The sequence below is a fragment of the Lycium ferocissimum genome, chromosome 9 (assembly GCF_029784015.1).
Source record: "Lycium ferocissimum isolate CSIRO_LF1 chromosome 9, AGI_CSIRO_Lferr_CH_V1, whole genome shotgun sequence".
NCBI lineage: Eukaryota > Viridiplantae > Streptophyta > Magnoliopsida > Solanales > Solanaceae > Lycium > Lycium ferocissimum.
The window spans coordinates 61,637,853-61,704,630 of record NC_081350.1 but is presented as its reverse complement, the minus strand read 5'-3'; the positions used below and the strand labels follow the sequence as shown (position 1 = coordinate 61,704,630).

At 33.7% G+C, this 66,778-nt stretch overlaps 2 protein-coding genes across 4 annotated transcripts; one reads left to right on the top strand and one right to left on the bottom strand.

Annotated features, from left to right (window-relative positions):
- Positions 1-8,328: 8,328 nt before the first annotated feature.
- Positions 8,329-12,486, bottom strand: LOC132031441 (porphobilinogen deaminase, chloroplastic-like). The gene is made up of 5 exons (XM_059421412.1): positions 12,222-12,486; positions 10,023-10,428; positions 9,175-9,381; positions 8,885-9,062; positions 8,329-8,737 (listed from the first exon to the last, which is right to left on the bottom strand). Exons 1-5 carry the CDS (start codon positions 12,419-12,421, stop codon positions 8,625-8,627), a joined length of 1,104 nt encoding a protein of 367 aa, XP_059277395.1. The 5' UTR covers positions 12,422-12,486; the 3' UTR covers positions 8,329-8,624.
- Positions 12,487-20,142: 7,656 nt separating this feature from the next.
- Positions 20,143-31,155, top strand: LOC132031440 (protein PAT1 homolog). Of its 3 annotated transcripts, none has more exons than XM_059421410.1 (5): positions 20,143-20,527; positions 21,682-21,827; positions 22,898-22,954; positions 24,010-24,073; positions 28,484-31,155. In XM_059421410.1, exons 1-5 carry the CDS (start codon positions 20,467-20,469, stop codon positions 30,598-30,600), a joined length of 2,445 nt encoding a protein of 814 aa, XP_059277393.1. In that variant the 5' UTR covers positions 20,143-20,466; the 3' UTR covers positions 30,601-31,155. The 3 variants fall into 3 exon arrangements, with proteins under 3 accessions (XP_059277393.1, XP_059277392.1, XP_059277394.1); XM_059421409.1 differs by having other exon boundaries at positions 21,679-21,827; XM_059421411.1 differs by lacking the exon at positions 22,898-22,954 and having other exon boundaries at positions 21,679-21,827.
- Positions 31,156-66,778: the final 35,623 nt, after the last annotated feature.

Sequence of the window (66,778 nt, the reverse complement as noted above, 5' to 3'; positions counted from 1 at the left end):
AGACGGGCGAATTAATGGGAGAAATTTTATTTTCGAGTCGAGATGATCAAGTTAGTTTATTATTTTGAATGAGTGGACACATGAGTCCTGCAAGCTTTTTTAAACAAAAAATAAAAAAAGGCATTATTAAAGTCTATATTTTCCTTATTAAGATGCTTAGCTAAAAGGAAATTAAAACCTAAAAATAAAATTGGGTCCTAAAAGGCATTACTTTTGCGTAAGTGTGTTTTTGCAAAACTAAGATATTATTATTAAGACATTTGAAACGTGATGCCAATCTAGGAGATTTACTTTTATCAAATTCAAAAAAAAGTTATTTCAATTTAAATATTTTTATCTTTCAATTTAAAATTCAAAAACTTTATCTATGGTTTCCCTTTTAATTCAAAAAAAAAAAAAAAAAAATCTGCATAGAGAGAGAAAGATAGGAAAAAGAAATTGGTATTTATATCTAAAATATTAGTTCAACAAAGCCGTAAAAATTGTCTTTTTGCTTCTGCTATACCTCTAACTATGCTGAAAGGGAAAAAAACTAAAGGGAGGTAGACATGACAAATTGACATACCAAACTGGATTTGATGTGCTCCATATTTTTTTGAAATTACGTGGATCCTAAAATGCAAGAACTTCAATTAAAAATTATGGAAAAGGGTCAAAAATACCCCTAAATTATTGAAAATGGATCAAATATACCTCCGTTAAATTACGGGGTCAAAAATACCCTTACCGTTAATTAAATGGACCACATATACCCCTCCCCGTTAATAGACTTCCAACTCATATAAAAAACTTTAAAAATTATTATTTTTGACAATAGTTTCCAACTCAACGTCTTATCATCATTAACAATTAAAGGTCATAGCCTATGCACCGTAACACACCGTACTACGCCCACACACATCAATACATCATATTCGTTTCTTCAACATAGTCATCGTTTGCCAGCTCCAGCTTCATCAATCCAAACAAAAAAAAGTCCATCTCAATCGTTCCACCGCCACAAAATCGCCAAAAAAATTCCACTCTAAATCGTTCCACCACCAAACCCAGATCTCCCTCAATGATAGACTAGCTCGATTTCCTCTTCAACCACAAAGGCATAAAAAGTTTTCACAGAGTTTATTGTAAAGCCCCAAAAAGGTCGAGCAAATTTCACCAAATTGTTACAAAGATTGCAGAAAAATTATTTTTTTAAAGAAAAAAATCACAAATTTAGAATTGGATTGCACAAAGAAAATGGAAGTATTTTTGTGTGTGTGAGAACGATAAGGCATGGCAAAACAACATTCGAATCATACTCGAGGATGAATCTTGTTCATCGTCTTGTGTATCTCGTTCCAGCTTGCCGGTTAGGTTCTTTTTCTTTATACGGGTGTGCTTGTACAACTCGAAAAGGAGATAATCCCTTTAATTTTTCTCTCAAGTAGAAAATTGTTGGATTTGCAAAGTGAGTGAAGGTAGACGAACACGAATAAGAAGAAATTAAAAGAATTTGAGGAAATGGTGGAGAGCGTATATTATATTACTTGAGAATAGCCATTGAGTTAATCCGATGAAACCGAACTAATTAATTTACGCGAGGTAATATCACTAGATTATGAAGTCAAGTTGTGCAAGATTTGAACAATGTGTTGAATTGAGGCTGGGTTTCTTGATGAATTTTGTGCAAGTACCTAAATAATGAGAGGAGGATGATAAATGAAATCTAATCCCAAAAAACGTGAAAAAAATGGAAAGAAAGCAGGAGAGATGAAGAAGACACGTTGGTGGAGATCAATCAATGTTGCCCAAGTTGGAAACTCCATGTCAGCAAAAATAATAATTTTTAAAAAGGTTTTATATGAGTTGGAAGTCCGTTAATGGGGAGGGGTATATGTGGTCCATTTGATTAACTATGAATAGTATTTTTTGATCTCAAAATTCAACTAGAGGCAGATATTTGATCCATTTTCCGTTTTCGGCGTATTTTTACCCTTTTCATAATTTTTAATTGAAGTTCTTGCATTTTAGGATCCATGTAATTTCAAAAAATATGGAGCACATCAAATCCAGTTTGGTATGTCAATTCGTCATGTCTACCTCCCTTTTTCCCTTTCGCATAGTTAGAGGTATAAGCGACAAATCGACAATTTTTATGACTTTGTTGAACTAATATTATAGATATAAATACCAATTTCTTTTTCCTATCTTTCTCTCTCTATGCAGAGGATTTTTTTTATTTTTATTTTTGAATTAAAAGGGAAACCATAGATAAAGTTTTTGAATTTAAATTGAAAGATAAAAACATTTAAATTGAAATAACTTTTTTTGAATTTGATAAAAGTAAATCACGTAGATTGGCATCACGTTTCAAATGTCTTAATAATAATATCTTAGTTTTGCAAAATACACACTTACGCAAAAGTAATGCCTTTTTAGGACCCAATTTTATTTTTAGGTTTTAATTTCCTTTTAGCTAAGCATCTTAATAAGGAAAAATGTAGATTTTAATAATGTCTTTTTTATTTTTTGTTTAAAAAGAAGCTTGTGGGGCCCATGAGTCCACTTGTCGAATAATGAACTAGACTCACATAAGTAATGTTGGTTATGTGACTCACAAATAAAATTTCTCGATTAATAGCAGCTTATTTTTTTGCGAAAAGTACTTATTTTAAAAAAACTGAGCTGTTTGGCTAAAATTTTGAGAGAAAATAAGTGATTCTGGAGAGTAAATGGAATCATTTTTTCAAAAGCTAAAAAAATAGTTTTTGCCCAACAGTATTTTTGAGAAAAATACACTTAGAAGCATTTTCTGAAAGCTTGGTCAAACACTAATTGGCTCAAAAGTGCTTTTAAAATTAATTGATCAAACACAATTTATTTTTCGCTAAAAGTGCTTTTTTGAGCACTTTTAAAAAATAACTTTTCAAAATAATTTAATTTTAAAAGCTTTGCTAAATAATTTATAAATTACCGTCTACAAAATATAACATATTGCCTCGGTGTTATGTGAGAAGCCCATGTATACACGAAATCGCATCGATTGTCATGTACCTCTATTCACTAGTGTTTTACGCCCGTGCTTAGTCGGGCCCAATCCAACATATATTTGTGAATACTTTTATAATTTTTTTACTCTTATTTCTTTGTTTTTATAACATCAGTTTAACACTTTCTAAATACTTCTAAAATATTAAAGTATAAAAAGGTATCTGAAAGTTAAAGGAGAACATTTTCTTAATTTATACATTAGATTTTTATATAAAAACAAACAAATGCATGTATAAAAGCTCTTCTAGTTTCAATTTTACATAATTTTTTTGATATTATAGTTTCTGATGATTCAAATCGAGCTTTGTCATATGCAAAACTAATTTCATTTGTTTCTATGAATTGAACCCATAATGGCTAACTTATTTTTGGCAAGAAGATACTACAATATTGAACTATGTGAAAAATATTTAATGCTACAATATTAATTGTATGATGAAATAAATAAAGCTAACTTATAAATAAATATACAATAATCAAAGCCTTGGTATTGCATACTCTTGTAGATGTTCTTTCAAACTAAATCTCACAAAAAATACTGAAAAGTCAATAAAATTAAAGTTCTTACTTTAAGCTTACTTTTTTCTTCCAATATATGCATGTTAATGAGTACTTTCATGTTTTTCCTCTTTTTTTATTTTTTATTTTTTTTTATTTAATGAAATTTTTATGGAATCTACATTGTAGTGATAGTACTTTCTTGTTGAAATTTAAAGTTTTGTTGTAAATTATATAAAATATTGATTATCCCGTATTTAGCAAAATATTTTACTATTAAAGAGTAAAAATATATGTTTTGCAATTGTTAAGTAGTATTATTGTTTAGAGATCAAATTTTATTTTCTTTCACTATAGTTTTTTTCAAACATTTTCAGAGAAAAGGCCATAAATAGTCCCTTATCTATAGGAGTAGGTCTAAAATGGTCCCTTAACTATACACTTACCGGTTTTAGTCCTTTAACTATCCAAAAACTTATCAAATTTGGTCTTCGTCTATTTTTTTATACATACAGCATACAAACTCATAAATCTTCGTGATATTAATCGTTAAATCATTCCTCAGACCTATATTTCTCTCTCCCTGCTTCTTTTTCCTCAAGTTCCTCTTGTTAAAAAGAAAAAAAGAAAAAAGACATTCTGGCACTAGTGTCGCTCTCGAGTCTCTAAAATTCGAAAAGACAAACTCAGGCACAAAATTTCTGTAACCATTCTTCTCAAACACTACTAAAAACTGATAAAAACCGACGAAAAAAAATCGATGGAAAAAATCGACGGATTCCGTCGGTAATAATTTTTTTAAATCTTTTTTTTTTTTTTTTAAAGAAAACCGACGGACTGCCTCGGTTATTTTTTGTAAAACAAATACGCAAAAAAATATAATTATTTTTTATATTATTTTCTAAAATAAACCGATGGAGTCCGTCGGTTTTTTATTTTTTATTTTTTTATAAGAAAACTACGGACGGACTCCGTCGGTTTTTAGAGCGAAAAAAAAGTATAAATTAAATCAATGTAAGTCTATGAACAAAAAATATCAGTGGCCCAGTGGTAAAGCCCTTTAATGCCAAGGAACATACCCGGGTTCGATTCCAAGTTCCTACATTCAATTCTTTAATTTTCAAAAAAAAAAAAAATCGACATGAGACCCTTTTTTTTTTTTTTTTTTTTTAACAAAACTGACGGACAGAGTCGGTTGTCCGTCGGTTACGAAACGCGAGAGAGAACTTGAGGAAAAAAGTTGAGGTTAAAGAATGAACTTGAGGAAAAAGAATTAGGGAGAGAGAAATATAGGTCTGAGGAATGATTTAACGATTAATCTTACGAAGGTTTATGAGTTTGTACGTTTGTATAAAAAAATAGATGGAGACTAAATTTGATAAGTTTTTGGATAGTTAAAGGACTAAAACCGGTAAATATATAGTTAAGGGACCATTTTAGACCTACTCCCATAGATAAGGGATTATTTATGGCCTTTTCTTAACATTTTCATAACATATATAAAAATTACGTTTTATAGTTCCTCTTTTATATAGTTATTTATTAGATAAATTTTATGTTAACAGTGTCCGCACATAAAATTAGATTAATTAATTACCGTACCTTGGAATTCATTTTTCTATTGAAACGGAAGGACCATAATTTACGTTATTGATACCTTTTTAAAGTATTCAACAATGATATAAGTTATTTCCGTTTATTCCCGTTTATTCTTTTAATTTAAAACTTAATCCTACCTTAAGTAAAATCTTTGTTAATTACTTATGTTTGCCAGCATATACGACATAAAATTACGGGGGAGAAAATACTTTGAAAATAAACTTAAGTTTAATCAATACTAAAATTTTTAAATAGCAAATGATAAATAGAAAATAACATCAATAAATAATAAATAATATTATAAAAATAATGTTTAAATAATAATTACTCCTATATTAAAATAGAAATTGAATAACAGGATAATTCTTTAGTGCCTATAACAAATTCTTAAAGAAAATTATAGTTCGAAATAAGTTTAATAACATTTCCACATAAAAGAAATCAAATATGTACAAGTGTGCTTTGTGGGGTCTATCATCTTTTCCATGACATTATCATTTAATAGTGGCAAGTTAAAAAAACCCTAAAGTTCTTAAAAATTTCCAAAATGTGAGAAACTTATAAAGTCATAACAACTTTAATTAGGGGTAAAAGAGACCAAAAAACTCATGTGAGGACTACAAAAAATGGGGATTCTCCCTTATATATAGTAGTAAAGTAGTTTTGTAGAGACCCTTTTAACTGATTTCCTCCTTTTCTGTGTTTGGATGGTTGTTACGTATATATCTAATAATTGTATTGTACTATGTCGTTTTGATGAATACAATATTTAGATAAATTGTATCGTTTTCGGTTCGTTGCATAATGTTATACATCAACAATTTGAATGTTAAACTTATAAAAAAAGTAGGGTACACTATAGAATTATCATAAAAAGAAAGTAGGGTACACTATAGAATTATCATAAAAAGAAAGTAGGGTACACTATAGAATTATCATAAAAATATATGATAAAGGATAAAATATGATTATTAAATAAAATGAGAACAAATAAATAAGGTAACAACACGATAACACCAAAGAAGTTGTTACATAACATGAGACTTTTATCATTACGTAATGATGAATTTAGTGATATCATACAATAAAATTAAAATAACAATCAAAACAACATTGTATTTAAACTAACAATAACATAATTGGTAACAACCATCCAAACAAGCTGTGTAGTGTCGAACCAAAGCTCTGTCGGGCGCATGTTAGTGCCATTGTAACTGAAGCGAGAAAAAATTGTCAAAAATGGTACCTAAGTCGGCGTTTGGCCATGAAAACCAAATAATTTTCACTTTATTTGGTATTTTAGAGTTGGAGTTGAAGATGGAGTTGTGTTTGGTTATAATTTTTGCAAAGAATATTTGGTTATTTGAATGTATTGAAAGTGAAAAAAAAGAAGTGAAAAACAAGTTTTGGTTGTTTTCCAAATTCCAAATACAACTTCAAGTTGTATTTGAAATTTTTATAGCCAAACACCATAAAGTGAAAAAAGTGAAAAAAATATTCAGGAAAAAAGTGAATAATTTTCATGGACAAACGGGCCCTAAGTATGGTCCTTCAAGTTTGTTAAAAGTTACTCCTCCCATCCCACTTTATATCATAATCTTTTCTTTTTTGTTAGTCTCAAAATAAATGAAATCTTTTTATATTTAGTAATAATTTAAATTTAAAATATCTATTTTATTTTTAATAAAGTGATTTGATTATACAAATATTTATAGGCAGTGGCGGAGTCAGGATTCATATTAAGAGGTGTCAAAAATATAAATATGTTGTGACCCAGATTCAAACCCATGACCTTAAGGACTTTTTGCAACCCCTTAACCGTTGCGCTATGCCTTCAGCTTGTGTCAAGAGGTGTCAACACTATACACATACCTATAAAATTAAAATTTCACTTATCTATACAATGTAATTTTTCAGCGAAGGGGTGTCGCTGACACCCCTTGGGCAAAGGTGGTTTCGCCTCTGTCTATGGGTAATTTTAGACTATAAGTTTCAAAAGTATTCATTTCTTTCTTACAGTACTAGTTTCTCAAAAAAAAGTATTCATTTATTTCTTAAACTTCGTGTCAAGTCAAACACCCTCATATAAATTGGGACCGAGGGAGTACCTAAGTATGCACTTACCAGTTTTGGTCATTTAAGTTTGTTCAGTGTTAACATTTTTATTCTCAGTTAAATATTTACTAAATTTTTATCTGTTACATTTGAAATGAATTATAAAAAAAAAATAGTGGGACTCACATTTAGAGGTTCAATTTTGTTGTTTCTGTTATTTTAGATTTATTTCTAAAGTCTGGTGCGATTTTTTGAGGTGTAATTTTTTATACCTTTTCTTTTTTGGTGTCTAGTGTAATTTTTTGTATTGAATATTTTAAGATTTGATGAGACTTTCTTAGTGTTTATAGTTTAAAAAAAAATTCCCACCGTTTTCGTCAAAACTAACAGACAAAGTTTGCTAAATATTTTGTGAAGACTAACAGTGTTAAATTTTAACAAACTTGAAGGACCAAAAGTATTAAGTGCTTATTTTTGAGGGACTATTTTAAACCTGTCCTCAACATAAAAGACTATTTTTGTCTTTTTCTCCTTCCTAAGGCCAACTCGTTCTGGCCTTGAGTATCACACGACACCTTTAGCTAGGCATAATACAGTTGGACCTCTTTATAACCTTCTCCTCTATAGCAACATTTCATTAACGGCCAATTTTTTTTAGAATCGATTTTTCATTCCGTTATAGCAGCCAAAATGTATTCGAACAAATGACACCATTTCTCTCATGCCTTTCTTCTTTCATGATTCGATATTCTGGTGTCCTAAGCGTAAAGAAACCACACCAATACATTCCGAACTTAATGGTTAAACTCTACTGCGGTGATGATACTGTAGGGGAGATCCTGCGGAAAAATAGCTCGACGCAAGGATGATAAAAAGCTTAGTGCAAATCTAAAGCTATAAATCAAGATTGAATTAATGGTGAAGAAGCCATTCAGATGTCGTAAAATGTCATCAGGACAGCCTTTTAGGCTGAAGAAAAAGATGATGACATGTCATTATTCTATATGACGTGGATATGTTGTGTTATCCATGTCAGTTAAAATCGTGAACTTAAAGGCCAGTTTTACAAACCTGAGCAAGTAGGAGGTCTAATTTGTGTATTAAACGTAAATAAAATCATCAACACCGTCTTTCTGTTGGCCAAAATTCTCAACCACAAAAAGTTCTCAACCATAAGGTGTGCATCTCAAGCACACAGTCAATTCATCAATTGTAGAACTGTGCAACCATTCACTTAGATATCCTTGAAGAATGATGAATTATTAAGCACTTACAAAATGATGTGAAAATGATACACTAGTATACAGACTATTCCAATCCTACTTCCCGCTACAGTTACAGAACGATAAAATGAACTCATAATCCTAAACTAGAAGTGGAATACAAAGTTCAAACTCTGATCTCTCTCCCTGTAATGTAATAAGTTATTGCTGAACTAATACTTAGTTGCCAAAAAATCCCGGACCAGCCCGAGAGAGGAGCTCCTTGCCAGCATCCTCACCCATCAGTATCATGTCTTCAAAAGTGTATGGGCCTTTTCTAGAGGTTTCAAGAACTGAAATTAAGAGAAAGCAGAGAGAAAATGCAACAGATTAATATAAAGAAGAAGTAACCAAACAAGAAGAAAAAACTTCTTTAACGGCTAACCACCATCCACTCACACATATCTCAGGTATAAGTAAAAAAAAATACTTGCTTGTACCTCGAGTTCCATCTGGGGAGGCAACCAATCCCTTGAAAATACAATCTCCGTCTTCGCCTCGAGAGGCATACCCAGCAATTGGGGTGCGGCAAGACCCATCCAAGGTCTTCAAAAAAGCTCTTTCACATGAAACTGCTAATCTAGTTTCCTCATGATTCAGTAAGGCGATGTAATTGGCCTGTAATTTGAAGTTATTAATTAAGAATAAAATAGAAAACAAGAGAAAAAGAATAGCAGAATGGAAATGGAATAGAAACAACTATACTTATGGCAGAAAAGTAAGTGAATACCATTGTCTCATCATCACTTCTGCATGCAATACCAATGGCTCCTTGAGCCACTGCTGGTAACATATCCTCTATAGGAAGAATGCAAGAAACATTTTCTGTCATATCTAGGCGTTTTAGTCCTGCCAGTGCCAATAATGTAGCCTGGACTACACCCTCATTCAGCTTTTTCAACCTCGTCTGAACATTGCCTCTGAAGTTCTCCAGCACCTATAGGCAAAAATTTGTTTCACGGAATTAAAGTAGCTCTAATAAATTAAAACTAAAACAATCATTAAGAAATGAGCCGAATTAAGCGAAATAATTTTAGTTGAGGCTATCATTTTAAGTGCAAAAGATTTGACATTGCAGATTCAACGAGATTTAGATGAAACTTTCATTTTGCTTATGTGGCTTATTAAAAGAAAAAATTACACACATGACTTACCCTACATTACACTACAAGATGTTAAAAAGGACTTTTTTTTTTTTTTTTGATGATGAAATAAGTGGTATATTAACAAGCACTCTTTTACAATATAGTTGGCATTTCCTTTTTATTCATACCAATATATATGACCACTTCAATTTCTTTATGTTAGCTTGGTGTATTGATGTCTTCTCAGAAAATTACCCCATTTCTCTTGTCCCTAACTATTGTTTGAAATATCTCCACCTACCAACACAAACCTAGTCATCTATCTCTCTTGATATTCATAGAAGACAAATATCATAAATGAAATCAAGATGGAGTGTTCTAGCATAATTTATGATTGCGTCTTGACAGCAAACATGAAAGCTTCTAGACGTTCTTTTCCATAAATATTTTGAAAAATTATTTAGACAACCAAAACAATATGTAATGTACTTACATTGAGTGCTGGATACCGGTAGAGAATCTGTGATTTCCTCCTCAGTGATGCAGTACCCACTGTGCTTCCGGATGGAAGCTGTGCCAGCGAACCCGCAGTCAAAGAAATAAATGCATCCCGCACATCTTCACGTGGAAGATTGCATGGCAAAATTGTTTTCTCTGGCAGATATGTGGGCACATCTTTCATTGAGTGGACAGCAATGTCAATTTCCCCATTGATCAGCGCTTCATCTATTTCTTTTGTGAATAAGCCTTTCCCACCAATGTCTGCAAGAGGCTGACTTAATATTTTATCACCTGTGGTTTTTATTATTATAATTTGAATGGCTCCCTCTTCAGCAAGGCCAGGATGTGAGGCTATTAGCTTATCTCGAGTCTCGTAAGCTTGGGCAAGGGCCAAGGGACTGTCCTACACAAGGAATGCATTACGTAGTTCATAAGAAAAGAGTTTTTCAACAACACTTAAGAGATAAAGCCCCCCACCTTCCAACACCCACCCCCGGCCGTAAACAACCAAAAGGGAAGAGATGAAGAAAATATCCATAGTAAAATCTTAAGATATGAAGGGGCTTTCTAAGCCTCTAATGTTTTCACGGTTCCTAAATATGTTAATGGAATTAAGTAATGTATAAAATTAGAGTCTTTGGTCCATCACAGGGAATATCCAGTTGTATGGCAGGCAAAAGAGAGCGAGAAAAGAGAAAGAAGATAAGAGATGCAAAGACTCAAGAATCTAAAAAGGTTGTAATAGCATTACACAAATGAAATCATGCATATAGTAGGGGAAAAAAGAGGTGCATAAAATCTACAATCATGCATTACGAATTTGTATCTATTACAGTAGCATCTGGTCCTAATTATTGTTCTCATACTGACTTCTCGACAACTTAACAGTATACTGTCTACACACTAGTTAGAAATCATGACTTAATTTGAAGATACTTAAACGCAAAAACAAGCACATCCACTGATATGAAATTTTAATGCATAAAAATGAGAATTATAATCGATTTACATGTCAATTCAATTACAGCAAAGGTAGTAGGAGAATTCGTGGAAGACAATTCAATTACAGGAATGCAAAGGTAGTAGGAGAATTCGTGAAAGAAAAACAAATCTGAATTACATAACAGTGCTACTATGAACATCTCTACTTCCGCATCGTCATTTAAATTTCGGATAAGGATCAACTTTGCCCCTCTACTATGAGAAAGGATCAAATTTACCCTTTGTTATAAAATTGGTCTAAATATACCCCTGCCGTTATACTATTGGTTCAAATATACCCCTGCCGTTATACTATTGGTTCAAATATACCCCTGCCGTTATACTATTGGCTCAAATATACCCCTCCTCCATAATGTGCACTTCCAATCCTACGTGGCACTGACATTTGATGAGGTGGATGCCACTTTGCATGCCACCTCAACCCATTTTACAACCCACGTAGCATTTTTGATCCCTAAATTATAGGTATATACTGATTTTGGGCCTTGTGATATTTGACGAAGCACATCTAACCTTCAATTTATGTAAGAGTTTTGGTGTATTTGAACTACTTTTAAAACTATATTACTGTCAAATATGGAGTAACACTATAAGCTTAACATAACACATGGGGGGTAACTGAGTCGTGGAACGACTAATAATTATGGGAAATTTGAGAATATTCACAATAAAAGGGATCAAAAGCGCACATTTCAACTAATTAAAGGTTAAATGTGCTTCGTTTGAGCCAAGTGTCTACCGGAAACAACCTCTCTACCTGCACAAGGTAGGGGTAAGGTCTGCATACATCTTACCCTCCTCATAGCCCACTTGTGGGATTACGATGGCTCGTTGTTTAGATATTACAAGGATCAGAATTAGAATTTACCAATAATTGAAGGGAGGAAAAGTGTTATTAACCCTATTAAATAACAAATGAGCTACTACTAAATGTCTTCCCCAGATTCGAACATTAATTAAGCCAAATCCAAGCTCATCGAACATTTCAATTAATTGAAGGTTAAATGTGCTTAGTTAGATATTACAAGGATCAAACATTAGAATTTACCAATAATTGAAGGACCGAAAGTGTTATTAAGCTACTACTAAATGTCTTGCCCGGATTCGAACGTTAGTTACTCAAATTCAAGGTCAGCGAACACCAAACACAAAAGTTACTTAAAATTAGAGTAAAGGGATGTGATAGTACCTTCCTCTAGTGCCAATTCTTATAAGAGCAACCTTAGCCTGTGTCTCTTGTTCTACAGCAATTGAAGCCTTTGTTACCAACACTTTTCTGCATTGATTTGGGAATAAAGATGTGAGGCAGGGCAAAGAAAGCCCTATACCTGAACCCAAATTTGGCTTAAGATTAAGGCTAAAATGGTGGACACTAGCAATTTTCTCCATGGAAATACAAATGGAGAGGAGAAATAGAGGGAATCTCTAATCTGAAGGGAAAAGGGGTTTTGTATTTTTGGGTCGTAGGATTTGGTCTACTTATCCTCCACCTCATCCTGCTATGTCAGCAGTTTAAAAATCTTATAAGTGGTTGGCCAATAAGATGGTGCCAACTCGTTTCTCACCTTACACCTCAGCCAAATTTATGCTTCACTATTTCTCGTCTAAGAAAAGGAAAATAAGGACCCGTGTGGCCATTAGAGTTTTCCACTTTTTTCCGGAAAATTATTTCTCTTTATTTGAAAATCAATGTTTGGGCAAGAAAAGTTGTATTTGAAAAATAACTAAAACTTTATTTTCACTTTTTTTACTTTCAATACATTCAAACAATCAAGTTTTTTTTTTTTTTTTTGCAAAAACTATAACCAAACACAAGTCCATCTTCAACTCCAACTCCAAAATTTCAAATAAAGTAAAAAATATTTGGTTTTCATATCCAAGCGCCTACTAAGTCTGCCTTATGCGAAATTACTACTCCCTACGTCCCATATTACATGTGCACTTTCCCCTTTACATGTCCTTTAAGAACTCATAAATAAAATGTATTTTTACTACATTATCCTTATCTCTCTCCAATTAATTACACTCTAATTAATACTGGTTCCTTTAAAAAATAATTAATATTAAGGGCAAAATAGACAAAACTTAATTAACTCTATCTTAATTTTATAAATGGACAAGTATTCTGGGACGGATAGTCATAATAGTGTGGACAACTAATATGGAGCGGAACAAGTATATTTTTGGAAATAGGAGTGAAGTTGCAGGATAGATCATTTACTATGTTGCCTAGGCTAATTTCTCTATGTAATGACTCTTAAGTTTGCTTAATGAATAGATTTTCTCATTACCAAAAATAAAAAAAAAGGTCATTGGGTTGCTGGTTAGGAAAGGATTTATTTTTGTATTAAAATTAGTACAGTTAATTCATATTTGAGTTATTTTATTGATGATTTATTATCCGGTCCAAGATAAATAACATTCTTATCATATATCAATCAAGTCGAAGAACAATAACAAACAAAATGAGAAAAGCCTTTTTTGTTTTTAGAGTATTGTATTATTTTGTAGCCCGTTGGTCATTAAACATATCCAATTTGACTTGATCAGAGAAGAATTTTAGGTTCGCTAATTCACAAATTGAGTTGACATGTAATGTAGGTTGGGGCTCAGTGGCCTATAAGGATAGGTATACGAGCATACCGCCATCAATTACCCTGTTCCTAGTAGACGGATGCTAGGTATCTAATGAGCTTGAGATGACTTATGTAGTCTATACACGTTTGCTGATGGGGTTTATACTACGAGCATTGCTCCAAAATAATTGGTTATCAGTATTTTCAGCACGTGCAAAGTGTATGTACGATATTTCATTGTTATTTAATCGATGTGCCGATGACTAGCATAATGCATCCCTTTGCAATCAAAATTTAAGTTAGGTCAAATATGAATAGTATTGACTCAATAGCGAGGATCCTAGAAATGGAAACATGATCTTGTAACTTCTATTGAAATTAATAAGTAGATAATAATAACTATATACACATATATTAATTTGGAACCTGCCATGTATTTGTTGAATTAATTCAATTTTGTTCATTTTTTCGATATCAAACCACGCCAGACATTGTCAATTTTTGTTCAATCAAATCAAAGAGCATATTATTTTCTAGAGATAATAGTCAAAAACACACGTCAAGTTTTTTTTTTTTTTTTTTTTTGTGAGTTTCCTACCTAAACTATCTTTGCGTTTCCTACCTAAACTATCACCAACTATCTATCAAAACACACCTCAACTAGTATCTGATTGTGCGTGGTGTACATTCTCTTTTTTATTTTTGTGTGTGTGTGTTTAAAAATGGTGTCAAATGGCACTCCACGCGGATAATTAAAGAAATTAATTAGAAAATTAAAAAAATTAAGATATAATGGTCAAAACACATCTGAATATCATTTTTTGCAAGTTTCCATCACCATCAAATACTAGTTAAGGTGTGTTTTGATATATAATTGGTGATAGTTCAGGTAGGACATTTACAAAAAATGTTTTTGACCATTATGTCTATTTTCTAAGTTCATCTTTTGAACCGATTCAATTTTTCGTTTCCCTTAAAATTTTCTAATCAAGGTAGCCAACAAAAGAGTTCAATTCTTTTTTAAACCTTACTAAAAGTTACTCCTCCGTCCCATAATAAGTGTCACCTTAGCCCAATTTTTTTGTCTCATAATAAGTGTCACCTTAGGAAACCAAGATATAAATTGACTAGTTTTTTTCAATTCTACCCTTAGATAATAAAGTAACATCTAAATGATGATTGAAAAAGCTACATAGTAACTTGGTATTGTTGGATTCCCAATGTCAAAAGGTTTACTTCTTGTGCATGCTTTCATTAAAAAGTAAAAGTGATTTATTTTTATTATATAGGGATAATTTGGTAAACTTCACATTGCATTATTGGTTTCTTAGTATGTGTGTTTTTGGCTAAGGTGACACTTATTATGGAACGGAGGGAGTGTAAAGTTTTAAGTGTGTGAAATCAAATACTACAAGTTATATGTTATAAATATTATCATAATATTGTGGATGTCTATCTTTAGGAGAAAAGTTATGGCTAGTAAGTTTGGGACCAAGTCAATTTTCCATTATAAATAGAGATGTTTCCTTCATCGTATTTCATCCCTCAAGAGAATAAAAGAATTTTCCTCTCTTCTCTCTTTCCCTACGATATTCTTTTTGTAGCATTATTATTTTATAACACGTTATCAATACGAGGCTCTGCTTGAACACTTGTATTGGAAAGATTTGAAGATTGGAATATTAAAGTCCTCATTCCAAGACAACAATTTTACGGTAAATTATACCAAATTATTGCACTTATGAAATTTTTATCTTTTACACAGTAGCCATAGGAATGTATTCCTCTGACGTTACTGCTCCCTTTCGATATTAGCAAAGTAAACATGGATTGGATATTATCCCATGGCCAAAGGTAGTATTTTCCAATATCTTTCATAGTTGATGATTCTTTTGTTAATAACGGTATTGATTTTGTTCATTGAATTTGAGGAACCAAATGGTTAACTTGGCAAATCATATTTTTAAATTTTTTCTGAAGAATAATAATGTGAAAAAGGTTGATGATATAATTCCATATCCCTTAATGACTAAGAATGAAAGTTTTCAAGAAATATGTTACTATCAGAAGTAACAATATTTCCCCAGGTCTTGCTATGGCTAAACTCATTTATGCCTATAATCACCAGAAGTGATAATATTTTCATAGACTTGTTGTGACTACAATTGAAACTGTGTTAGAGAAAATTCTATACATCATATGTAATGCCTCGATTTGTTCCTGAAGTAGCAATATCTTGAAAGGGGTTCTAAGCGATAATAATTTGATACGCTTAAGGAATGTTCAGATGATAATGCTCCATTCTTGAAGAATGAGAACTTTTGATGAATGTTATAAATATAAATCCATTCCCTGAAGTGAATGTGATGATATTTAATAAAGATTATAAATACAGATGTGTTCTTGATTGTGAAAATACCATGCCTCACCTCTAGAAGAGGTAGAATAATTGAGTAGAAATATTCTGAATATTTTATTCTTTAATCCTGAAATAATAAACTTTTGAAAAATTTACTCCCGATGAGGAAAACTTTAAAATTTACTCCCTAAGTAGTAAGAATTTGAAGTTTACTCATGAAGTAGTAAAATACTAGAGTTAACTCCCGAAGAAGTAGAACTTTAAAATTTACTCCTATCATAGTAAAACTTTAAAAATTATTCCTAAAGTAATTAGACTTTGAACTTTACTCCCGAAGTAATAAGGCTTTGAACTTTACTCGCAAAAAAGTTCAACTTTGAATTTTACTTCTAAAGTAGTAAAATAATGAGATTTTCTCCCCAAAATCTGTTGTGACTTTATAATGCATGTAAAGGTTTTTCTTATTTTTCTGCAAGCTTCGGTTTTAGTTATTTAAGGTGGCAAAATAATGAACGAAATGTTTATATTTAATTTGTTGCAATTTTCTTAAAGTGTTGGGATGCACTGCTAAGGAATGGTTCTATGTGTATTTTGGTGGTCTAGAAGTATTGGTGTGACTTTTGACTAGCAGAAAAAGGTTTAAGAAATATATTGAAGGAGTGTTTTCTTGTGGTTGAGAGATATAACGAACTATTGAAAATTATGTATAAAGTTCATCTAAATGACAAAGCTTCATTCCCCGAAGTGAATATAAAAATACAACAACACACCTCCTAAAGAGATAAAATAACAAAGGATATAAATGTTATCTTGTGATATGAAGGTCATTCTTTTGCACGTACCTGTCGTACGTCAAATCATCTTGGATACTTTTATTATGTATCATTCTACGGCAAAAAGATACAAATTTTGTAGAAAACTTTCTACTGTAACCACATTAATATGTTATGTTTACTAACTGATTTTCCAAAAGAAAATAACAATTCATACAAAAAAATTCCGGAAGAAAGAAATAATTATGTGGTTGCCGCTTTGATACAAAATATTCGGATGTTAATGGGTATTCTCCCTGAAGGAAATATTTACCATAAAAGTTGATGATAGAAGTATCAAAGACTATATAACTTAATGTTTACTTTTGTCATTCATGAATTTAAGAATACCTTTATAATATTCATTTTGTTGCAATTTTTTTTTTGTCATAACACTAGTGATGTCAAGTTATATTTGATAGTACAAAATTAATGATCAAGGTCTCCAGAAGAGTCTAATTGTTCGTCTACAAGGATCATGACACCAACAGTGTCCAAACAATATGTGATTATGGAGAATAAATTAAAGGCTCCTGAAGAGCTTATATACTATTATGTGATTTGTTCTAGATTGTAATATACGAAGTTGTTATGATCGAAACAAGTTATAGTAAACCCGAAATTTACTAAAGTAAATGACTATCATACTGAAGCTATAAATGATTGGAGGATTAAATATCTTCAAAATCATAGTGGGTAAGAAATATGTATGTGAAATGTTACCCTCTCACTCTCCAAATTGTACTATACAAATATAATCATGATGAAATCACATGACAAGGTAAACCAGAAGGTTATTGATGCAAAAATAATTCATGTCATAGTAAATCAGAAGTTTACTAAGATAAATAGCACATGTCATCGTAAACTTGAAGTTTACTGATATAACAATTTTATCCGCTGGCATGAACAATTTTGTAATCTCGATTCAATATGATGGGAAAATTGAGTGTTCGTCAATTATTGAAGAACTAAAAGATTCTTCAAGAATTTATTTGTGTTGCTTGTTCTCATGATAAGTTGATTATATTAGCAAATGTTGGGATTGAATTCCCTAAATGTTGAAAAAATATAAAAGGTGAATATGGGTGTTCACCTGTTATGTGATATCTTAAATAGATGCATCATAATATGGCCACATGTGCGCTATTGTCAATGTGAAGTTTGACATTTGCATAATTGATTGCTCAAAATAATTGAGTTACGAGCATAATTTTCAGATTATGTAATCAAGACAGTTCATCTTGATAATCTTTGGTTCATATCCAAGCTAGTTTAGCATTGAATGTCTCAAATAAATAGCTAAACCATTGCTTATGAGAACAAAGCTTCGTGTGTTAGTCTGAGATATGATATATTGCATACAACATCACTTGTATGCTTCAGACGAATAAATTATGATAAATTCTCCCTCACAATTGGTTCAGGGTTAGGAACTAAATATTTCCATTTAACAGTTTTTTTATGTGTGGCATATGCTTGATTAATCTACCATCATGCACAAAGATGGATTCCCTCAAAGAAGATGAGATATATGTTAGTTTTTCTAACATAAGGGGAGAGAATAAGTAGCTAGGAAATATGTTGTGAATTATCATTAGTATGATCCTCATTCAGAAAGTAATTCAAGTTAAATGCTAAAAGCATTTGCTGACCCAAAACTAATATCATATTTCAGTTGCAAAATGCTTTCATTAATATTAATGTCCATGAAGGACAGATTCTATAACATGCAAGACTCATGGTAGATCAATCGGTTCCAAATGCAATAATTCTTGAAAAGAAAGAGGAGCAAATGACCAAAATGGTTATAATAAGGAGGCAATGTGCTCTTGAAGAGCCTTCGACATAACACTTCATGAAACCACATGAGAGGTTTAGGTACCTAATAATAATAGAAGTGATGAGATCTCAATAAGTTATGTCCTATTGCAAATCGATACGAGATAATATATCGTCGACGATATATTTGATACAATATAACGTGCAATATTGTAAAAGATTATGAGGATCTAATTCTACGTCTATTAAAGCATGTTAACGTAAAAATTATTATCAAGTGAAATGACGCATCTCGGTAAGCGTAAAGCTTATTGGACCTGCCGTCCAGACACCAGAAGATGTCACATCATTTAAATAGAAATGGATGTTGTCACTAACATATATGAATTACTTGACAAAATTCATATGAAAATTCTTGAAGAATTTTAAATGCTTGAAGCATATACAAGTTCTAGAAATTTGATCACAATTCTTATATGAATTAAATCAAGCAAGGTGAATGCGATTTAATTAGCTTAATGAATATTTATTAACTAAGGGTCTATTTATCCTTACGTCTTTGTGGAAATCAAAATATGTCATATTGTTGGTGCAAGTTGATGACTTGAATATTATTGGAAATCTTGAAGAGTTCTCAAAAGCAGTATATTACCTGTTGAAAGAAGTTGAAATGAGAAACTTGCAGAATTCTTTGGTCCTGAAGTGCCATATCTTTATGCAATTGATGCATTTATATATTTTGCTATGACTAGGAGGGATTACAGTCATACGCTGTTGTTCTACATGACAGTCAAAGCATAAAAAGATATCATCTGTTTATAAAGCAAGTCAGGAATGCATTTTGAGCGATTTCAAAAATAATATATGCCGATGCAACTCTATCCAAAGACTGAAGATGCAACAACATACATAGCCCAACTGAAGCGAGGATCCATAAAAGGACAAAACATACTTCAGCAAAGTTGTTCTTCACACACTATCTCTAAAAGAATGGTGATATTAACGTGCAACAGATTCGTTCAAGTGATAATATGGTTGATTTGTTCACCAAGTCTCTACCAACTGTAACTTTCGAGAAGATGGTGCACAAGATTGGAATGCGAAGATTCAAGTTTTGGATTGATGTTCTCATCAGGGGGAGTTAATACGCGTTGTACTATTTTTTCCTTAACCAATGTTTTGTCCCAAATGGATTTTCCTGTTAAAGTTTTTAACGAGACAACCATAATGCGTATTATTAGAAATGTATACTCTTTTTCCTTCAATAGAATTTTTTCTAATGGATTTTTCTAGTAAGGTTTTAATGAGACACATTATCTATTAAATAGACATCCAGACGAGCGTTATAAATATTATCAGATGTCTATCTTTGGGACCAAGTCAATTTTCTATTATAAAGAAAATAAAAATAGAGAAATAAAAGTTTTTTTCTCTCTTTCCCTACAATATTCTTTTTGTAGCATTATTATTTTATAGCATTACAAAATATTTGATAAAATTATAATTATTATGATTATAATCAATAAGAAATGAATTGAAAATGAAATAAAAAGCAAAAAAAAAAAGAAGGGAAAAAGTTAGTAATTGTTATCCCCAAGCCCAGATAGCTCCCAAAAATCTCAACAACAGAAAATTCTCGTGTCTTCCTCTCTTTCCTCACCAATGAATTTACCCACCGAAACCCTAGAAACTCATTGACGAGGGTTTCTCTCTCTAGATTTTAGCTTTGACTTTCCCAGATTTCATTCAATTCCTACTTTCTTCACTTTTTAATTTCATAGATCAAATACCCCTAATAGTTGAATTAATATTTTCCTCAAGTTTTTGATAGAAAGATTTGAGCTGTTTCTCTCTTTAATTTTATCAAATAAAAAATTCAGAGATTGTTTGTTTGTGTTATTAAATATGGACGGATTTGAAGGCGGAGGTAGCCGCCTTATGGAATTTGGTGACAACCGCTCTGCAGGTTATCCATTTGCTTCAAATTTTGCTATGTTTAGATCTTTGTTTTATTTGTAAGCTGTGCTTGTTTGAGTTTACTCCAGATGAAAGAAATCCTGGATTTGAAATTAAACAAGTAAAAAGAAGACTATATGGTGCACTTGGTTGAATGTTAAGTTATTTACCTAGAGGACTAACCATCAATTTTCCCAGTTTATACATTTGGGGAATTTTAGTAGGCGTTTGGCCGTGAAAACCAATTTTTTTCACTTTATTTGGGAATTTTGAAGTTGGAGTTGAAGATAGAGTTGTGTTTGGTTTTATAATTTTTTGCAAAGATTATTTGGTTGAAACCAACTTCAACTTGTATTTGGAATTTTCATGGCCAAATGCTGATTTTCAAATAAAGTGAAAAATTCTCATGGCCAAACGGGTCCTTTGTAGTTCAGTTGGTTGGCAACATGAACGTTCACCTTGCTAGGTGACGGTTCGATTCTCCACCTTGTAATCCCCTCAAATTTCTCATCCGCCTTGTCCCCATATTTTTTTTTTTTAAAACAATTTGAAATTAAGGAAGTAAAAAAGAAAGCCTACTTTGGTTGAATTGTGTTTGTTCTTTTTTTTTTTTTTTTTTTTTTTTGAAATTGGTGCTGTAGGCCAGCCTAAGTGTACCTCGACTATTCAATGCCACACCCCCTTGGGTGTTCCTTAAAAGATTTAAATTTTGCGAATGTATGATGAGCATTTTTATTACTATAATTGATATATTTTGATAGTCTCTTTGGAATTTATGCTTAACTGATCTCTCTTACTCTCTTGTGTTCAAATGGCTTTTTTCACTTAACATTGTTGTTAGTCTTGCAACGGTAAAGTTGTCTCTGATTGACCTATAGGTCAACGGGTTCGAGCCGTGGAAGCAGCCACTAATGAAGCATTAGGGTAGGCTCTCTACATCACTCCCCTTAGGGTGCAACCCTTCCCCAGACCTACTATAAGGGGAAGTTGGTGTAAGATTCCCATGTATTCTTGTGATGCAGATAATATAAGGTCCATGGCTTGCTTGGTCATTGTGCATTAGTTCTGTGTCATAAAGAAATTATTTATGGTGGATTTGTTTGCTACTGTTACTGTTCATGGTTGATTCTAAAGTTTGACTTCCCCCCTTTGGTGCTGCAGCAGAACAAGAGAAATTTGATGCTTCACAATATGCATTCTTTGGTAATGACGTTGTTGAAGAAGTTGAACTGGGTGGGTTGGAAGATGAAGAGGACGATCTACCTCAGGTTGGGTTTGATGATGAAGAGTTTCAATTAGACCGAGAAGAGGTTGCTATTGACTTTTCGCTATTTGCATTCATGTTTTTAGATTCCTTTCTTAATCTTACTTGTGTTTGGGACCGGCAATGAATCGAGTATCAAAACAACTTTGTGTACATACCTTCAATTTTCTTCTGATTTAGCTTAATAACTTGTTTCTAGATGCTGCTTTATTCTTACTATACTCCTATTTAGGATGTTTACTTTGATTAATCTTCTAATATGATAAATAGATACTTAGGTTTGCTTTTCCTCCACCTGAGCATTCATTGGTGTGGGAGTTGTTTCAGGAGTTTTTCTGACAGATCCTCTTGTCTTAGGCTTGTATTGCATTTGATCTTTAAATTGATGCTCTGATCCTCTTTTGCTAAGAAGTTTGATCATCTCTGAAGCTGATTTCCTGGTCTGAATTTATTTAGACAAGCATTAGTTGTTTAGCTACCAAACTTGACGGAGGAATGCTCTAAGATTTGCATGCTTAGTTTAGATGGTGTTCATGGTTTTAGATCATACTTCCAATCATGTTTACATCCTCCACCAAAAAAGCTGGTTTAGCATAGTTTTGTTTTTTTCTTTTAAATAGTTTAGCCAAGATCTTTATATATAAAGATAAATTTTAGCTGTGGCATTTTGCAGTTCCGGTCTCAACCAGTTTGGGATTGAGGTATAGGTACTGGTGTTTTTGGTGGTGTTGCATTTTTTTCCTGTTTACTCGGACAACTTTAGAGTCTTGGAGGTATAAGGGCTGAGTCACTGGGCTATAAATCACTCATTTGATTGTGTTAGTTTTTTCTTTCTTTTTTGATAAGTTGATTGTGGTAGTTGTTTTCTCTTTGAGTATATATTTATACAGACTTTGAAATTGTCGAAAATTTGTTTGATGAGAAATTAAAGTGGATAATAATGTTTCAGTCTTGCCTATTTGCAACCTTAGATGTCATGCATACTAATACATTTCAAAATCATTGGTTGGTTCCTTTATGTGTTAAATGAGTGTGTACTTCAGTGGAACTTCTATTTCTTAGTAGTTGGGTCCTAGACTGGTGGAACTTTGCATCTAAACAATTTCTCACTTGTAGGGTGAAGCTCTTGGATCTTTATCTGAGATTGATGACCTTAGTAGCACATTTTCCAAGGTAATTCTTTCCAAAGCGGCTTGGTGCAATGCAAACTATTCTTTTTATTAATAGTGTAATATCTTTGTGAGGAATAACTGAGATGACTTTCTTTCCATGGTTTCCATGATTTTTCCAAGTGCAATGAATTTGTGAATTTCAGATCCTGTTCTCTGGAATGTTAGAGCTTCACTGGATTGTTAGTGCTTCCTTTGGTCTGCATTGTCTTCTAGGACCTTACAATCTTTTGCCCATGTAGCAATGATTTCTGCAAGTCTGTAGTGCTAGATGCTCGAGTCTACTGCAACCTATAGTACAGAACAAGATCGCTTTTCTTTTAAATCTGGGATAGTTAAGAAGAATGAAATTACTGACTCCGCTGTCTTGCCCATATGACAGCATCTATTGTTAGATTTTCCTCAAAATGTTAAAACTCCAGTTCACTCTTCCTCTTTCCAGGGGGAATCTTTTGAGTTTCTTTGCCTTTGGACACCCATTTCCAACATGGATGTTCTCACCATTCCCAGCCATTAGTTGATTGCATTCTCGTTGCCCCTCATGCAGCTTTATAGAAACCAACGAGGGGGGAAAAGAAAAGAAGCTGATGCAGCTAACTTTTTTGGTTCCATGATCAATTCCTTGCTATCAATGCATTCAATTTGGTGTTTGAAAAGTTTATGTTTTTTGAGAGTTGGTACCGTTTGGTCTCTGTCTCATTTCCTTATTAAAAATCCTGTTGATTTTAGAAATTTTCTCCCAAAGATTTGTGGTGACTTCCCATAAGTGAAACAATGGTATCCCAGCATCTTGTAGCGAACTTTTACTTGATCAAAAAGAAAAAAATTAACAGCTTCTTATAGTGCACGTCCACTGCTATGACTTCCTTATTGATCTGATTCTGGTAAAACAAGAGTGGGCGGGTTTCACGAATGTACTTTCCTGTTCATGTTGACTTGATGTTTTAATGTTTTCTTGACATCTCTGGAAGTCCATAGCGTCATGGTAGCTTGTCATCTCAACTCCTACAAGCTATAGTATTGCTTTTTATTAATATCTTACTTGACCACCTTTCACAGTTTAACAAGGATGATGGTGGCGCTATAAAGCCAGGATTTATTGGTGACAGGGAATACAGAGAGAGTAAGTATACTGTATGGATAACTTTTCGATTACTTCTGGAATATATTCAATTTTCTTCTTATAAAAGCTTTATAAATTTGAAAGCAATGCCCACAGGTCATACTTTTCCTATTTCTTTCTGGACATATCTTGGTTGGATCTTTATTGGAGCCTTCACAAAAGAAATAGATGAGCTAAGTAGTCAGAAACTGTGATATGCATAAGAATATTCATATATTCGACTTAGCTTAATTTGGCAGATGCTTTTCTTTAAGAGGTTCTCGGACATTATCTTGCATTATTAATTATTTGATACTCCGTTTACGTATCTATTGAGATTTTGCTTTGTGATGTTAGAGATTGCTGCTTTTAAGTATATCCACCGCGATAATTGGTATAAAATATAATCCAAAGCCATATGTTACTTGTTGACCTTGTATAAATTAATATAAAATTTTATAAGGAAGGTGTATTTTGAAATATTTCTTGTTTCTGATGCGTAGTATTTTGAAAGGAAAGAGGTGATAAAAAGCGATGAGGGCCCGCTTCGCTGATGTGAGAAGCGAGAAACGAAGCGCTCGCCTTTTTGAAGTTAAGCGCCAATTAATACAAAAAAATAAATATTAAATTTGCATATTTAAATAACCAGAACCTCAATAGCAATAAGAAATTAGCAAATATTTCAATTCTAAAACTAAAAGTAATATTAGATACTAAAATTCTAGAATGAGATAGTCAATAATCATAGGACAAGCAAATTCAAAACCAAATTTTAAGCAAAGCAACATCTATTCTTCTTCAAGATTTTCAAATTCTTAAAGTCCAAGATTGTTAGCAGTATATTCGTCCTCATCTTATTCCTTCTCGGAGTCTTCCTCAATTAGGGATCGACTTGAACTTGTAGCTGCTCCTTTTCTTGTTATGTGACCTTGAAGAACTCCCCCTATGACAATAGATATTCTCCTTAACTCCAACCGCCGTAGCACACTACCCCAAGTGAGATCACCTTCTTCATATACTTGTTCATCTTCATGATTTGTAAGAGGTTTTGGGGGGGGGGGGGGGGGGGGGGGGGTCCAACAAAATTTGTCAATGGTATCATGAGCATCATAACAGTGTTTCAATGTTCTATTGTATTTAATGTACACTAGATCGTTGATGCCTATTCCTTTTTTGGAATGAATCTGCGCATAAGTTGTAGATAGTAATTAATACAACAACAACAACCCAGTGAAATCCCACAACGTGGGGTCTGGGGAGGGTAGAGTGTACGCAGACCTTACTCCTAACTTTGGTAGGACGGCTGTTTCCGAAAGATCCTCGGCTCAATAGAAAGCATAAAAAGAGGTTAGATAAGGTCAAGAAATTCAAAGCGATATGGAAATGAAAATAATGAAAGCGACTAAGCTATGATGAAGCAACTTGCAAAGGGACAATAGCTACTACAGATAAAATAAGATAATCAAAGTACATGGAATAACCGATAGTAGCAGAAATCAAAGCACAAGAAACTATAGCGCGATAATGCGACTACAACTATGAAAGGATAAACGAGACTAATAATAACAATGTAATGCAAAAATTAGAATACATCTTTCACATGTTCAAACACGCTCCAATTTCTCTCACATCCGGATGAGCTACAAGTTAAACTTAGTACTTTGATGGCAAACTTTTGCAAGTTTGGAGTTTGACTACCAAATTGTGTCCACCATTTAACTATAGAACAAATAAATTTAAAAGTTAATAAGTATTATTAAGTCAAATAACCTAAAAGTAAAGCTATAAAGACAATGGTATCACCACCATCATAACCACGCTTCGATGTTCTATCGTATTTAATGTGCACTAGATCATTGAGACGCAATAGCTCAAGCCTATTCCTCTTTTTGGAATGAATCGGCGCATAAGTTGTAGAGAGTAATTAATAGATACTAATAATAATGTAATATAGAAATTAGAATATAATAAATTTTCTTGTCACATGTTCAAGTACGCTCCAATTTCTCTCACATCCGGATTAGGTACAAGTTAAACTTAGTACTTTGATGGTAAACTTTTGCAAGTTTGGAGTTTGACTACCAAATTGCGTCCACCTTTTAACTATAGAAAAAATAAATTTAAATGTTAATAAATTTAAATATGTCAAATAACTTAAAAGTAAAGCTATAAAGACAATGGTATCGCGAGCATCATAGCCACACATCAATGTTCAATTGTATTTAATGTACACTAGAACACTGAGACGTGATAGCTCAACCCTATTCCTCTTTTTGGAATGAATCTGTGTGTAAGTTGTAGAGCGTAATCAATAGATACTAATAATAATTTAATATGATTTGCCTTCTGGGTTGTGCTCGTTGCACAGGGCATGCCTAGGGCGGGTTATCTGTTCTGTGTGGTTTGCGAGCTATTGCACAGGAGCGCGTTTTACCCTGGGCGCACCTAAAGGGTGGTGACTGCGGGTTCCCTTGTCATAAAAAATAAAAAAGAATATAATAAATCTTCTCACATGTTCAATCACGCTTCAATTTCTCTCACATCCGGATGAGCTAAAAGTTAAAAAACAATTACTCCCTCTGTCCCATTTTATGTGCAATCTTTCCTTTTTAGTCAGTCCTGAAAAGAATGACACCTTACTATATTTAGCAACAATTTAACTTAAAAATATCGATTCTACCTTTAATGATATGATTTATAGCTACAAAAATATTTATGGCTTATTTAGACTATAAGTTTCAAAAGTCGTTCTCTATATCTTAAACTTCATGTTAAGTCAAACACCATCACATAAATTGGGGCGGAGGGAGTGGAATTTACTTTGGAGTTAATAATAATATAAATCAATTTAAAAGTATTCATAATTCAATAACAATAAAGCAAAACAAAATAAAATAAAGTATAACCCAATTTCTTATTAAAAAATTTCCAAATTTCTAATGTAAAAGAAAATCAGTTACCAAGAACGGATGAAATTGTTTTCAATTAGTAAGAAAGCATTCCTTAAATGCCTAAGGAATTTGAAAATAAGGTACACAAAGACTTGCCTAAAATTCCTGAACAAACGATTAAAGAAATTTAATAATGCTATGATTGTGTTTAAAAGGTTCACCCATGTACGTGGCAAGCCACAAAGTTTCAAATTATGGAAAAACCTTAAAAAAGGACGTGACAAAACCACAATTGAAAAAAAAGAAGAAGAAACAACATAGTATTAATAACCTCTAATTATTAAATTAAACCGACCCAACGTGGATCTAGTGTGCTAGGACTAAATTAATCAGAAGATAAGATCTATATTGAACAATCTTGAAGAAGATTTGCAGCTCTGTTTGATGCTTGAAAGGGCGCTCGGGAACTACCAAGTAGTGTGGTGGAAAGCCATGCGGTCATCTACGCATACATCAATATTACAAAGCAAATTTATACGGATAAGGTCTATGTTAAAAGCTCAATCTATTCCTATATAAATTGAGTGTTATTTAGTAAGACGCTTACATTGCGAACACGAATTCTTCAATCACACACAATTACAAAGTTGTAAGTATAATTTTTGTTGACTTCAATATCCTATATATTGAGAACACGAATTCTTCAATCACACACAATTACAAGTTGTAAGTACAATTTTAGTTGACACCAATATCCTATATATTGAGCAATGTCTTGGACATTGCGGTTTTAGCAAATAGGAATTTAGTTATTTGGAAAAAGAATTTGATTTTTGAAGGGTAAACCAAATTCCTTCATAGTTTACAGGTTGAAGTCAACTTAAGTTCTGTGGCTTTCGAAATTGATAAAAATGATCAGATAGTTGGTCCGTGATATACATTCTTTCCAAGCTAAATGTTGGGCATAGAGACAATCCATTTCAATTTAAGAATATCTAAGAAGGCTCTCAATATGTAAAACTCTTAGCTGGCGAGATATATAGGGTGTGTTTTTAGATTTTGATTGTAATAAGAAAAAGAATAAAACATCAGCTCCCCATAACCCACTTGTGGGATCACATTGGGTATGTTGTTGTTGCAGTCAAATAACAATTTTAGGCACATTGAATTGCTTCTTAAAAGGAAATTTTTTTACTTTTACAAAGGGTATAAAAGTGATCAACAGTGCAAGGATATTTTTGTTGATCAGCATTTAGCGTTTCAGTATTCGTGCTTTTATAATCTAGGTTAAGTAGCAAATATGCACTTTGACTGGGAACTAGAGTCTTTTTGGGGATGTGTTGAAATGAAAACTTGGCGACTTTAGTTCACATGCATCCTTGGCTATCGCATGAGTTTTTGCTTTTACCTTTCTTGGTAGAGATGGAGTTTATAGTTCTCTTACCATTATAAAGTTTATTCTGGAGGTCATCTTGCCTCATTTAATTCATTTTTGGTTAGTTAACTGAAAGTATATGTTTGTCGTCGATCAATATTTCAGGCTCATCAGCTGTTGAGTGGTCACAAGATGCAGATTTTCGTAATTGGATTGACCGGAAAGCTCTTGATGGGGGTGAAAGCACTGACAGCAAAAGGTGGCCATCACAGCCATACTCTTCTGCTGCTCACCTTTTGGAATCTAAGACTTTGTACAGGACTTCCTCATACCCTGAGCAACAACAACATCATGAATATCAGCAGCAAATCCCGAACCACCACTACTCCAGTGAACCGGCACTCATCCCAGAATTGCCTTTCACTTCATTTCCTCCTAGTGCGAGACATCCACAAGCTAATCCAAATAACCAGTTACGGGACCCAAGTGGTCCAAATCATCCCGGTGGACAGCAAATGCCAGTTTCCTCACCTAACTTTTCTCCCTTCTTAAACGCTGCAAATCACTTAACAGCCTCACATCTGGGCCCACAGTATGGTGGAAAGTTTGCTCAGGGCGCACCTCCCGGGCTTCCCCTTCATAATCAAATTCCAAGCCAATGGTTGAAGCAGTCTACTTTGTATCCTGGGGAGCAATCAAGCCTGACCAGTAATATGATGCCCCAGCAGTCGCATCGCCAAAATGGTTTCGCGCCGCCACATGGGGGGCCGCAGCAACCCCAGCAGCCTGGACAACATCATCCCTTGCATTCGCCCTATGGCCATTTGCCAGGGTTGCAATCCCAACCGTTTAATCACCATATGTCTCCACCCTCACAGATGATGAATAATTTTGATATGCTTGGGTTGGCTGATTTAAGAGATCAAAAGGCAAAACTAATGCTGAGAGGCAGACAGGGCCCTCACTACTCTCAACTAGGCTTTGACGTTAATAGCCAGAGAAATGTTAGTGCATGGCCAAGATTTAGATCCAAGTACATGACAACAGATGAATTAGAGAATATTCTTAGAGCGCAGCTGGCTGCTACCCATAGCAATGATCCTTATGTTGATGATTATTATCACCAAGCTTGTATGGCCAAAAAGTCTGCTGGTGCAAAGTTGAAGCACCATTTCTGCCCAAATAATTTGAGGGATGGTAGTGCTCGAACTCGTGCTAACAATGATCCGCATCCTTTTCTCCAGGTTGATGCTCTTGGAAGGGTTGCTTTCTCTTCTATTCGCAGGCCCCGCCCGCTTCTTGAAGTTGATCCACCAAAATCATCTGCTACTGGATCCGTTGAACAGAAAATGCCTGAGAAACCCCTGGAGCAAGAGCCAATGCTAGCAGCTAGGGTGGCTATCGAGGATGGACTCTGTCTTCTTCTTGACGTTGATGATATTGACCGGTTCTTACAATTTAACCAGCTTCCAGATGGGGGAGACCAGTTGAAACGCAGGCGGCAGGTTCTGCTTGAGGATTTGGCATCGTCACTTCAGCTAGTTGACCCCCTCGGCAGAAGTGGCCACTCTGTGAATTTGGCTGCTAAAGATGATGTTATCTTCTTGAGGATCGTCTCACTTCCCAAGGGCCGGAAGCTGCTAGTACGGTACCTGGAGCTTCTTTTCCCTGGAAGTGAACTGACCAGGGTGGTTTGCATGGCTATTTTCCGTCATCTAAGGTTCTTTTTTGGTGGGCCTCCAAGTGATCAACGGGCAACTGAGACTATTGTGAACCTTGGAAGGACCGTGTCACTGTGTATTTGTGAGATGGAGCTCAAAGCACTTGCTGCCTGTCTTGCATCAGTGGTTTGTTCTGTAGAGCCTCCTCCGCTTCGTCCCATTGGAAGCCCTGCTGGAGATGGGGCATCTGTTGTTCTAAAATCTATTCTTGAGAGGGCGACTGAGATATTAAGAGATCCCCATGCTGCTGCCAAGTGCAGCATGCCTAATAGGACATTCTGGCAGGCCTCCTTCGATGCATTTTTTGGGTTACTCGCAAAATACTGTTTCAGCAAATACGACACTGTAATGCAATGTTTCTTGACACAAGCCCCACCAGGTGTGGCTGTTAGTGGATCCGATGCAGCCAAAGCTATCAGTAAGGAGATGCCTGTTGAACTTTTGCGTGCGAGTCTTCCTCACACTAGTGAACAACAGAAAAAGGTCCTGTTAGAATTTGCACATAGGTCCATGCCTGTGCTAGGTGTTGGTAGCCAAAGTAGGGGAAGTGGTAGCACATGATTGTTATAGGAGGTTGACCTCATTTATTTGATGTTTCCTTGAAAATTGTCGTGAAGTATGTCAAAACGCGCCGGTTCATGGATTGTTGTCCTTGGCACATGTGGTGATTATGACAAAACATTGTTGAAGTTGCAGGACATGGAGCCTGATCATCTGCAGTATTATGGTCTGAGTGGTTCCTTCATTCTCCTTTAAACATGGATGTTGTCATCCTTGTTGGTACTGTGCTGCTTCAGAGAAAGGTGTGAAAGTAGGTTGTTGCTGTAACATGTTCTAGTTTTCCTTTTGCATTTGGAGTTTATATGATAATGTTTTCTCATCCGTGATAGTCCTGTGGGTTTTTAGTATAAGATGTACAGTGTTCAACTAGAGAGCATTCAGCTTCTAGTTTTGGAGGATATGGGGAGGACTTTGTTATAAGTTTCCAATGTTTTATAATTATGTGAATTAATGTTGAAGTTTTGGAACAGTTTATGGTGGTGCCATGTTCCAGCTGATGCTATAAGAAAAAATTCAAGAAGTTGAATATGAGGAAAGTCTAGTTATTACCTATGAGATTGGTGTCTAGTTCATGTGGTATTCAGTTTCAAGGTGCAGCTTGTTGAGCTTTAGCTCATTCATAGTTTTACATCCAATTGCTGCTATTTTCTATCGCCCTCTTATTGCCTTTTGTTTATTTCAGAAAGAGGTAGCACTTAATGTCTGCCTTGAGCCCGAAATATTCAAATCGAGAGAAGTAGTTGTGACTAATATCAAATATGGCTCGTCGCATGAGTTTGAATTTCATATTTCCCTATGTGAAAAGAATAAGCATCTTTCATATACCAAATGCTGCTAATGAGTGCTGCATCTTCAGAATTGTAACCCTCCCACCACATATAAGGTACTAATATGATTTTTGCCAAGGCTAGTTCGTCACCATCGTAGCAGTGCCGTCCGCTAAAAATTTGTTCCCTTTTTAATGCTAGTTCGTCACCAACTGTAGCAGTGCCATCTGCTAAAATCTGTTCCCTTTGAATGCATTTACTGGGGAAACTTGGTGTTCTGATTAGGACCGGGTATAAATACCGAAAATCAGAAAATCGGACTGAACCGAATCGAACTTCAACGAACCCAACCGAACCGAATTAGTTTGGTTCGGTATTTGGTGTCCACCTTCAAAAAACCGAAACTGAAATAGCCGAACCGAAGTTTGATAAAATCAAACCGAAGAACTGAACGCTCACCGAAATTTAATACATTACCCCAAACAATTAAACATTTTTTTGCGCGGAGTGCCCTTCTTTTGGGGTGGTCTTTAAATTTTGCCCTTCGGCTAACACCCATAGGTCCTGGTCCCGGGGTTCGAACCCACGCGCAATTCGAAATTTTAAAAAAAAAAATTTGCAAGGCTTTAAATTTCGCTAAACAAGATACACTTGTTAAGGAATTACGCTCATGCCTTAACGGTCCGCATAACTTGATAATTCCTTCAGTGGGGGGCATACTTTTAATGGGATGGGACCCGCAAATGAAGGAATCGTTATGCCGAATACTTATGCCAAGTCCGCCCATAAGGCATAAGTACGGTCCGATAACTTTGTAATTCCTTCACAAAGTTATGCCGGTGGGGGCATACTTTTAATGGGCAAACTTTTATGATACGGATCCCAAGATAAACTTTGAATGAATTATCAAATACATTACCCCCAAGCATAAACAATAAATTTAAAATACCCGCGTGGGTTCGAACCCGGAACCTATGGGTTTATGCGAAGGGCAAAATTTAAAGATTTCAATATGAGGCAAAATTTAAAGACCAAACGAAGGCAATTCTGCGAATTGCCCACAATTAAAATAGTCCGTTCCGTGCTTAAGCCAACAAGCCCACTTTTGCTTTTATATCCCTAATTTTCCACTTCAGTTGAGAAAATCAAATATTCTTAACAAAGGAAGGTGACTAAGATATGTCTTTAGGATTAATGTATATCATTTATGTGGTTTTTTAATTATTCTTACGGTATGTATATAACACCTAGTAATCCTTTATCATGGTTATGATTTTCTGTTCTTGTGTATCTTGTTTGTTTGATTTTGATTTCAATTTACCAGTTTTATGTTTTATTGCTTTTGAGAATATGAATTAGTGTAAATGGAATCGCTTCTAATATCATATCAAAAAACTGAATTGAAAAAATCGAAACCGAACCGAACTAGTTTGGTTTGGTGTTCGGTGTCCACCTTCAAAAACCGAAATAGCCGAACCGAAGAATTGAACGTCCACCCCTAGTTCTGATGCATATAAGTATCTTTTATTAGAATGTTGATATATAACTAATGAAATGCATATAATATTTCCATTACCTGCTAAAGGAATCTTGTCAGTATTGGTATGAACAACCCTTCTTTGGTTGTCAGTATTGATATGAACAACCCTTCTTTGGTTCAGGGTAAGAGCGTAATGTGTAAAGTGTAGGTTAGGTGTATCTTATGAGTTTGAACCTTGATACAGATAAAGTCTGATATTTAAGTGGAAGCGTAGAGTGATGGCCTATTTACCGAGTCATTTACTGGCTTTCGCTTACTTCTTGGTTATATAAAAAAAAAAAAAAAATAATGGGGAAAAACATATGAGGCGAGGCAAATAATTTAAAGGGGTGTAGAGTGGCATCACATCAGTTTTTTGTTTCAGTCACCAGGTTAGCACTTTCAACTTGTAATCTCAGATGAAATCATCATCTGCCATATGTGTATTTGCATGGTGTAACGTGCACCCGCGTTTCTTCTTTTTTCCTTTTTTCTTTTCAGTTTTCATTCCTTTGTGGAGTTTTTGCTTAATTGCTTCAATTTCTTGGTCGAAGTTTGGTGCGTTCTGAGCATACGATAACGACTCTTATGTCATTACTCAATTGTTTTATCTTATTCATATTTCTTGTTCTTAAAAGTATTTTAAATTAATTATTTATTTTGTCATCATTGTTGTCGACTTCTCGTCGTCATTGTAATGATATCTTTCTTCTTGTTCTTTTTCTTTTTATTATAATTTTTTTTGGTATATTAGGAAAGGATAAATAAACTACTTAAAGTCGTTCATAAGTTACATGTGTTGAATCCGCAGGGAGAACAAATTTCATTTCTTGGAGCGCAATATTCCAGATTATCAAATCTTCTACATGCTTATGACCATCATTTGCCAGAAAATTCGCACATTGATTCGCCTCCCTCTTGGTATGTGTAAGAGAAGCCTTGTTAGCTTAGCAAAAATTTGCAGTATTCAATAATGTCGCTAAGAGGGTGCGACTGGATGTCCTCTTCTCTAATAAGTTGCACTGCAAATAAACAGTCTGTTTCCACTTATAATTCTCTATATCCCAACATTGTTGCTAAATTCAGCTATTGTTTGATGCTCCATAAATCTGTACTGATCATAATTTATGCTTTTGGGGCAATGAATATATTGTGATATATATATATATATATATATATATAAAAAAGAGAAAAAAATTCAAATGGTCCTTGATGTATAAGAGTTTTAATCTTTTAGTCCGTAGTGCACATTTAAAATTAACCAGATTTGTCATGTGCATTTCACGTGAGATGCCACAAACACACAACAAAAGGAAATATTTCATCGTCCTGCTCGATCAAAAGCAATATGGTTATTGCACTCCTCAATTTAAGTCTATGGGGTTAACTATTAACTATTTGAACTTAGTTACCTCTCTTCCAATCAATACAACTTGTAAGTCTTTACTAATTTTAATTTAACCCAATCATAGGTCTATTTGAATTCACTAAATTAGGCCCCGTTTGTCCATAGATACCAAAAAAAGTTTCACTTTTTTTTGGAATTTTGGAGTTGGAGTTGTGTTTGGCCATAGTTTTTGAAATTGTAGTTTTTGGTGAAATGTAGTTGTAAAAGAGTGATTTTTTTTTGAAAAACAAGTTTTTTGAGTTTTTGGTATTCCGGAATACAACTTCAAGCTGTATTCGGAATTCTCATGGCCAAACGCTGATTCCAGAAAAAAGTGAAAAAATTTTCTGGAATAAAGTGAATAATTCTTATGGCCAAACGGGGGCTAAGATGCATTATGATTTAGCTCAGAAGAGGAAGTCTTGGAGCAACGTTAAAGTTGTCCTTGTGTAATCTATAGATCACGGGCTTGAGCCGTGAAAGCAACTACTAGTGCTTGCATTAGGGTAGAATGTCTACATCGCAACCCTTGGTGTGCGGCCCTTCTTGGACCCTACTAGTGCGGGATGCTTTGTCTTTGTTGATGTCCCTTTTTATGATTTAGCCCATGTAAGGTTGCCTACACTGTTTTGTTGTATTCACACATACTAACAACCAATCACTCAATTGATAAGGTTTAAGCTAATTTTAGTCTAACCTTTAGTTATCCTCTTCTAATTTCACATTAAGATTTCCAAATTAGCGCCTTGTTGGTCATCCAATTGAATAAGAATGGAGCGCAAATTTGGATAAAAATACAAAAAATGGATCAACAATTAAATAAAGAAATGCAATTAAATCAAATTAATTGAAAGATTTTATTACAACCCTAAACAGACGATTCTAAGTTCTTGTGGTGTTCATAGTAACAAACAAGAAACTAAAGCAGGGTAAATTTCATGCAAACAAGAAACTAAAGCAGGGTAAATATCATGAATGGTCACTTAACTATCACATTTTTTCACCAAAGTCACTTAACTATGTTTTCTAATACAAAAGTCACATAACTATCACTTTTTTAAAAGTCACATAACTATCATTTTTTTCATCAAAATCACTTAACTATGTTTTCTAACACAAAAGTTACAAAAATCACACTTACAGAAAATTCAACTTCCGATGGGTAATATTTTTATACTTTTTATTTTATTTTTAATCTAATAGATACAATCAATTAAAAAGAATCGAACCGATGCAAACTCATGCAAATATTAAAGAAACAAAATCAATCCTTCACCAAAAATACGATCCTTCTCTTTGGGGGCTAGCAAAAAATGTGTGAATTTTATTGACCTTTTTTTCAATATATATTGACAATTGTTACATGTTGTTGGATAGTAGGAAATGAATTATACAACGTAATAGTTATTACTATTTGCATCGGAAGTAATAATCTTGTTTCAAATTTTAACCCTTTTGGTATTTTAATATCTGCATGAGTTTTGGAACGAGTCGATTCTTTTTAATGAGTTTTTATCTATTAGATTAAAAATAAAAAGAATATAAAAATATTACCCATCGGAATTTGAATTTATCAGTAGGTGTGATTTTTGTGTTAGAAAACATAATTAAGTGACTTTGGTGAAAAAAAGTGAGTTATGTGGCTTTTGTGTTAGAAAACATAATTAAGTGACTTTGGTGAAAAAAAGTGATAATTATGTGACTTTTATATTAGAAAACATAGTTGAGCGATTTTGGTGAAAAAAAGTGATAGCTAAGTGACCATTCATAAAATTTACCCAACTAAAGCAAGACGAGAAATAATAGCAGAAGCGAAATAAATTTAATCTCAAGAGAATCCCCAATCAAGAGTTCCTATTTCCCACTTAAAGTTGGCTCCTTTAGGTCCAATCCTATGTGTTTTCTAATTCCATATAAAATACCACAATTCTATTTATAATAAAGTACAGAAACAACCATTTTATCCCTTTAGTTTTGGGCAAGTTACACATTTGGCCGGTTGACAAAAAATAATTACACTCGCTAGCCAAATATGCAAAAAAATATATAATATTAAATATCAAAAATGTATTTTTATTTTATATTATATATTAAATATACAAAAGATATACATTAGCTGGTTATTATTTTGGTAGACCACTATTTATGTCAATTTTTCTTTATTTTTCGGAGAAATGCATTTTCGTCTGGCGATGCCCTATAATTGCAAGATATTGCATCTCAGAAACAACCATCCATTATATTCATAATTTATCTATTTAATTGGACACTTAATTTGTCTTTTTTTTTTATTGGGGGTGGGGGTGGCACTGTCTAAACATAATACTATCTCTCTTTTTTACATTTTGCTTTTGGAGATTCAAGTTATGTGATCTTTGACTAACATCTCGAAGTGATCTTTTCTTATAATGAATTAAGGTAATTTTCATTTTCTAGGATTCTTTGGGTAGTTTTTACTAATATCAAATTAATCAAGTGTTATGCAGAAGCTGACAAAGCAACTTTTGAACGACGATAGAAAAATCTACTAAAACAGATACTAAATTAATGGTATGGTTTAGTATATTAATGCTACAGTTGGCAGATTTCCCAAATGTTGATGAATGCATGCACCACAAATGTGGACATAATATCTTATGCTCGTATGCTAATAGAGATGGGGGATTCCCTAGAGACAGGGGCGGATCTACCTTATGAGGTAGGGATGCCACGCCACCCGCACGCTTCGGCAAAAATTCCGAGTATGTATGCAAATATCTGTGGTGAAATCTATTTAGATGTTAAATGGCACTTTGAGTAAATGACATTCATCTCCAGAGGCGGATTCAGGATTTGGAGGTTGCGGGTGCCACTATTAAATATAGGCAATACCTCACTAACCCCAAAGACCGGATAGGAAGGATAGGCCGGTTACTTTAATTTTGGGTTAATTCGATTAGGTCTATTATCTCTTTTATTCGTAAATAAATAAATAAGTTCCGTCTGGTTTAGCTTTTTTCACATTTGATTTAAAAATTTAAATTCTAGTCTAGAAGAAAACGACAAAAACAAATAACTCTTGAATGAGCGCATCCAATTAGTATTTGCTAATATGTAGCTTAATTATTACATATTCTTTATTTGACAACATTAATTTACATTCAATATTTTGAGTTAGTTTTTTCGGTCTCAATTATCAAGCTTTATGGCAATTGTTTGCCAAAAAAAAAAGATTCAAATTTTCAAAATATAAGAATCAACACAAAATATCTAGCAAAACAAACCCTTTTGATCTGTTAAAAGTTAATAAAATGGTGCTCAAATTATCCTCCAATATAGATGAATATCACGTCATCAGAAAGAGAAAAATTATATGTTAATTAAATAAAATCAATTCAAAAGAAATTTCTTACAAGTAAATTTTAATTAAAGAAACAAAATAATGGTTGTTGTAAGTAAATTGAAAAAGAAAAAGATGATGATGAGAGAGTTTTTTTTAAGCAACAATGAAGAAGAAAAAGAAGAAAAAAAGGAAAAGAACTAGGAGGAGGAAAGAGAGGCGAGTGTGTAGGGGCAAAAACATATTTGTAAATGCCTGTTGTGGGAATCGAACTCGGAGACACAAAGACCTTAAGTGGCTCGCTCAAACCACTGGCCCCAGAGCGGGTTTATTTACTCAAAGTGCCATTTAACATCTAAATAGATTTCACCACAGATATTTGCATACATACTCGGAATTTTTGCCGAAGCATGCGGGTGGCGTGGCATCCCTACCTCATAAGGTAGATCCGCCCCTGCCCAGAGCAGGTTTATTTACTCAAAGTGCCATTTAACATCTAAATAGAATTCACCACAGATATTTGCATACATACTCGGAATTTTTGCAGAAGCGTGCGGGTGACATGGCATTCCTACCTCATAAGGTAGATCCGCCCCTGCTTCTTGTTATTCTACAAGGGTGAGCTGAAGTCCATTCAGATGTTGTCTAATTGCTTCCGTTCCTTTTCTAAAGTCTCTGATTTTGGTAACCAATCTAAGCAAAAATTCTGCATATTTTGGTGGGATGCAGCATGTCTTGCAATAGCAAATTCTTGATCTACTTAGCTACTTCAACTGTGAAATTCCTTTCAGGTACCTAGGTGTATCTTTAAGCTAAAAATGATTTTCGACTGCCCAATGCTAACCCCTATTATATAAGATGCTTAGTAGAATCACAAACTGGACTACCAAAATTCCTATCGTATGCAAACGGGGTACAATTAGTCAAGAGTAACCTTTTCTTTATACAAACATACTAGTCACAAGTATTTTTACTTCCTAAGAAGATTCTCAACCAAATTAATTTAGTTTATAGAAGATTCCAATGTAGAGGAAAGAAATGGGATCAAGAAAAGCATTACTAGCATGAGATACATTTTTTCAACCTCTTACATCTGGAGGCGTAAATTTTATTGAATTGAAAACGTGAAACAAAGCTGCATTTGTTAAGCATCTATTGAACTTAAAGTAAGAAAAAGGACAAACTCTAGGTCCTTTGGCTACATGCATACTATTGGAAAGGAGATCCTATATGGGAGCCAAACTGTAACCAGGCATCATGATTCCTGCATAAGATAATTAAGGCAAACAAGCACTTGGTATAGGCTGGAATCTCCATAACAAAACTGTTGAGCATGGAAGAATTTTCCATCAAGACTATCTACATGAAGCTGAGGGGAGATCATACCAAAGTGATTTGGAGAAGATTGGTATGCAATAATTAAGGTGCCCTAAAATGAATATTCATACTAAGATTGTTAGTGTATGGTGGGATGTACACGAGGGATATGCTAGCATAATGGGAGAGTAATACAAGTCAAAATTGTCCCATATGTCAATAGGAAAATGAAAGTGTCTCACACTTATTCTTCAAGTACAAAGTGACTTTGCGATATGGAGAAAGCTACTCATGTGGCAAGGTATATATAGACTGCACTACTGGAAAGAAAATAAATTGGGCTATAAATTATTTTATGGTGGAAGGGGCTCAAGAAGAAGTATACAACGTGTCTTTAGCTGGATGTGTTGGAGGACAAATGCTAAAATATTCAAATAGGTGCATCAATAAACAATGTACCTGTTGGAAGAACTACGTGTTGGTAGGAGCAGGCCCGGAAACTTGGGCCTTCTATCTAGTTAGACAGCAACTGCTTACCTCTTTTATTTGTGATGTACAGATTATTATTTTTGTAATAAAATCTTGTAGTTACAAAAAAAATAAAAAATAAATATAGTTCGGACTATTGACCTACATATGAACAATTCACTAATAAAAAAGATACATAAATATGGAGAGAAAATTCTCCTCCTAAAGAAGTTTCTCCAGCAAGGACTACATTATGCATATTGTTGCTATAAAGTGAGGAGGAAAGATTTTCAATTTATAGAGGTCTAAAACCTTTTCTTCCAAAAAAAGAATTAGTCAAATATGGAAGATTTATATATTTTTCAAGAAAATAAAAATTAATTATGGTAATTGCTTTGACGTTCCTTCAAATAAGATAAGAAAATTGGGGCAAACGCCACAGAGTTCTCCTCTTGACTTAAATTTTCTGATAAACTAAATTTGATCCACAGTCTTTACATTATCTTCAATATAATGCTGTAAAAGGTTTACAAATAACTTTAAAATATTTAATTTTTTATTTTTAAAGATGCAACATCAAGAGTGTTGAAAATATTATTGAAAAATTTTCGCCTCAATTCTTCAACATAGTCAACATGCCGCAACTAAAACTGAACCTACATTCAGTCTATCTTCGATCTCACCTTGATACCATTTATTGAAATTGGAATATTCAGGTGTCATGCAGAAATTAACTATACCATGTTAAAAAAGACATCACATATTTTTAGCATAAAGTTTAATATATCAAAAGTAGCCAAAGAAAACTTGACTTCGGTTAGAAATATCTGTTGGGTTGGGTCCACCCACAAAGGGTGTTAATTAGCATGTTAACCTATTAACTTGTCTTCCTCCTTAACCCTAACCCTTAGGGGTCGTTTGGTACGCGGACAATAATCCTGGGACTAATTTATCCATCTCTTGGAACTAATTTATCTCATCTAGGAGATGGGATAAAATAATCCCAGGATTAATGGGATAAGATGGGATATCCCATTTTTAAGTTTGAGATGCACTTTATACTTTTTTTGGCACAAGATATAAATTTATCCCAGGATAAATTTATACCTTCTACCAAACATGGTACAAAATTAATCCCACAGCTAGTGCTGGGATATCCCAGCTAATACTATGTACCAAACGACTCCTATTGTATAAATACACCATTATGGGTGTAGGAAAAGAGAGGTTTTCCCACTATAATATGACGGCTAGGGTCAGCTTTCTATTAGACAAAAACGTTTTGCATCTTCCTACGATATTTAGCCCGTTGACAAAAGGAATTCATACCCTTTGTGAGATTCCCGATGACCAGTGACACGAGTTGTCGTTGCTACAGATCTGCTTTCGCAAAGGAGAAACTTGTAAATCTCCAAAACTAGTATTTATGATTCAAATATTACATTGGTATCAGAGCCATAGGCTCGTGTTCCGATGGTTGACATGATTAGTATGCCAAGCGTATTAATTAGGGTTTAACGTTAAACCCGTAACTTAATTATATTATTTCATGTCTGTAACTGTCTAGTTTCTTGATGAAACCTTAGGGCTTTTGAAGATCTTGTCGAGAGCTTTCCGACGATATGTACATCATAAAATTATAGTTTGTTAATAGAGTTTTTAAGATCTAAGGTTTTATGATCACGATTTTAACCCCAAAAGTTCAATAACTCCAATTTCTTGCATTTTTGTGCGAATTGACTTGGGTAATCTGTTACCCATATATTTTTGAGAAAAACAATATAATCAAGTGTGATTATCATCGAAAAAATTGGGTCGAATTTTAAAGAAAATCCGATAGGGTTTTGTTTAAAAATTGATATTTGATCATATAAGTAATTTTTTGAATGGTTTTCTTTAAATTGATGATCCAATTAATTCATAAAATACGTTTAGGACTTAAATCATTATTATAAACAAATAAAGTTGGTCGGAAAATGCATTGTATGGCCGGAAAATACTTTTTATGATCATATTTTTATAAATATGGTTCGGCCAATTGACCTACATATGAACAATTTACTAGTAAAAAAGGTATAAAAATATTGAGAGAAAATTCACCTCCTAAACAAGTTTCTCCAGCCTAAAGGACTACATTGTTGATATTGTTGTTGCAAAGTGACAAGGAAGGATCCTCAATTTATAGAGATCTAAGACCTTTCCCTCCAAAAAATGAATTAGCCAAATATGAAAGTGTTTTTTTTTTTTTTTTTTTTTTTGAGAAAAGTAAAATTAATTATGTTAATTGCAAGTAAAATTAATTATGTTAATTGCTTTGATAATCTTTCAAATAAGGTAAAAAAATCAGGGAAAACACCTCAGAATTCTCATCTTGGCTTAAATTTTATGATAAACTAAGTTTTGTCCGCCGTTTTTACTTGATCTTCAATATTTGGCTGCTGCTTGGCATTTTAAAAAATAAAATAAAAATATTATTGGATAAAAAAGGTTTAAAAATAAATTAAAAATATTTTATTTTAATTTTTAAAGATGCAATAACAAGAGTGGTGAAAATATGATTGACATTTTTCTCTGCAAATCTTCATCACCGTCAACATGTCGCAACTAAAACTAAACCTACCTTGAGTCTGTCTTCGAACTCGCTCTGATACCATTTATTGAAACCAGAATAATCAGGTGTCACGGGGAAACTAACTATACCATGTTAAAAAAGACATTACATATTTTTAGCACAAAATTTAATATATCAAAAATAATCAAAGAAAACTCTACTTCTGTTAGAAATATCTATTGGGTTGGGTCGACTCATAAGGGGTGCTAATTAACCCGATAGCCCATTAGCTTGTCCTCTTTCTTAACTCTATCCCTTAGTGTATAATACACCATTATGGGTGTAGGAAAAGAGAGTTTCCCCATTAAAATATGACGGCTAGGGTTAGCTTTACAGTAGAGAAAAATGTTCTACATGTTCCTGGGATAATATTTACATTATCAGGACAGAAGTAATTCATCCGCTTCGTGAGCATTCCCGACAATCGGTGACACTAGTCGTGGTGGCTACAAATCCCTTTCTTCAAAGGAAAAACTCGTAAGTCTCCTAAACTAGTATTTCTAATTCAAAAATTACATTGGTATCAGAGCCATAGGCTCGTGTTCCGATGTTTGACATGATTTGTTTGCAAAACGTATTATTTAGGATTTTAATGTTAAACCCGTAAATTAATTTGGCATTATTTCATGTATGTAAATGTCTAGTTTTTCATGAAACCTTTGGGCTTTTGAGGATCTCGTCGAGAGTATTTTGATGATATGTGGATCATAAAATTTGACCTTATAATTTGTTAGTAATTGAATTTTTAAAATATACGGTTTTATCATCACGATTTTAATCCCAAAAATTCAATAGTCCCAGTTTCATGCAATTTTTGTGCGAATTGACTTGGGTAATCTGTTACCCATATATATTTTTAACGAGACTACATAATCAATTGTGATTATCATCAAAAAAATCGGATCGAATTTTAAAGAAAATCCGATAGTGTTTTGATTACAAATTGATATTTGATCATATGAGTCATTTTTTTGAATGGTTTTCTCGGAATTGGTGATCAATTAAATGCTAAAATATGTTTAGGACTTAAATCAATATTTTAAACAAATAAAGTTGGGCTGAAAAATAATTTTTATGACCATATTTTTTAATATGGTTCGGCCAATTGACCTACATATGAATAATTCACTAATAAAAAAGGAATAAAAATACTGAAAGATATTCTCTTCCTAAACAAGTTTGTCCATCCTAAAGGACCACATTGTGAATATTATTGTTGTAAAGTAAGGAGGAAGGATCTTCAATTTATATAGGTCTAAAACTTTTTCCTCCAAAATAATAAATTAGCCAAATATGGAAGATCTATATATATTTTTTTTAAGAGAAGTTCAAATTTGTTATGGTAATTGCTTTAACGTTCCTTCAAATAAGATAAGAAAATCAAGGAAAACACCTCATAGCTCTCCTCTTGACTTAAATTTTCTGATAAACTAAATTTGACCCACCATCTTTACATTATCTTCAATATAACGTTACTGCTTGTCAGTTTGAAAAATAAGATTGAAATACTATTGGGTAAAAAAGGTTTACTGATAATTTAAAATATTTTATTTTTATTTTTAAAGTTTCAACATCATGAGTGTTGAAAATATGATTGAAAATTATCTCCGCATGTCTTCATCACCGTCAACTTGTCGCAACTGAAACTGAACCAACCTTAAGTTTGTCTTAGACCTCGCTCTGATACCATATATTGAAACCAGAATAATCTAATATCACGCAGAATATAACCATACCGTGTTAAAAAAAATATTACATATTTTAACCACAAAATTTAATATATCAAAAGTAGCAAAGAAAACTCAACTTTTATGAGAAATGTCTATTGGATCAGGTCCACCCATAAGGAGTGCTAATTAGCTTGTCCTTTTCCTTAACCCTAACCCTTAGTGGTCGTTTGGTACGCGGACAAAGTTATCTTTGGGATTATAGTCATGGGATTATAATCCTGGGACTAAATAATCCCTGAATTATTTAATGCTAGTTCTTTGTTTGGTTCACTGGATTAAAGGTAGTATATTCCATTAATAACCCAAAGCATGTGTTTGGTTTGAAGTTGGATAAAGCTAGATAAACTTTTCATTTTCAATTTTAACCTTGATATTCCAATGGCTTATTGTGCATTAGTACAAAACTTATGCAGAAAAATGCTGAAAATGTGCAGACAAATATAGGAATTGTGCATAAGTGCTGAAAATGTAGGAATTGTGCATAAGTAGTACTAACCTTATGCAGAAAAATGCTGGAAATGTGCAGAAAGATGCAGAAAAGTGGGTAGAAAGCCAAAAACTATGCAGAAAAATGCAAAAACAACTGCAGAAAATACAAAAATTGAAGCCAAAAAATGCAGAAACTGTGCAGAAAATGTAGAAATTGTGCATAAATCGTGCAAAAAAGAGTGCAGAAACTATGCAGAAAATGCAGAAAAAAAACTCAAGCGAAAAAATGCAGAAAGTGTGCAGCAACTATGCAGAAAATGCAGAAACTGTGCAGGAATTGTGGTTAAGGGTAAGATGGTCATTTAGAAAAGTTATCCAAGATTATTAATACAAGTATTAGTTATACCAGCTAGGAAATGGGATAATATTATCCAAGATTGTGGTATAATTTTATCCCGGGACTAGTTAATAACTCAAACCAAACATGGTACAAATTTAACCCAAAAATTTGATACAAGTATATCCTGCCTTATATCCTCTACCAAACGACCCCTTAGTGTATAAACACGCCATTATTGGTGCATGAAAAGAGAGTTTTTCCAATTGTAATATGATGGCTAGGGTTAGCTTTACAATAGAGAAAAACGTTTTACATCTTCCTAGAATATTTAGGCTATGGAGAAAGGAGATATATCAAATTTTGTTAGGATTCCCGACGACCGGTGACATGAGCCGTGGTTGCTGTAGATCCATTTCCGCAAAGGAGAAATTTGTCAGTCTCCAAAACTAGTATATGATTCAAAATATTACATTGATATCAGAGTCATAGGCTCGTGTTTCGATGGTTGACATGATTAGTAGGCAAAGCGAATTATTTAAGGTTTTAATGTTAAACCTATAATTTAATTGTATTATTTCATGTTTGTAAATGTCTAGTTTTTGCATGAAACCCTGGGGCTTTTGAAAATCTCGTTGAGAGATTTCCGACAATACATAGATCATAAAATTGCCCTTATAGTTTGTGAGTAACAGAATTTTTAAGATAGAGTTTTACGATCACGAATTTAGCCCAAAAATTCAATAATCTCAATTTCTTGCACTTTTGTGCGAATTGACTTGAGTAATCTGTTACCTATATATTTTTTTTAGCAAGACTACATAATCAATTGCAATTATCATCGAAAAAAATTAGATCGAATTTTAAAGAAAATCCATTAGGGTTTTGGTTAAAAACAATGGATTTTCTTTAAAAATTGATATTTGATCATATGGTGTCACAACCCAATTCGTGGGTCGCGGTGGCACTTACTCTATCCCCCCGGGTAGGCGAACCACTTTCCCAATATGTAGAAAGAAGCTGAATAAATCGAAAATTAAATGAGAATAAGTTATCAAGTCTTAAATACTTCTCATAACTAGAAATATCCCAACATCCCCAAAATCTGGTCAAAGGGTACAAGAGAGCTAAATACAATCTGGAATACAAGTCTGAAAGTGCCCGAAGGCTATATGCTGTCTATGGAATGCAAATACAGAAGTAAATAAAAGAGGATCCTTCGGGGGTCACTGATGACCAAGTAGCTCACCCTGAAAGACCGAAGGATGTCAACCTCGCGTATCAGCCACGGGGCGTAGAACTGGAGCCTGAATCGTACTCTGCACTCAACAACAAGTGCAGTAGGAGTAGTATCAGGACAATACTAGTACTGGTAAGTATCATAGGCCGATAATGATTAGATAACGCATGAAGAAGTGGAAACTAACAAGTAGCACATAGAGTAAACATGTATGGTCATATATCATATACAAATAAAGTGTAAAGGAATCATGAAATCAACCAAGACAGATATAGTTCACCAAATGATCAGTCAAATATATGAGTGGATGAATGCAATGCAATGCAATAGTCACCTCTCTCACTCCACTCTCATACACACATACTAAGGGCAGTGCCTCAAAAAGCCATGACCCATGGGGAACCCCCGAAGTCCATGTACGACTCGTGCTCTCCGCCGTAAAACCTCGGAGACTATCAATCACTCTCAATCTTTGGCAAAGATCTTGGAGTCTCTCTATCCCTCTCAATCTCCGGCAGAGACCTCTGAGTCTCTCTATCACTCACCTTCCCATCAGGACAACATAAGAGTAATATGGAAGCATGCATGATATCAGTCTCAACAATATCACAAATATACAATCAACAAGTACAAGTCATGTTATTGTTCACAGTTCAATTGTTAATATTACCCTTCCCTTTCATGTGATGGGTGAGCTAGTATATGACAGAGATACAATTAGGTGATAATTACGGAAAATAACACATATGGCGACAAACCCACATAACAGCTGACGGAACCAACCTAATTGGAATTTACCTCCACTTCATGCCCGAAGGCCTATCCTGCTATCCCCGTCACTTTCTACAACTACATACGATTCTCTAATTAGAGTCTAACTAAAGTAAGCTATAACCTACCTCAATGCCGAGCGAGTGTCACAGATGATCAAACCAATGCCTTCCCTTTGCGTAGAGACTCTGAACGATCGAAGTCTATCAAAAATGCGATCTATGTTAGAATACGAATCTAAGAACACCCATATTGCTATACTTATATTCGAAACCCAAAAATGCACCTCGAAAAGTGATCTCGGGCCCACAAGGGCAAAATTGAAACTTTATTGAAAAATCATTTCACCCATAACCTAAGGGTCATATATCCAGAAAATTAGTCAAATTCATCCTTAAATGGACTCTCAAATCATTAATTCTCATTTCTTAAGACTAGAGCTCAAAATGTTCCTTTATCCCAAAATCTTATCTTAGGATTAAAATCTCACTTTCCACAATTAAATACTATGAAGTTAAAGGTGTTCATATTATCCAATACACCGATATTCAATTCATAGACCCAATATATAAAGATTGAAATTGGAACGTGATAAACAGAAAAAGAAAATCAAAACTAGAAGTAAAATTGGACACACTGTAGAATAAAAAGACGTACATGACCATTAACCTACATCAATTCTATCATCATTGCCCAAAATGATTTGTTAATCATTACTCTATCTTTGGTCCTCAATCATTATGTCATCATTATGCCATCTACTTCAACAAATTTTCACAAGAACTGTACCGTAATAATGGTCTCATTGAGATTTAATCTCATTCCACCCCCGAATCATTCATTGGTTGAAAAATACATTTTATACCCGTAAAGTGCTTTTTATGACCATTTTTTTTCAAAAAATATGATTCGGCCAATTTGCGTACATATGAACAATTCACTAATAAAAAAGGAATAAAAATATTGAGAGAAAATTTTCCTCCTTAACAAGTTTCTCCAGCCTAAAGGACTACATTGTGGATATTGTTATTATAAAGTGAGGAGGAAGGATCCTCAATTTATACAGGTCCAAGACCTTTTCCTCCAAAAAAGGAATTAGCCAACTATAAAAGATTTATATATTTTCTTTAAGCAAAGTAAAATAAATTATGGTAATTGATATGACATTCCTTCAAATTTATATATATAAAATAGGAGAGGTACAAGAAACGTGGTTAAGCCACGTGGCAAGATAATAAGAAGTCACTTGGCAATTTTAAGACAAAGTTAATAAGAATTGTAATAAAAGTTTTGAATTGTTTAATTTGAATTGAAATATATGTAGAAGCATTTGAATTTGAAATATTAGACCTTTGGAGTAAAATTGGATCTCCTTAGTTTTAACTAGACGCCCAACATATATTATAAAATGTATCATTTTTTTGAAGAAAAAAATGAACTGCATTCCATTTTTTATTTTTCTTTAATTTGAATTAAAAGATAAATATTATAAAGATAACGTATTTAAATGCTCTAGAATTATCATCACAATACTCTGGCTTCTCTTAAACCATATATGCAAAAACAAAAAGTTAATAACAGTGGCTTATCTTAACTTATTTATTTGATTAAAGTTACAAACTATGCGTTATAATACAAGTGTATGGAGAAAACGATAAATACGTAGTTTAAATGGTCACGAACTATACACTTACCGGATTTAGTCCTTTAACTATTCAAAAACTTATCAAATTTGGTCTCCGTCTATTTTTTTTTTATACAAACAACGTACAACTCATAAACCATCATGAGATTAATCGTTAAACCATTTCTCGACCTATATTTCTCTCTCCCGCTTTCTTTTCCTCAAGTTCGTTATCTAACCTCAACTTTTTCCTCGAATCTCTCTAGCGTTTATTTATTTCGGTTAAAATCGACGAAAAATCGAAATCGGTTTTGTTAAAAAAAAAAAAAAAATTTAAAAACGATGGTGTCATTTTAAAAACCGACGGTCTCATAAACTCATGAAGGTTTATGAGTTTGTACGTATTTGTATAAAAAAATAGACGGAGACCAAATTTGATAAGTTTTTAAATAGTTAAAAATTACGGTAAGTGTATAGTTCGGGGACCAACTCCCATAGTTCGTGGACTATAATATGGCCTTTTCTCCAAGTGTATGTGCAGAAACTTTAATATATGAATCTTTTAACGAACAAATTATGGTTTAACATTTAAATTGAAGCTATCCAAATCAGATTTAACTATAAATGATAAGATTCTATAATATACTCTCTAGATAAAGATAAAGCACCATGCGAATAAGATTATGTGACTGAAATCAGAAAAGATAAAATCAGAAGTAAAAACCAAATAATGAAAATTTTGTTTTTCATCACGTTTACTTCTTAATTTGTGTTAGATTTCCGAAATGTTTGCACCATTCATCACGTTTACTTCTTATTTTTTTTCCTTTTTATTTTCTTTATGCAAAAAGTAGGGTACTAAATGCTGGAAGAGTCCTAGATTCTAATAACTAAATGCTGGAAGAATCCTAAATTCTAATACGGTGAAAGCTCTCCTTTTAGTGTTATCTACTTTAACAAACATTTTCAGTTTGTAATGTCAATCAGTATCTATTTCTATATATCCTCCAAAAAATAAGATAATGATATCGTTGACTTCTATACTATTTAATGGGTTAACAAACCGTACCAATCTATTCTGCTCGAATTAAAACTTATCTCTAATTTGAATTAGAGTTGGAAAAAATATCTTTGATGAGTTTAACTTTAAGATAAGTATTTTTTTTGATTCCTTGGCATTATCTGCAATTTAAATTTGAGTTTAAAAATACTCTTTTATGAAATCAACTGGAAGATAAGTATGTTTTAAAATCATTCATCATTATACGCAATTTAAATTTGAGTTTAAAGATCAATCTTTTATGAATTAAACTTGAAGATAAGTATTTTTTAAATCCTTTATCATTATCTGCAATTTGAATTCGAGTTTAATTTATAATCTTTCATGAATTTAACTTAAAGGTAAATCTCTTTTTTAGTTCTTTATATATAAATACAACTAGCTTACTGACAATTCAGTATAAATATATCTTGATTAAACTCACTCAACTGTGAAACATTGCTGCAAAATTTAAGTTTATCAGTGGAATTTCAAGTATTTAGATGGCCTGGAACTTTGAGGTTTGAGTCAAGAGTTAGTGACACATTACAGATGGCGAGAAACATGACCATCCATTCCATATCAAGTAATTAGGTAATGCATGTAGAAATTGAATGTTTGTCCTATAAAGCTTTTCTTATTTAACATTTATAGATTTTTTTGTTCTTAGTTACTTGCCAGAGAAGCAAATTGAATTTTGTTATCAAGTTGCATTTTTTTGCTTGAGGTGGATGTGGTTTATCTTTCTCCTTGAACTAACAACTTTGATAGTTCTTTCTTGAGTTACCTTAGGGTAAGATAAGAAGCAAGTATGTGAAAATTCTTTTGATGGCCAGTGTTAATTTGTAAGTGATTTAATCGGATTCATAATGGTGACCCAATTATAATTTTCAGTTATGATTTAATAGCTTTTTACAAATCATATTCCTTAGAGTTGATCTTGCTTGGAAGTTCAAGTTCAGGTAATAGCGATGTGGACAATATTTACACGCATGTGTGTTGGTCATGGTTTTCTCTGATGTTTTTGTATCTCTTCCATATTCTTGCTTAGAATTTATACCAGAAATCGCACAATTTACCAAGGAAGTAATGTTGCCGGGCTGATTTTCTTCTTCTTACAGTTTCAAGTATACTTTGGGACGCATATCGACATAGTTCTGCGTGTTGCCATGGATAAGAAAAGCGTAAAATGGTTCCACTTAATCAAGATCTATAGATGAGGGTCTCTTACTTTCTTATATTTGATTGAGTTATATCAATTGTTAAATAATATTTTTTTATTATTTTTCTCAAAGGAAAGAACCAACAATATTTGAAGTTTCCAAAGAGAAAATGAAATATAGTGATGATGAGAAGTAATATGTTTTTTTGGTAAATAAGTATGATTAATAACTTTAGGATAGCTTATGTGTGCAAATGCGAAAAATATTATTATAAAAATTAGTAAATCTTATTTAAGTATGCATTCACTTTTTATTTAAAAGTTAGAGAAATGTAAATTTATTTTCTAAATGGTTTAATAAGGCAATTGCTTAAGAATATTTTTTTTTCTTACCTTAGAAGTACCTTTTATCTTTAACAACCCTTATTTATTTAAAAATATTGAAGAAATTTGATTTGATGTGAAAAACGAATACACTAATATGCTGTGATTAGTTTCGCTAGATATGGACTAAACCTTTTTCAAAAACATTATTATGAATCAGAGAGGTTAAATTATCATAAATAATATTTGTAAGAAAGTTATTATAAAAATTAGATTTCAAAGTTTCCTTTTTTATTGTTAACATAAAAGTCTGCTCTTGATCACTTTAACAACTCTTAATTTATTTTTTGTGTGTTGGAGTATTAGAAATTAACTTATAAAGAGTTAATAAATGGCGTCACTAATTAGAAAAATTATTTAAATTGTGAAGAAACTTATTAATATGAATACTATATACGTTATGATTAATTTTGTTTGATACGAACTAAATTTCTTTTCAGATGATATTAATATAAATTGAGCAGATAAAGTATTGGGAATAATATTTGTGGAAAAAGTTACTATAAAACTTTGATTGCAAAGCTTCCTTTTTATGTAACATTTTCTTTATCATTTTAACAACCCTTATCTTATTTATCATGTGTAGGACTATTAGGAAATTGACTTATATTTAAAAAAAAAAAATGACTTCGCTAGAAATACAGTACTTGTGCGATGATACAAGGTATGCTATTATTATAATTGTAAACAACCTCAGTAGAAAAAATAGTTTAAATATTGAAGAGATGTGATTTGATGTGATATTATAAAAAGGCTAAACCCATCGACAAACACCTGTGGTTGTTCACTTTTTTCATTGAAGACAAAAGTGGCCTTGTTCATTTAGAAACTTCGGTGGCCATTCTTTATTCCGGCATACACTTTTTGCACCGTTATCAGAGCAAAAGCAACACCGATCGTCTCCTACATGGATTAAGTGGCCAATTAAATTGTGTCAGCTCATTTAAATTGTGCCAACTCAATTAAATTGTGCCAACTCATTTTAATTGTAAATTCACTAATTTGTAAATTCGTGGAGTTTTGGCCATTAAAAATTGGGGCTTTTGGGCTGGTTGGATGTGCAATGAGGTGGCACCCCTTTTGGTGTTGGTTTTTCTCTGATAACGGTGCAAAAATGGAATAGGAATGACTCACCTGAAGTATCTAAATGGAACAAGGGTCACTTTAGGTGCTCAAATGAAAGAAGTGGATGACCACAAGTGTCTGTCGATGGGTTTGGCCTTATAAAAAAGATAGAATTACTAATACACCATAAGTTTGATCCATCAATCTTCTCGAAAAGTATCAAAGTTATATTGAATCAACGTCTAATTAGTTCAATTAATACAATATTTATAACAGTGCATCTGTTTTCTCTATTATAAGTTTAAATCTTTAGCTATAACTTTAACTATAACTTTAATATATCTATTATGCGGTAAGTGAATGATTGAATGAAGACTTAGCAATTATAGTTTTATATATATCAAATTTGCTATGATTAGTTCTTTTGACATCATCGCGCATCGCTCGGGTACGAATACTAGTTAGGTTCAAAATATCAGGGGAAACCCCTCACAATTGTCCTCCTAGCTTAAATTTCTGATAAACTAACTTTGATTCGCCGTCTTTACATTATCTTCAATATATGTTGCTTTCCATTTTAAAAAATAAAATTAAAATATTATTGGGTAAAAAAGTTTTTAAAATAATTTAAAAATATTTTAATTTTCATTTTTAAAGATGCAACATCAAGAGTGTTGAAAATATGGTTGAAAATTTATCTCCACATGTGTTAGTGTGATAATTTTTTCAAACAAAAAGGCTTCATTACCATTGTCGTGGTCGCAACTAAAACTGACCTCTTAGTGATTCTGTCTTTGACCTCGCTCTGATACCAATTATTAAAATGAGAATAATTAGGTGGCAAGCAAAAATTAACAAGAGAACTTTACGTAACTATACCATGTTAAAAAAGACAATATATATTTTTAGCACAAATATTAATATATCAAAAGTAGCCCAAGAAAACTTGCCTTCAAATAGTACATTACAACAAACATAAACCCCTCCTTACAATTTAAATGTTTGTAACCCTCTCAATTAATTAAGGGACCTATTCCCATCAATGTACTTTTATTGCACTTGCTCTTTTATCTCTCCCTCATAGTTTTCTGATATTTTTTCTTCAATTTTTTTTTTAAAAATGTAGACAGCTTTTTGGAACAATGTCATTAATATATTTCAAGTATTTTCTGTTTTACTATAATTTTATTTTTTGTCTTTTTCTTTGTTGTTGTTGTTTTTTTTTTTTTTTTTTTTTTTTTAATATCAACACAATAATTTCTTTGTTTCCTCTTTGGAATTCAAATGTATATTACAGGTACTATATTAACATATTACAAATTGGATAGGTTATGCCTATATATTTTTCTATTTTAATGATGTATGCGACAAACCATACACTAGCGGTATATACTAATTATACTTTACAAATTTAAATAGTATGTCTAATTATTTTCTTATTTGGATGTATTATAATGTATTTATCAGAGGCAGATTCAAGATTTGGAGGTTCTGGGTGTCACTTTATCATAAAAGTATATGTATTGCAATTTACATGGTCCAAATAGAGTAAACTTTTAATCGGTTTGATCAATTTTAGGTTGCCGTTTAGATTATTTGTCTTTTCGGTTACATAGACAAATATTTTTCCAAATATTATATAAAAAAAATCACACTCAGATCGATACATCAACTCAAGCTCAGAAGCATAATTTCTATAACATAAGGAAGATTTTTCTCCTAATCAACGTGAACAAAGACTCAACATACCCTTTTCTTTCATATTTTGTTAAACCATTTTTAAAAAGTAAAATGTAAAATAAAGATAAGAAACAACAAGGGATGAATAGCTGGTGCAGCAGGGAAAGATTATTAAAATTTTGACGAAGAGAGGAAAAAATTTGGGAGAAGAGAGAGGGTTTGTTGGATGAATTTACTGATATTTTCTGCTTAAAATGATAAGGAAGAAAAATGGTAAGAATCTAGAGAAAACAAAAAAAGACTAGCTCATTTGATTTTCCACTCATCATGAACGTGCTTGCTTTTGTTAAGTAATATATTACCAAGTTTCTATGAGAAAAAGAGAAAAGCCAGCAAAAATTAATCAAAAAAGGTCAAACTCCACGTAGGATCATCTTAAACATCTCACATTCTCATTGGGGGTATAAGGTTAAACACTTAAACTCCATCCACTATTAGTTATCCTGGAATTTTTTTTAAAAGTGTAGGAGCAGGGTTTGAACCGGCGTCCCTGGGGCGGGATACACGGCGTTCAACCACTGGCACCCTTGACATCCTTTGTACTCCGGGTGGCGTGATTAGTCTTTATACGATATTTTATACATATACACATATATACATAGAGTTTCAATGGAGGAGTCTGGGTGGCGTGGCACTCCAACGCTCCTATACAATTCGTATATTTGGCTTGGTAAAATGAATGTATGAGAAAAAACATATATATATATATATATATATATATATATATATATATATATAAAACATAATATAAAATAGTCACAGTATAATATACATGAAATACATTAATGGTATTTTATTTAAAAAGATGTCAGCATAAAAAAATTGAAGAAAAGTTATCAGAAAATTATTTGCGAGTCAATAAAAGTGTATTGATGAGAATAGATCCCTTAATAAAGAGAGTTACAAACATTCAAATGGAATTATTATTATATTATATTTTTTTCTTTTCAGAATGCTACATTTGTTAAAATGTGCTATATTTGTTACTTGCAAAAAGATATGTTAGTTTTGTATATATTTTTTACTGACTATTTTAGTAGGTAAAAATCTTAATTAAGAGAGCAAATTTTTGACGAAGATAAAATTGGCAATGACGAGAAATTTACCCACAGAGACATGTCATAAATCATGATTTGGTCAATTGACCTACATATAAAGAATGCACCAATAAAAAAATAAAAATATCGACAAAAAGTTCTCCCCTAAACAAGGTTCTCCAACCCTAAAGAACAAGATGTTGAGAAGGCGAAATACTCAATTTATAGAGGTACAATACCTTTACTCCAGGAACAACATTGGCCACATATGAAAGATATTTTTTTTCTTTTAAGAAAAGTAAAATTAACTATGGTAGAGGCCTTGCCCTTCATACAAAAAAGAAAAATCCAAATAAGGTAAGAAAATCAGGACAAACACATTTGCACAGTGAGATTTTATTTAAAAAATAGATTAATTTAGTTTCTACATATTAGCACTTTTACTTTACGCCATATGCTTTGCTAGGAGCTGTTTAGATTTTGAGAGATTTATAAGCATGTCAGTAAATTATTTGAAAGAATTTTTAATATCTTTTTATTATTTTTGTATAATAATGAACAAAGGTGAGTGTAAATGAAATAAGATGGTCAGTGAAAATTCATACAGCCGACTCCAATTTATTTGAGATTGAAGCGTAGTCTATAGCCACAGTTGACGTGACTCCGTACTGATGCCTTTCCCTTTGTACAGTATACGGACGGCTAAGTGACTTCGTAACCTCAAACTACTTTTTTGCTTACTGTAGCATAGGCCTTCGCCGGGCTTTCGTCCCTTCGCCTATAGACGGCTGCTTGGATTCGCTATCCCTTATGACTTGGTATAAAGCCGTGTAGTCTTCGATTATACTATTATTATAATAAATTAATATAGTATGATTCAGTTACAAGAAATAGTGAAATTAAATCGTAATAAAAGAAAACGCAGAATAAGTTGGAACGACAGAGCAACTCGTTTCAAAATCTCATTCAATAAGTGCTCAATTGAAATCATATTTAACGATTATTGTAGTTTAAGAGAAGAGGATCCAATTGTACTTGAACAACAAATTGAGGGCTTTTCCCTTTTCTGCCTTGGTCTTTAGTCTAAGATGTGGGGATATATCATATTAACCATGCGTTTAGATATATTATTTATTTTAAACTTTTTGTTCAATTAAATTTATTTTCATTGACTAGATTATTGGTTTGTTTTTGTATCCATTTAGTGTCACGTCTCGAACCATGGCCTGGGCGTAACACGACACTCGGTGTCTTGCTTGCATGTGACCGAGCAAACCGCATGGCTTGCTGAATAAACATGGGGCATGAACTGATGCGGAATACACTTTAATACATGGATAGTATGAATAAAACATGTGAAATCATAGTAATACTAAAAGTACTGTTTATATCATGATGCGAAAATAGTCTGAGAATATAATAAATGCCGAGCCAATACTGGCTATACGACTATGAACATCTAGCATGACATAACTGAACTAGTCTAGTCTATGAAACATTTGACATGAGTCTGACTGCTACACTGTTTACCGGGACAAGGCCCCCGGCATACCTTAACTGCAAACTGACATGAAATAAATAAAGACAAAACTTCGAATGAGATGGGGCTCACTAATAGATGATACGAACAATAGTCCTAACGAGCAGATTCGTCGTCCTGTAAATCTGGATCGTGAAATGCAGGCCCCCAGGCAATAAAAGGGGACGTCAGTACACTTGAATTGTAATGGTATGTAAAGCAATTGAATGAAATAAGCATGACACATGAAATAACAGGACTGAAACTGAAACTGTAAGCTGAACATGATCATGAGTATATATGACATGGCCGTATATATAACATGAGTAAAATATTTTAAGTCTGTAAATATATCTGTGGGAGAGCATTAACATAACCGACATGTAATCACCACGTGAACATATGGTGTCTGATCTATGCCCGACTAGCTAAGCCATCTTGTACCTTGCCAGGGTACAAGACATGAACATGACATAAATGGATCCAATAGCCCGCAATGGGTAAGCATGAAGGAATCATCCTAACTGAGTGGAGCGATGCTTATCCTACGCCGGTATACGTAGTTTCAGGCTGTCTAAGTCTTCTTGATAATCTATTCAACTCCAAAAACATGAACATGGATATAATTGGCTTAGTAGCCCATGAATTATATAAACATGATTGTAAACATGATTCTTGATTGTATTATAACCTGAAAATTGATATATAGTATAAATTGTATGAAAACATGGAAGAATGTAGAAGTTCATGAAAATAAACATAAAAGTTTATATCTTGCATTTAAGAACCTATGGAATGCAAAGTATGGGGCTTTATGGATTATTGACAGATTATCAATAACCAAAATCGACTCTTAAGAACCCAATAACGAAGTAATAATACAACATGGTATATCATGATACATGCACTTAGGGTTATCATGAACATGGCTGGAAACCCTAGTTTTAGTGAACTTTCATATAATCATGGAAGAACGTGGCGTGGGGAAGAACAATGATGTTCCTACACATAGATAGAAACCCTACATACCTGTAACGCTCCAAAACTTGTAACAATGGTCTGAACTTGGAGAAGAAATCCAAAAGCCTTAATCTTGAATCCCTTAGATGGGTTTTCTTGAAAACCTTAGGTTAGAAATAATGAATTCTTATTTAGAAATCATGGAAATAGATTAAAATTCACTTGAAAGGCTTGGAATAGACTTATCTTGGTGTATTGAATTGATGGGAGAAGAAAACCTTCGTGCTAGGGCTTTAGAACGTGAAAAAATAGAATAAAAGGCTGAAGTCCCATATTTATAATTTTACTATGTCGGAACTATACGGCCCGTATTTAGATATACAGTCCATATATCTTGGTCGTATTTCAATTAGTCGAATTTTCCAGAAACTGAGATTTTCCCCTCAAGATATATGGACAAGAATACGGTCCGTATTCATATATATGGCCAGAAGTACGGTCTGTATGTAAATATATAATCCGTATCTGGTGACCGTATTCCCACTGCCAATTTTCGAAACCGAAGGTTTTTCCCATGCATAAATACGGATCGAAAATACGGTCTGTATTTCTTTATCCGGTCTGTATGCAGGGCATGAAACTGATACTTCACTGAAGTGAAACAAATTTAATTCTAACACTTCCCGTCTGGTTTGCTAAGTCCCAAATCATGAACATAGCTTAGTTAAAAGGTACGAGGTGTTACAATATCTCTCCCTTGGTATTATTCGTCCTCGAATTATGGGTCAGGGTTAGGAATGCAACTGGACATGGCTTGAATACGAGGACATGAGGAAACATGACATGGAACATGGGGACTAAACTGACATGACATGGTTTTCGTGAAAACATGAGCACTAGGACTTAAGACATGAATAGAGAATACATGAACGTGGACGTGAATCGTGAGGCATGAATACGTAAGGGACATGACATGGATTCAAAAGGTATTTACCTTGAACATTTTCTGCTTGCTCCTTAAACAAATGCAGGTACCTGGATTTCATGTCCTCTTCAGCTTCCCATGTAAGCCTCTTCAACTTTCTCACTCCTCCATAAGACCTTAACTGAGACTACTTCCTTAGTTCTCAACTTCCGAACCTGACGATCAAGAATAGCCACAGGGATCTCTTCATAGGTTAGGCCATCCTTAACCGTTATAGTATTGGCAGGAAAAACCAATGACGGGTCTCCCACACATTTTCTCAACATGAATACATGGAACACGTGGTGCACAACAACCAACTCTTGTGGCAACTCAAGCTCATAAGCTACTTGACCAACCCTTCGTAGGATTTTATATGGTCTAGTATATCTGGGACTGTGTTTCCCTTTCTTGCCAAATCTCATCACATCCTTCATAGGTGAAACCTTTAAGAACACCCGATCATTAACTTGGAACTCCAAGTCTCTTTGTCGCACATCTATGTAAGACTTTTGGCGATTCTGAGCCATTCTCAAATGCTGTTGAATCAACTTGATTTTCTCCATAGCCTGATAGACCAAATCTGGTCCCAACAACTCTGCTTCACCAACTTCAAACCAACCAATGGGTGATCTACACCTTCGCCCATACAGAGCTTCAAACGGTGCCATCTTGATGCTAGCATGATAACTGTTATTATAAGAAAATTCAATGAGAGGCAAGTGATCATCCTAATTACCTTTAAAATCTAGAACACACGCTTTCAACATATCCTTCAGAGTCTAAATGGTACGCTCTGCCAGGCCATCTATCTGCGGATGATAAGCTGTGCTGAGATTTACCTTGGTACCCAATCCATTCTGAAAGGATTTCCAAAAGTTCGCTGTGAACTGAGCACCACGATCTGGAATAATGGACACTGGGGTCCCATGCAATATGAAAATTTCATGAGTGTACAACTTTACATAATCTTCTGCTGAATCTGTGGTCTTGAGTGGCAAAAAGTGTGCTGATTTAGGAAGTTGGTCCACAATCACCCAAATCAATTCATGTCTTCGGGATGAGCGAGGTAGACCTGTTATAAAGTCCATGTTTATCATCTATCATTTCCAAACAGGAATATTAATATTCTGAGCTAACCCACTAGGCCTCTGGTGCTCGGCTTTCGCTTGCTGAAAATTTAGACACTTAGCCACAAAATCTGCTACATTCTTTTTCATATCATTCCACCAATAAATTTCCTTAAGGTCATGATACATCTTCGTGGAACCTGGATGGATGGAATACCTGAAAATGTGAGCTTCTGACATAATTTGCTCTCTAAGCTCATCAACATCTGAAGCACATAATCCGCCTTGATACCTCAAAGTACCATCATCTCACCCTTGTTCGAAAGCCGTTGTCTTATGCTTGTGATTCCCCTCTTTCAGCTGCAATAAGTATGGATCACTAAACTGTTTCTAGGGATCACTAAACTGTTTCTACTTCACTTCGACCACTAGCGAGGAGTAAGCCATGTTCTGAACAACAACTCCGCCATGTTCCAAGTCCAAGAGTGGAACTCCTAGGCTAGCTAAGTGGTGAACTTCCTTGGTCATAGTTCTCTTATCTGCCTCAAAATGAGGTAAACTTCTCATGGAATGCCGACTAAGAGCATCAGCTACAACATTCACCTTCCCTGGATGATAGAGGATATCTACATCATAATCCTTTAGCAGTTCGAGCCATCTTCTCTGTCTAAGATTCAACTCTCTTTTCTTGAAAATATACTGCACGCTTTTGTGATCGGTGAAAATATCAACATGCACAACATACAAATAATGGCGCCATATTTTAAGTGCAAAAACCACAGCTGCCAATTCCAAATCATGAGTCGGATAATACTTTTCATAAGCCTTAAGCTGTCGGGATGTATAAGCTACAACTTTACCATGCTGCATTAAGACACATCTGAGACTAATTCCCGAAGCATCACAATAAACTACGAACCCTTCGGTTCCCTCTGGTAGCGTCAAAACTGGGGCAGAAGTCAACCTCTTCTTCAACTATTCGAAACTTTGCTCACACGCATCTGACAACTGAAATTTGACCTTTTTCTGTGTCAACTTAGTTAATGGAGTTGAGATAGAGGAAAATCCCTTTACAAAACGTCTATAATAGCCTGTCAGACCTAAGAAACTTCTTATCTAGGATACTGAGGGGGGTCTGGGCTTGTAGACACCCATTTTTATCCCTCCTTACTATAGATTACTCTAATGAGCTGCTATTTTATTTAAAAGTCATAGTAATAGTTATAACATTTTTAAATACTACTGCAAGCATTATTATCTTATTATCATTTCTTACGCTACTTATCGTAATTTTTACTACATATTAGGTTAATATAATTTACCAATTTTAGAGGTTAAATATACTTTTTATTAGGCACTTCATAAATTTTATGGGCTTCTATTTTATTAGTTAAGGCCATAATAATTTCTCAAATATTTTCGAGCATCATTCAATTTAGGTTGCATAACTGCATAACAATGTTATTATCAGAATTTGATTAAGACTTTATTTGTCCTTGTTATTCTATTTATTACATCACCATTTATCAAAATACCATTTTTATAGTTATCCAAAGCATCGCAATTTATTTGAAAAGAGTATTTATTTTTATGCACACTGTGTAATCACGTTTTTTACTATTAATTATTACTTAATATTTTTAAATTAACAACTTTGGCAGCCCATTCTACCGAAATTTCTCTACCAAAATATCAATGCTACAAGATTTCAAATTTCCAATTTTACCATATTCCATATCCCATAAAATCTTTCCACAAATCACGGTTAGGAGAAAGATTATTCTTCAAAATCAATATTTTCCAAATATAATCACTCTCCAATGTCTCTTTTATTTCTTAAAAAGAGAGTAGACCTTACACCATTCTGGGAAAAAGTCTTAACAGCAAGAGCAACCAAGAAAACCAGCAGGGACGAGACAAAGACGTAGGGACGAGACCTTCGTCATCATCGTCGTGTTTCAGTCTTTCTGGTCAAGGCTCACTCCATATATTGAAGACAAATTGGTTAGAGTAAAGGTCCATTTCTTCCACTCCTGTTTTTGTATTCCATTTTTACGTACTTGTATACATGGTTTATCTTGTGATATTTGTGGAAGTAATTTGAGTTCTGTAACTAGTTGTTTAGTCTCATTTGATGATTAACTTTTCTTAATGGTTTCGTGTTTAATTAAAAAAAATAGCTAGAACATGATTTTCAATATATTATGAGTGTTGATTTCTAGAAGGAGCGTAACGATCCGTTTGATCGTTATAGTCTTTTCGATACTTTTGACCCTTCTCCGAGCTTGTTTGGCTCACATTTGACCCGAGAGAACTGTTGACATGCTTCCCGAGGTCGTTGGATATGATGTGGGTGACTTTGTGGGAAATTTGGGCTTAAGGCGAAAAATGATTGACTCAAAATTGACTTTTAGGTAAACAAATCTTTTTTCGGGAATCCGTCGATTCCGAGAGGTCCGAATGGTCTTTCAGAACTTGTTTGTATATTCAGTTCCGTTCCCAATGCACTCGGGTGCATTTGGGACTCGGGTTGGAAACCTAGTTTTGATGTATCGGGAGTTGACTCGGTGAACGAGACCTCCGTTGGAAATTTCGAGGCCACGAGTGCGTTTGTAGCCTATTTTTATGTATGTCTGCATATATGGGTTGTGAGCAGATGGTCTCAGGTGATAGTCAGGATTTCAGGTTGGATTTGTGAAACTTGGGAGTTTCTGGTATCTGGTGCCCGCTATGGCGGCACTAGGACCGCGATAGCGGTGCTGCAGAAGTGGTGGCCCTGCTACTATAGCGACCATGTGTAAATTGGGTAGGACCGCCGAAGCGGGATCGCTGAAGCGCTAGAGTGGGCACAGTAGCGGGTGACGTGCAGTTAGATTCATTAAATGAGTGTTAACAGCCCTAAGTCCTTCTTTCAATATCGTTCCGACTTTAGAGCTTTTTTGGGAGCATTCAAGGCTATTCTTCATAGAAGATCATTGAGGTAAGTTCCTTCACCTTCCCTTCCATTCCTTGTTCCGTTATTCACCTTAGGAATCCATTAAGCATACTAGTTTCTTTAAGAAAAAGTGGATTGAAAGAGGATTTTGTGGGTTCTTCATTCTATATTAAATCTTGATATATTGATTTGGTTAGCTTTATTAAGTATGGAATTGATGATTAGAATCTATTATTGCATGATTCCTTTCTAATTAGTGGCTAATTTATGGAATTGAAAGTTAGGGTTCATACCCAAATTTGGGGTTTTGCCTAGAGTCCGAATTTAAGTAAGTTGTTAGTTCTTCTAGCTTATAATTGATCGAAATTGATCACCTAGAACATTAATTTCAAGTTGAGAACTATAGATTCCTAATTTCATCTTTTTAGTTCATAAACTCCATTCCATAGGGTGGGATTTGGGCCTTGAATAGAAATAAGGATTGAATGATGTTTCTTCTTGATTCTGATTTCATGATTCGGATATGATTAGACTTCCATTATCTGGAGGCTCAAAGGAAGGGAAAGACTAAGGTTTGACTGTTGGAGACTTTGCTGTTTGGTTCTCCAGGTAGGTTACGGTTTACCTTATGGTGCGACTTCAATTAGCCTAGTGTATGTTTAGATGATATTATCGGAGAATGCATGTAAACCTTCGGGTATGAAGTTGGGTTAGATATTGTCTTAGGTTGGGCCTTGTTGTATGATTTAAGGGCTAGCGACCCTATTGTGTTATTGACTTATCTTGATCTATTTACTTATTGGCTCGTTGCCACGTTGAGACATTGAGTATTGGTGACTAGTGATATATCGTAACCATGATATTGCGTATTTTTAGTTGATTGATATTGAGATAAAAAATGTGGTTCCTTTGTGGCTTATTGTGTAGCCTTATTATTGATATTAATAGTTTGCCATGTGTGGTACTGTTTGGGATTGAATTGGTTGTTGATTTAACATTGCATCGTATTCATACTTATTTTCATGATACATTGAAATTTCATTGTTATAGCACCGATGATGATATGTGAGAGAGTGTAGCCTTCAAGGTCTTTGCCAGGGAGCGCAAAAGGGAGATGAGAGTCCGTGATCCGAGGTCATTTACTGGAGCGGAATGAGTGTATATTGCCCAAGATCTCTTTCCGAGAATGAATGAGTGCTTCATGCCCGAGGTCTCTTGCCAGGATTGACGAAGTGCTAGTCACCGAGGTTGTTACCGGGACGAGTAGTACATGGACTTCGCCCCTATGGGTTGTGCTATTGAGATGTGATGTTCCATCGGTCGGAGTACATGTGTGCAGTGCATATGCATTGCACTCGTCATGCATACATTATTGCATTGCATTGTACCTTTTCCTATGATATGATTGTGATGTATTGGTTCGGATTGGTTATACTGAGACTTGGCACAGTTGGGTTTAGATGTTATAACATAGGTGATATGATTGTGATATACTATTTCGGACTGGTTATGCTGAGACTTGGCACAGTTGGGTTTAGATGCTGTAACATAGGTGATGACTTTTACCGTGGATATGGATTCGTGTCGACTTGTACCTTCTTGTTTTACTTGTTTATCTTGCTCTGTTACCTTGATATACGTTAGCTAGTCTTAGTCAGCCTATGATACCTACCAATACTTATTGTTTGTACTGATCTGCACTTGCTGCATTCTTTGATGAATGTGGCGTACCAGGTTGGATCCACTTCTACCCACCGTGGCTGATTGCTGATTCGAGTCTCTTCAGGGTGAGCTTGAGGACGTTCGCTGCCCGAAGACTCTTCCTGATATTATGAGACTATTTATGTATTATTATTCAGACTTGTTTTATTTAGTTTAGATGCTCTTTTATGACCAGACCAGATACTGGGGTGAGTTTCATTTACTTCCGTACTTATATTATATTCTAAGACTTATGTTATTTTATTTTCTTCCGCTATTTTCTATTTTTTATGAATGTTGAGTTAAGGGTTCGCCTACAGAGATGGAAAAGGTAGGAGCCCATACGACTTGGTGAAATTGGGTCGTGACAAGGATGTTCCATGTTTACCCTTTAAAACAGAGAATTGAAGTTGAAAGATTATCAAATCTAGTATTTTTTTTTTTTAACACGGTTTGGGTTGAGATTAAGGGAGCAATCTGTAATTGATTTTTTTCAATTAATGGTTTCGTTTACTAATTCGCTGCAATGTGTATTATAATCTGTAATGCAATCCGAAACTCTTTAGATCGTAACTTCATATATTTAAGGTGCTGTTTGGCCATAAATATTCGGAATACACTTTGAAGTTGTATTCCGGAATACCGAAAACAAGAAAAACTTGTTTTTCAATTTTTTTTCACTTTTTTCACTCTTTACAACTACATATCACCAAAAACTATAATTTCAAAAACTATGGCCAAACACAACTCCAAATCCAACTCCAACTTCAAAAATTCCAAAAAAAGTGAATTTATTTTTGGTATCTATGGCCAAACGCCTACTTAAATTTATAGGATCTCTTTTGTTACTGTTAGCCGTTTATTTAGTAAGGCATTTTGTATTTATTAGAAGTATCAAATTTTCCAGAATGCATGCTTATTTTAAATTATATATGTTTGCTTATTAGTACAACCTTAAGGGGTAATTTGTTTATCATATATGGTGTGGGTGTTCATGTTTTTTTTATTTATTTTTATTTTTAATGTCTCTAAGATAAATGCCGCTCCGTTTCATTTGATTAGAATTGGTTGTTGGGTGATGCGAGAATTTGATATGATTTCATTGGAATCGGGCAAGGAGCGAATACAATTAGTTTTGGTCAAGTTGTGTTGCTTTCTTTTGGGGGTTTGGACTAACGTTTAAGGCCTAAAATTTAATAGTGAGTTTGATCGAGATGAGTTATGAATTTATTCATGGCCCGATTCAAAACGTTAGAGCGGAAAAACTCTCCTCCTTCTTATGTGTTTACTTTGATTAAGAACCTTTATTATTTTAATTTGTTTCTTTAATTAAACATTAAGAACAGGTGATAGTCAGGATTTCAGGTTGGATTTGTGAAACTTGGGAGTTTCTGGTATCTGGTGCCCGCTATGGTGGCACTAGGACCGCGACAGCGGTGCCGCAGAAGTGGTGGCCCTGCTACTATAGCGACCATGTGTAAATTGGGCAGGACCGCGGAAGTGCTAGAGTGGGCGTAGAAGCGGGTGACGGGACAATTAGATTCATTAAATGAGTGTTAAAAGCCCTAAGTCCTTCATTCAATATCATTCCGACTTTAGAGCTTTTTTGGGAGCATTCAAAGCTATTCTTCATGGAAGATCGTTGTGGTAAGTTCCTTCACCTTCCCTTCCATTCGTTGTTCCATTATTCACCTTAGGAATCCATTAAGCATTGCTAGTTTCTTCAAGAAATGGTGGATTGAAAGAGGGTTTTGTGGGTTCTTCACTCTAGGCTATTAAATCTTGATTTATTGATCTGGTTAGCTTCACTAAACATGGAATTGATGATTAGAATATATTATTTGTTACACCCCAAAAAATTTCGCGTTACTACAGCTGCAGATGGCTTAATGTGAGCTCAAGGAGGAGCAAATATTACAAGTATAAAGGATGAAATTCTATTGTATTAGCATGAGGATAGCGTGAGTATGATATTTGGAATTCGTACAGTATGATTGAAATGATACGTTAAAAGATATATAGCCCTCGTAATCGTAAGCTGAGATGGGGCCCACATGATGGGGGTTTTATAAAGGACATATGACAAGTTATATGGACAAAATATGTGAAGTTAAACACAACTCAAGAAGGACCCTTGAGCCAAATCCAAGTGTAAGCCCTCCAAAAAGATGTTTTTAAGTTACGTTTTCGGTTGATCTGACTTCGGGAGGCCATAACCCCATCATTATTTGGGAATTTGGGCAAACCCTACAAATGAAAGTTATAGATAATTGAAATACCTTTCCAACCATAGGTCGTGGGCCTTCACACGATATAGGGACAAAAAGTTATGGATATTTTAAGGCAGAAAGGTCAAGCTGGGCAGTGGGCTCGGCCCAACCCGATTCCAAGTCGGGTTAGGCCCACTTCCCTTGCTATTTAAGGGAAATTTTCAGCCTTATGTGCCTCATTTTCATACCAAAGGTCCAGAATATTTTAGAGAGGGAGAGAGGAGAGTTAGAGAGAGAAAGTGGAGAATCGATCAAGTTCGAGGCCCCGAATCCCGAGGCTCGTGAAGGATAAAAGTGTAGTACGAGTTGTCGTCGTCGTTTTAAGCTAAAAGTTGAACTTGGGGGATGTTGGTTTCGTGGTGGCTTCTCATATAAGGTATGTTTAAGATTTTAATGATGTTCTTACCATGATCATTCGATGGATTTGACGGTTAGAATAGAGAAAATGACGTTGAAAGTTTGGTTATAATTTTTGGATATCATATGACTTGGGGGCTGTTTTGGTATGATTAAATGGATAGAATTAGTTGGATATTGATATAAAATGATTGTTAATATTGTTGTTGGTAAGTTGCGGTTCTTGAATTTGGGAGAATAAAATGTATGAATATATCGTGTACAAAGCGTATACTGGGCTGTTTTGGTGTATATCTTTGGGACTTGATGCTTTGAATTTAAAGAGGCTTATATGAGATGGTTGTTGTTGTTATTGATTGCTGATTGTGTTGTTAAATTGAATTGGAATTAGAGGGAAGCGAAGATTACAAGAGAAAATGCTGCCCGAATTTACGGAAGTTAATTACGAGCTTAGAG

Bases quoted from the DNA above. Each gene is read 5' to 3' on its own strand.
- LOC132031440 (XM_059421409.1), top strand. From the start codon at position 20,467: ATGGACGGATTTGAAGGCGGAGGTAGCCGCCTTATGGAATTTGGTGAC. The intron at 20,528-21,678 runs GTTATCCATTTG...TTGGTGCTGCAG, and splicing joins TGGTGACAACCGCTCTGCAG to CAGAACAAGAGAAATTTGAT. The intron at 22,955-24,009 runs GTAATTCTTTCC...CACCTTTCACAG, and splicing joins TTAGTAGCACATTTTCCAAG to TTTAACAAGGATGATGGTGG.
- LOC132031441 (XM_059421412.1), bottom strand. From the start codon at position 12,421: ATGGAGAAAATTGCTAGTGTCCACCATTTTAGCCTTAATCTTAAGCCA. The intron at 9,382-10,022 runs GTAAGTACATTA...TTTTGCCTATAG, and splicing joins ACCGGTATCCAGCACTCAAT to GTGCTGGAGAACTTCAGAGG. The intron at 9,063-9,174 runs GTATTCACTTAC...TTCAAATTACAG, and splicing joins GAAGTGATGATGAGACAATG to GCCAATTACATCGCCTTACT.